Source organism: Hyla sarda, chromosome 6, assembly GCF_029499605.1.
Source record: "Hyla sarda isolate aHylSar1 chromosome 6, aHylSar1.hap1, whole genome shotgun sequence".
NCBI classification, from domain to species: domain Eukaryota; kingdom Metazoa; phylum Chordata; class Amphibia; order Anura; family Hylidae; genus Hyla; species Hyla sarda.
The window spans coordinates 178372755-178444843 of record NC_079194.1 but is presented as its reverse complement, the minus strand read 5'-3'; the positions used below and the strand labels follow the sequence as shown (position 1 = coordinate 178444843).

Sequence of the window (72089 nt, the reverse complement as noted above, 5' to 3'; positions counted from 1 at the left end):
TTTGGAAACTAGAGCCCTCAGGGAATGTAACAAGGGGTTAAGTGCACCTTAATACCATACAGGCGTTTCACGACTATTGCATATGTAAAAAAAAAAAACGGCTGTCCGACAATACTGGGAGTTGTTGTTTTGCAACAGCTGGAGGCTCCGTTTTGGAAACCGTGGTGTACCAGACGTTTTTCATTTTTATTGGGGAGGGGAGGGGGGCTGTGTAGGGGTATGTCTATATGTAGTGTTTTCTACTTTTTATTTTATTTTTTGTTAGTGTAGTGTAGTGTTTTTAGGGTACAGTCGCATGGGCGGGGGTTCACAGTAGTTTCTCGCTGGCAGTTTGAGCTGTTGCAGAAAATTTGCTGCAGCTCAAACTTGCAGCCCGATACTTACTGTAAGCCTCCGCCCATGTGAGTGTACCCTGTACATTCACATTGGGGGGGACATCCAGCTGTTGCAAAACTACAACTCCCAGCATGCGCTGACAGACTGTACAAGCTGAGAGTTTTAGTTTTGCAACAGCTGTAGGCACACTGGTTATGTATCACTGAGTTTGTGACCTTACTCAGTGTTTCAAAACCAGTGTGCCTCCAGCTGTTGCAAAACTACAACTCCCAGCATGTACGGTGCATGGTGTAAGGTGACTGCTGGGAGTTGTAGTTTGCAACAGCTGGAGGCACACCGGTCGTGAAACACTGAGTTAGGTAAAAAAAAAAAAAAGGGTTTTGCAACCAGTGTGCCTTCAGCTGTTGCAAAACTACAACTCTCAGCAGTCACCGACAGCCAACGGGCATGCTGGGAGTTGTAGTTATGCAACCAGCAGATGCACCACTACAACTCCAAGCATGCACTTTAGTTGTTTGTGCAAGCTGGGAGTTGTAGTTATACAACAGCTGAAGGTACACATTTCCATAGAAAAAATGTGCCTCCAGCTGTTGCAAAACCAAAAGTCCCAGCATGCCCATAAGGGAATGCTGGGAGTTGTGGTGGTCTGCCTCCTGCTGTTGCATAACTACAGCTCCCAGCAGGCCCTTTTTGCATGCTGGGAGCTGTTGCTAAGCAACAGCAGGAGGCTGTAACTCACCTCCTGCTGCTGCTCCATCGCAGGACTGTCCCTCGCCGCCGTCGCTCCTGGGGCCCCGATCCCAACATGGACGCTGGGGATCGGGGTCCCCAGCACCCGGGGTCGTCTTCCCGCACCCGCTCACGCCCTCTGGAAGAGGGGCGGAGCGGGTGCGGGAGTGACACCCGCAGCAGGCGCCCTGATTGGTCGGCCGGTAATCCGGCCGGCGAATCAGGGCGATCGTGAGGTGGCACCAGTGCCACCTCACCCCTGCAGGCTCTGACGGCCCCGAACAGACAGTAATTCCGGGTCACCGGGTCAATGGAGACCCGATTGACCCGGAATCGCCGCAGATCGCTGGACTGAATTGTCATATTGGCATAATGACCCCCCTGGGCGATATGCCGGGATGCCTGCTGAACGATTTCAGCAGGCATCCGGCTCCGGTCCCCAACCGGCTAGTGGTGGGGACCGGAATTCCCACGGGCGTATGGATACGCCCTGCGTCCTTAAGGACTCGGAATGCAGGGCGTATCCATACGCCCTGCGTCCTTAAGAGGTTAAAAACACCGCTGGGAGCCTTGAATGCCTCCTAGGTACCGGCCATTCAGGGCTCCCCGCGGGGGGATTTAAAATGAAAGTTAAAACACTCTATACATCGCAGGGTTGCGTACCATGCCGCCAGCTCCCCTGCTTTATAACTTTTGATCGCATCAGGTCTCAGAAGTGAGACCCGGTGCGATCAATTCCTCAGCCCCTGTACTATAACACCCATCATGAAACAGAGTCTGCTCCATGATGGGGGGAGTAGTATAAGCACTAATGTAGTCCCCACAGCCACCCGCAGACTCCCACAGCCAGGGAACTACTATTCCCATCATGGAAACAAGTCTGTTCCATGATGGGAGTAGTAGTAGTCCCACAACACTGCAGGAGTCAGAAGTAATAACGGTTAATAGTAGCATGCTCAGAAGTAATAACGGTTAGTATAAACCGGGGGCAAACGGCTGACATTAAAGGTTTATCCATTTGTCATAGACTTCAATGTTAAATTTAAAAGACCCCCTTTACATTCTGCATGGAACATCTTTTGGCCATCAAAAATAACGGGTTACAAACAGAACAGGTGCCACCGATGATAAAGAACTGTAAAAAAAATCAGTTTACAGCCCTTTGCAACCCGTTTGCAAAATTAGTAAACGGGTTGCATAACGGGCATTTTTTGACGGGAGCAGGCAGCTGTGTGAACGAGCCCTAAACTAAATAACTGAACATCAATGTGCAGCTTTAAATCCTGCACATCAAATATGCACAAGATACTATATGTGTAAATAGACCCTTAAGTGGTAAAGAAAGAAGATTTGTAACACAAGAGCAATCCTTAGAAAAACTATAGTTTTACTAAATCCATGTAAAGAGTTCTTGTTTGCCTTGGCCATTACTGACAGTCTTCTGGTCATATAAGGGAAGCCCTCGGCCCTCTTAGAGCCCTCATAGTTGACTGTGACTTGAGTACTGATTGCAGGTGAGCTTGGTTAACAACTCCACAGAGCTAAAAGAAAAGGTCACTCTTTTTTTGTTACACTATTATTGTTCGTAACAAAGCCCTTGCTCCATTATTCTTCCTAATTTGCTGGACTCCTAATGGGAGCTGTTCCTCCCAATTACTATGGCTTCCAACGGCTAATTTGGTTACCCTCAGTGTCCGGAAAAAAAAAAGAAAAAGAAAGTGTAATGTTTCTATGGGGGACATTAACATACTATACATCCCAGGAATGGCAAACAGCTGCCTGCAACTTCTTACTGGATAATTAGGGGCGATTAGCCTCTCCCATTATTTCTATTTTCACCTCTCAGACTTTGGACCACGGACAGAGCAGCTGATAGAAGGAAAGGAATAGTGTGGGCTATAGAGCCTTTGTTGAAGTATTGAGGAAAGAATGACATTCTAAACCTTTCACCTCTTTTTCATGAAGCTGGGGATCACTGTGTTATACTAGGGATATAGCAAGTAGATGTGTTCAGAGAAATCTCACATTTTAAGACCCTTCTTAAAAGGGTGTGTGATGTCAACATATTACTCTCAAATGGGTCTGTGCATTGTGCCATAAAGCAAGATTTGCATCTGATACTTCCAATCATGTAAATATCTGGCTCTTTGCTATAGTGTTTAGGAGTTCTGTAGAGAAGCAAAGCCTCAATTCATTAGTGGATCAAGGAGGTCTTAAAGGGATACTATACTGCATGTGCTTTTAAGGTGTTTTTTCTTAAATGTGCAAGGCTAAATTGCTAGAGCAGATTAGAAAAGGTAATATAGTTAGTGTAGGGTCCTGCTCAAAAGAGTCTACCTTGTCGTGGCAGCAGGCTTAATTTTAGCCAAAAAATAATACCTTCCTTAAATCACTGATGAGGGTTTGACTCACATTTTTCTTTCTATATAGTACTAAAAAGAAATAATAACATACACCTGGGGGCCGGCCCTAGAGGGGGAGTTGGATGGGGTCAGTCCTAGGGGTGGTGTCAGGGTTGTTACAGGGGGTGCAGGGCCTTGAGCTGTGTAAGGGACCTCAAAGTTTCTTATGGCAGCCCTGTGTGGGGGTAGGGTTTAGTTAGTGCTATGTGCAAGAGAAAGAGAGAAAGAGAGACTATGTCTTCCTTTTCCAGAGGGCTTATACTGTCCCTGAAAGGTTAATCAGGGCTTCTCTTTCATCTCATACCAGTATTAGTACTATTGTGTGTACACAGTGCTACCTCCTGAATTTAATATTTTCTTTCCTACCTTCCTTTTGCTTGTTACTGTCATCATTATCAGCAGCAACATTACTTCAATGCTTAGTGTAACCGCATCCTTTCTGTGCTGTTAATTAATTTCTGTTGAGATAGCACCTTGCCAAGTGGTTGACTCAGTTACCTCTTCTCCCTTTACATTCCATCTATAGTACTGCTCTGTAAATTATTCCTCAGCACAGTGCCAATCTGATGAGTCCAGTGCACTTTTACCAGCACTATGATATGGTATAGTAAAGGAGTAGGGACTGTAATTGGCCAGAGAACTAAAGAAAAGGAGATGCACGTGTGTGTGTATATGACTGGCAAACAGCCCAGCTCTGGTCCTACCCCCTGAACAGAGAGAATTAAAAAATGTGTGTACTATGATGCGAACGCTGAGGGGCTCAAAAAAAAAAAAGCAAAATCACTCAAATCTTGTCATTACTCTGAATGTTTCTGTAAAGGGGTTTTCTGGAACCTAATCACTATTAGAATAAAGGCAAGATCCTAAAAGTAATGTAAAAATAAGTATGCTATGTTCCCCCCTGCAAGTGGGGGTTCATGGACAAACCATTTCAAAAAAAGATTTGCAAGCATCATACAGATAAAAGTTTTAAATCACTATCAGTGAAATCTGTAGTTCTAAAAAGCATACACTAGACCTACGGGTGTAGCTATAGGGTCTGGAGAGATAGCAGATAAAAAGGTGCCAGTGGAATAAATGGCACATATTCATTATAAATAGTGATACATTTACACTGTGTCCAAAGAGCTTCAGGTTACACCCGTCATGGTGTGATATGTCACGAAAGTTTTACAGCAACATGGATCCCATCACAGTAACTAAACTGGACTCTAAACATAGACTTTAGTTATCTGCTTTTGTTGTGCTGTTGAAGGTTATCTATTGTTAACTGTTATCAGACATGTAAGACTATTGTACTTCCCCTCCCTGAGAAGATTGTCAGGAGGGCTAGAAAAATGTCAACCCAATGATCCTAACTTTACCTCTTACATATACCGTAGTTATGTGACCCTCTAAAAACATTAACTTAAATTGAAAAAATGTTAGGGTATTTATTTTAAATGGACTTTTATTGGCATTGCGTTTAAAATTCTGTTATCCTTTATATTGTCCCCACATATCCCTTTGACTACAGTGAACATTTTCTATAGGTCACTACATGTTTTTAGTAACCCTCCAATTCCAAGGAGATGATGCAGAAAACTATAGATTACAGAGGCTTTGCACTACTGACACTGACAGCCCATGTGTCATGATTATCACTACTGGAAACAGCAGAATCTGCTTTCACAGGCATAAGCTTTGTGACATCATAGTCAGATTAATGCCATTAATGCAAAATATAATAGCTGTATGAAACTGAGAAGTGTAACATCAGCCCAGCCACTTCTTAATGTTGGCAAGAGTACATGCTTAGGTTCTGAGATGCTGAGTTTTATCCAAACTCATATTGTAATTCTGGCTTTCCACCATGACTCTCTTTTTTAATTAAAAAAAAAAGAGCATACAAATATTTAAAGATTCTGTGCTGCCAATTAACAGTTATGGCACTATTAAAAAAAAAATAGACAACATCTTTAAGTTATCTGTGTTCTTGGGACAGCCAGAGGACAGCCAATATGGCCATCATTGCTTTTACAAACACTTGCATTGCAAATCTGCCTAGCTATGCAGCAGTGTATGTGGATGTATTGTAATTATGGTCATTTTTCAAGATTAAAGAAGATACCCTTTACACAGGATGTTTATCCTGTTGCCATCTGTTTTACAAAAAACTTGATATACCTGGATCATGTTCTTAAACAGGGCGGGAAAAAGGAACCTTCTTCCTGTGTAAAGGAGAACGCTAGCCAAATGAAATTTCCTATATATCTGCACATACTGCACATACAAACAAGTGTATTTATTACTGAGCACATACCCTGTTTATCTCAGCTTTTCTTTTAGTCAGGAAGTCCAGTAGTTCTTAGCACACTTGATAACTGTCTTCTACACATTTCTGGGTGTAGACGAGACCTCACTTTGTAACATCACACTCCCTTCTCCTCAGCTCTCAGAGGGCCAGGAGCACTTTAGTGTGTAATTGACCCTGGTTGTCTGAGGCCACACATATATATTAACTGCTTCTCTAACCATGTGACTTGCTCAGCTCTCTGAAGGCAGCTCCTCCTGTAATTCACAAAATAAACAAGTGCATTGGCTGATGGTCTGTGTAGTCTTCTGCAGTTCTTAAGTTTGTATTTTTACCACTTTTCCCTACAAAAAATAACAGTACCTTTCAATAGGATTAAAATAATGGTGTGAACCTAGCCTTACATGAACTACCTCAATAATAAGTATGATGAAAAGTATGATTTATGCTGTTGTTTGTGTGCCAAAACATATGTAACATATCTAAGTTAATAGCTGTTTTCTGCATTCAAATTAGAGGTTAATAACAGAGTCTCTGCAAGTAATTTGAGTGAAAGTTTAGAGAAAAAAAAGAAATGAAAATGATCAGTCATTTCATGAGTTAGAGCGGTTGTTAGGCAGTTAGAAAATGTTGATTATGTATCCTGGTGACCATGGTGTCTCTCGATTTAAAGCGGTTTTGTTGGGATTTTTAGTTCTTTGAATGTAAGACAGGGGCAGTAAAGTTAGTCTAGTGTGCTGTGTGGCCCGAGACAATACATCACAAAATAAGTCACCTTCCACCTGGGGATTTTAAGCCTGAGGAAGGCAACAGAAACTGGAAGCAGCCAGTTCCTATAAGCAAGCCAGCAGTGTGATAAAGGACACAGGACACGGCCATTTACTACCAACACAAGCACAGATCCTTAGCAAGCATGTCTATTACTATATAACACTTAATTACTAAAGTCACCTTATGTTGGATAACCCCTTTAAAGTCAGGATATTTTGCTTATATAGTGCAGCATAGGCTAATATTAGATAATAATGTAGCAGCTATTGTGTATCTATTATGTATGCCTTTTACTTGATGTGCAATGCAGAGATTATCTTCTATCATGATTAATATTTACCCTCTGATATGGTTTCCTATTGTTGCCTACATTTTTTATGATGTCCCTGGCTTTGCAGAGAGGAGAAGTCCTATACAGTATATTGTAAGAACAGTCTGTTCTGTCATGTACCTCGCACTTAGGCTAAAGCTGTATCTGATATCTGTGAGTGATATCTACTTTTCAGCTCTTACAAAAAGGAGAGCAGATGTCAGGTTGCATCTTACAGGTCATACTAGATAGTCTGCACACAAAAGAGCGATCTCCAATGCCAGCTATTTAATTGTGTAGATGCAGCTGTCAAAGCTGACAGTGGCATCTAGACAGTTACAAAGTGTGTTATTGGTAGTAAAGGGATCAATTGGTTTCCCCTGTGACACAATTGCCAAGGCAAATAACATTCAGCTTCACTGTATATTTTATGTACCTAGGATATTTTATGTACCTTTTATGTATCTTGGATAGACTTCTTGTGACTGCCTTTTTTGGATTGCAGCATGACTCCATTTGTTTGCTTTGTTTGATCTATGGGTCCGAATGGTAGCCTTGCACATGAGATCGCAATGTTGCGCCACTACATTGCAACTAATTATAGTTGTGGTGTCGGATGGGGTAATGTGTGTATTAACCTTATCGTGATGCCAGGGCGTGGTTGACCTATACACCACCCGAGGTAGACCAGCTTCACCTGTGCCAAATAATCACTCCGACGCAAGGTTACAGTTAACTGGCTTGCTTTACTGAGGTGCAGGGTGAACTTAGGGAAGCTTATTGGCTTGCTGGGACTTGTAGTTGTAAGTATATTGACTGATGCAGCCCACGCTTGTTAACAAACTGACTTGACTGACTACTTGGACTAGACTGGACTTCAGCAGAATCCCCAATAGGTTTAGTTCCTACCATCAGGCTTTGACTTTCACCCACGGTGCAGGGGTTAACTTGCAGTAGACGCGTGGTTGCTGGACAAAGCTTCAGGCTTCCTTCAGTAACACCAGACAGACTCCTCAGATGCTCACTTCACTGTGCCTCAGCAAAGACTAAGAGCTGATCCCTGACCTTACTGTATAAGGGGACAGTCTAGAGAGATCCCATTGGCCAGATAAGTCACCTGTTCACCACTGCATACTCCCCTTAACCCCTTAAGGACTTAGCCCTTTTTTCACCTTAAGGACTCGGCCGTTTTTTGCAATTCTGACCACTGTCACTTTAAACATTAATAACTCTGGGATGCTTTTACTTATCATTCTGATTCCGAGATAGTTTTTTCATGACATATTCTACTTTAACATAGTGGTACATTTTCGTGGTACCTTGCATCCTTTCTTGGTGAAAAATCCCCAAATTTGATGAAAAAAATGAAAATTTTGCATTTTTCTAACTTTGAAGCACTCTGCTTGTAAGTAAAATGGATATTCAAAATACATTTTTTTGGGGTTCACATATACAATATGTCTACTTTATGTTTGCATCATAAAATGTATGAGTTTTTACTTTTGGAAGACATCAGAGGGCTTCAAAGTTCAGCAGCAATTTTCAAATTTTTCACAAAATTTTCAAACTCACAATTTTTCAGTGACCAGTTCAGTTTTGAAGTGGATTTGAAGGGCCTTCATATTAGAAATACCCCACAAATGACCCCATTATAAAAACTGCACCCCCCAAAGTATTAAAAATGACATTCAGTAAGTGTTTTAACCCTTTAGGTGTTTCACAGGAATAGCAGCAAAGTGAAGGAGAAAATTCAAAATCTTCATTTTTTACACTCACATGTTCTTGTAGACCCAATTTTTTAATTTTTGCAAGGGGTAAAAAGGAGAAAAATTTTACTTTTATTTGAAACCAGACTTCTCTCGAGTAAGTACATACCTCATATGTCTATGTTAATTGTTTGGCGGGCGCAGTATAGGGCTCAGAAGGGAAGGAGTGACAAATGGTTTTTGGGGGGCATGTCACCTTTAGGAAGCCCCTATGGTGCCAGAACAGCAAAAAAAAAAAAACACATGGCATACCAATTTGGAAACTAGACCCCTCGGGAACATAACAAGGGGTAAAGTGCACCTTAATACCCCACAGGTGATTCACGACTTTTGCATATGTAAAAAAAATATTTTTTTTTACCTAAAATGCTTGGTTTGCCAAAAATTTTACATTTTTAAAAAGGGTAATAGCAGAAAATAACTCCCAAATTTTGAAGCCCAATTTCTCCCCATTCAGAAAACACCCCATATGGGGGTGAAAAGTGCTCTGCTGGCGCACTACTGGTCTCAGAAGAGAAGGAGTCACATTTGGCTTTTTGAAAGCAAATGTTGCTCTGGGGGCATGCCGCATTTAGGAAGCCCCTATGGTGCCAGAACAGCCAAAAAAAAAAAACACATGGCGAACCATTTTGGAAACTAGACCCCTCGGGGAACGAAGGGGTTTCACGACTATTGCATATGTAAAAAAAAAAAAAAATTTTTTACCTAAAATGCTTGGTTTCCCAAAAATTTTACATTTTTAAAAAGGGTAATAGCAGAAAATACCCCCCAAAATTTGTAACACAATTTCTCCCGAGTATGGCGATACCCCATATGTGACCCTAAACTGTTGCCTTGAAATACGACAGGGCTCCAAGCGAAAGAGCGCCAAGTGCATTTGAGGCCTAAATTAGGGACTTGAATAGGGGTGGACATAGGGGTATTCTACGCCAGTGATTCCGAAACAGGGTGCCTCCAGCTGTTGTAAAACTCCCAGCATGCCTGGACAGTCAGTGGCTGTCCGGCAATACTAGGAGTAGTTTTTTGGCAACAGCTGGAGACTCCATTTTAGAAACAGTGGTGTACCAGACATTTTTCATTTTTATTGGGGAGGGGATGGGGAGGGGAGGGGGGGCTGTGTAGGGGTATGTGTATATGTAGTGTTTTTTTCTTTTTTCTTTTATTGTGTGTTAGTGTAGTGTAGTGTTTTTAGGGTACAGTCACACGGGCAGGGGTTCAAAGTAGTTTCTCGCTGGCAGTTTGAGCTGCGGCCGGATACTTACTGTAAACCTCCACCCATGTGAGTGTACCCTGTACATTCACATTGGGGGGAGAAACATCCAGCTGTTGCAAAACTACAACTCCCAGCATGTACGGTCTATCAGTGCATGCTGGGAGTTGTAGTTTTGCAACAGCTGGAGGCATACTACTTTGGCTGGGGATGCTGGGGATTGTAGTTATGCAACAGCTGGAGACACACTGGTTTGCTACTTAACTCAGTGTTTCACAACCAGTGTGCCTCCAGCTGTTGCAAAACTACAACTCCCAGCATGTCCGGTGCATGCTGGGAGTTGTAGTTTGCAACAGCTGGAGGCACACCGGTCATGAAAAAATGAGTTAAGTAACAAAAAACTCTGTGTTTCACAACCTGTGTGCCTTCAGCTGTTTCAAAACTACAACTCTCAGCAGTCACCGACAGACAACGGGCATGCTGGGAGTTGTATTTATGCAACCAGCAGATGCACCACTACAACTCCCAGTATGCACTTTAGCTGATTGTGCAAGCTGGGAGTTGTAGTTATACAACAGCTGAAGGTACACTTTTCCATAGAAAAAATGTGCCTCCAGCTGTTGCAAAACTATAAGTCCCAGCATGCCCATAAGGGAATGCTGGGAGTTGTGGTGGTCTGCCTCCTGCTGTTGCATAACTACAGCTCCCAGCATGCCCTTTTTGCATGCTGGGAGCTGTTGCTAAGCAACAGCAGGAGGCTGTCACTCACCTCCAACTGCTGCTCCCGCACACAGGTCAGTCCCTCGCCGCCGCCGCTCCTGGGACCCCGATCCCAACATTGATGCCGGGGATCGGGGTCCCCAGCTGCCGAGGTCCACTTCCTGCACCCTCTCACGTCCTCTGGAAGAGGGGCGGAGCGGGTGTATGAGAACGTCATGTATGAGATGTATGAGAACGTCATGAGTCCTTAAGGGGTTAACAACAAGATCCTTAGCAACAATAGGTTTCTTAAGGCAACAGTGCATAGAAATATAACATATTAACTCTTAGGTAACATGACATTAGTAAGTGCAATCTAGAGAGTTCTAAGGAGAGGGGACCCATGACGGACATTGAGCAGCATCGGCCACACAGGATGGGCAGAAGTACAGAAGAGCACGTGATTTCTGTACTGGGTCAACACATTTTGAATTACAGTAATTTCCTTATTACCAGCAAACTACTGTGACACAACAGTCCTGTAGAAATCCAAACCTGCTGGATGGATTTCTCCATGACCACAATAACTAGTTGCCATTTCAGCAGGGTAACATTGCAATCTAATTTTGCCACATGTTAAGGCTTCTTGACAGCCTGATGTCAATGTGCAATTCTTCTATTTCCCCTGTTCTTGTTGTGTTGTGCATGTTCTAAATACTGTCATGTCAATGTGATATTGTTTATATCCTATGGTGTCAGTGTTCAATTGTTATTGACTCTATTACTTCATGTTCTAGTTTCCTCACAGTCAATGTGCCATTGTTCTAAATTTTCTCGTGTCAGTGTATCATTATAAAAGAATATCAAGGTGTCAGTGTTTCATGTTCTAGATCACCTAGTGTTACTGTGCTGATTTTCCATATACCTGGTATAAGAATTATTCTAGAATCTCAAGTTTCAGTGGAAGTTTGTCTAGGAATGTCCAAGTACCTGTGTGTCACTGCCTTGTTCTAGAATTCTAAGAGCCACTGTGCATTGCGTTCTGGCCCAAAATGTCAGAATGCCATTGTGGTATGACTCCAAGTGTCAAAGCTCTGTATCCCATAGTGATCTGTCACGCATCTGTTATTATAGTGCATCAATAGAGCATTAATTCTGGACTGTTTAACCCATTGTAGGAAAGTAGTGCAGCAATCTGCGGCGCTTGTTACCTGCAAGATAAATTTCCAAAATTACACAGACAAAGTGAATAGATCTTACATATATAATGTTCCTATGTGACAATGACCAATGGGGCAAAAGGCTTAGACTATTAATGGATGGACTTGTTAATTATTTGATACAGTATATGTTTAGGATCTGAGCCAGGTAAGTCTGTTAATCCTGAATTCCATTTTGGATTTAATTCGCAAAATGACATACTAATGCTTCTGACATCGCCATCTTATTCGTGAACCCATCGCACAACTGGGACCAGGGAAATGTTCATCTCTGCAAAGCGCACCTTGAAGTGCGTGCACTGGGGACAGGAAATCTACATATTCACCCAGACCTCGTTGTCTTTCAATCACCTCATTGCTGAAATGGCAGAGAAATCTGAAATCTCATTTTCTCCATTTGTACAAATTGCTAATAAATCATTTTGAGTGAGGGACATTGGCAGGCAGGCTCACTCCTTGTAAGATTGCATTTCTAATTAGTGGGTAGAGAGAGGGGCCTTGCATATCACCAAGTGAAGGTGGACTGCTTGCCCTGTGACCTCATCTGTGCAATGACCTCCTAAAGAAATGAATGTCTGATCAAGACAAAGAGGGGCTCGCCATCATTTTGTCATGCAATAAAAATATACAGATTTGACTGCACCAACTGCCTGAAGCTGCTGCCCGAACAACAATGCCGACATAAGTATTTTTGTATCGCTTTGTAATGTTTTTGAGGGTCCTGCAGCAGTGAAGGGGTTAAGTGTAAATGCCTTGGCTCTGTGCAAGGCTGCATGAAAACAGAAGTGAAAGGACATTGCTTTCTGATAACAGAAGATGGTCTGTTCTATCACCTTAAGCGGCAGTACAGAGTTGGCTGAGATCAGAGGAGAGAAAGATGAAACAATACAATTCGTGAGGAGGGCTTTGAGAGGCAACTCAGCATTGTAAGATATGAATAATACAGGCTTGTATAAAAAGAAGTATATACAGGAACCTATGTAGTAGATAGAGCTGAATTTGTTATTTGCTGCACATGGTCACAAAGGCATTGTTTCACCATTGAGACCACAGATTTAACATAAGCAGGTTTTCAATGAAGTGTAATGCAAAACCAATAATATGTATTATGCCAAATGACACACTCAGCCCAGCTACATCTGTATTTATATAAGCAGACAAAAAAGCTTGGAAAAAGCTATGACTCCCCTAACAAAAACAACTAAGGCATTTTTGTTAGATACCTCAGATTTTTTTGCAAACATTATCAGGGGTTACCTATATTACTGAGGACACATGGTTGGTGTCTATTGATGTATCAAGCTTGTACACCACTATAGTGCATGAAAAGGGCATTGAGTCAGCAGGTTGGCTGTTGAATGCTAGTGACTACACAGTTGCACAGAAAGAATTTTTCTTAGGTCTATTACGAATAGTACTAGAAAAAAAAATACTTTATGTACGAGGACACCTTTTACATGCAGAGACAAGGATCGGCACTGGGGGCGAATGTGCCCCCCCCCCCCCCCATACGCAAATGCCTATATGGCTTACTTTGAGGAGATCTATGTATATCCACACCACCTTTTTCATACACATGTAAGGACCTGTGTCAGAATCCAGACTGGTATGCAGCGAGGACACAGGTGGTGGATCCTCTGTGTCAGTGGGGTGATGGCGTGGGCCGTACCAGGCCAGGGGAACGGAGTCTAAGGGGTTACTGGTTTTCACCAGAGCCCGCCGCAAAGCGGGATGGACTTGCAGCGGCAGGTAACCCCCAGGTCGTTCCACCCGATAGCGACTCAACCACAGCTGATAGTTGAGACAGGCGCGGTACACAGGGACAAGGCAAGAGCAAAGTCGGACGTAGCAGAAGGTCAGGGCAGGCAGCAAGAGTCGTAGTCAGGGGCAACAGCAGAAGGTCTGGGAACACAGGCTTGGGAACACACTAAATGCTTTCACAGGGCACAAGGCAACAAGATCCGGCAAGGACAGGAAGGGGAAGTGGGTTTTTATATACATAGCACAGGTCCAGGTTCTGATTGGGCCAGGCACCAATTAATGGTGCACTGGCCCTTTAAATTTCAGAGATCCGGCGCGCGTGCGCCCTAGAGAGCAGGGCCACGCGCGCCGGGACTGAACAGTCAGAGGACGGGGCAGGTGAGGAGATTGGGATGCGACCCGCGGGCTACGCGTATCGCATCCCCGCCGGTGACACCAGTGCAGCGCTCCCGGTCAGCGGGTCTGACCGGGCGCTGCACAGAGACGAACGCCGCGAGCGCTCCGGGGAGGAGCAGGGACCCGGAGCGCTCGGCGTAACAACCTGGAAGAGGTTCATTGATGATATTTTTTGCGTATGGGAGGGGCCACATTCTTACCTTGTACAATTTCTGGAATACTTGAACAATGTGAGATCTGAACTAAAATTCACTATGGTTAGTGATCAAATCCAGGTGAGTTTCCTGGATACGATGGTACTGAAGGATGGTGAAGGGGGTCTAAAGACCGATCTGTTTCGTAAAGAGACAGATCGTAATAGCCTACTACACTATACCAGCTCCCACCCCTCGTCAGTGAAGAAATCTATACCTAGAGCTCAGAGGGAAAGAGTTCAACGGATACTTACAGATCCTCAAGTGAGACAGCAGAGATTAGAGGAACTGGATGTAAAATTCCACCAGAGAGGCTATCCAACACATGTTTTAGAACAAGCCAAGATACCCCCTAAAGGCACTAAGGAGACAAGTAAACAGGCCAGTATTCCCTTTGTGAGACAGTTCCATCTGTTAGTTCACAAAATAGACAGCATAGTGAAGAAGCATTGGCAGGTATTAAAAAGCTCCTACCCCAAGATTCAGGAATTTGTGAGTCCCCCACTTATTTGTAACAAGAGAGCCCCAAATTTAAAGGACAAGTTGGTCTGGACTGATGTGGGGTCACAGAAGACTGAATCAAAACAAATGGTCCTGAAAAGACAACGTAAGGGCACGTATCCGTGCCTACACTGTGCACAGTGTAGTAACGTAATTAAGAGTTATAGTCTATTACATCCCCACTTTGGACAGTGCATTAAACTTAAACACTTCAGTACCTGCGACTCAAGGAATGTAATTTACACCATCAAGTGTCCATGCTGTCTCCTATACGTTGGGGAAACCACCCAGCGTGTAGGGGACCGCATTAATAGACACAGGTTGTCTAGTAGATGCAAGAATTTGCTATACCCCATACCATCACATTTTGAGAAAATGGGTCATAGTGTATCACAACTGCGATATCAGGTCATTGACCATGTGCAATGCCCAAGGAGGGGAGGTAATATTAAAAGCTTATTGAGGAACAAAGAGGCATATTGGATATACTGCCTCTCTACCTTAGAACCTAGAGGTTTGGATAGGGATTATGAGTTGTCCTCCTTTTTGTGATATTTGGTAGGTTTTATGGTAAATTACAATATGTTTTTAACTTTTTGTATTTTTCTTGTTATATCTTAGATTCAACAGTGAGGGGATGAACTGTATCAGAAACATGCAGGACTTATGAGATCAGTATATTTATTCATTTATATCCATTCATTTATGTTTCATTTATATGTTCGGTTTGGCATTATAGACCTCATGTGACATGTGTTGTTTGTAAACATTTGGTAGCCATGCCGACTCCTAATTGGCAGAAGTGGGAGGGGCTTCCACATATGTGTATATATATACTGTGACTATACTCAGAGTTTGTATGTCAGTCTGATAAAGGCTTTGGCCGAAACGCGTCAACTTGTACTTGCACTGTGTTTCAATAAACACATAACACTTAGCAGAAGACGAAGTGAGTGCCGGGATTTCTTTCTCACATCTGTATTTATATAACTGTGGATACTTTTTTAATACTCATCCTATAGTACACATAGCTGGTAATGTAAAAGATAAAAGAACACAAATATGGGCAGCACTGGAAAAAGAGGATCTTCTGGTGCTAGCTGTGTTGGACTTGGTCCCAATGTAAAAGTCCCAAAAATTTAGAAAAAAAGAAAAATAGCAGCACACAGGTACTTCGGTGAAAAAAAATGTGGTCTTTATTCACCCATCATCAGAGGCGAAGTTTCGGCTGCCTCTCGCAGCCATTGTTAAGCAACAAATGGTTAGAAGTGCTCAGTATAAATAGTGTGGAACATGTGATCATTTACAGTACAATAAATAAACAATATAAAATACAGTCATTGTGCATGTTAAGATTGCATGGCAAGGTTCAAATATACAAACATCAATACCATTAGGGAGACGGCATCATGCAAATATAAAAAAAAGTGTAAAATCGCATGGAAAACATGACTGTATGTAACTTACAGTAGGTGCAATTAAACATGTAGAATAATTAGTCCTGGGTGCTTCCGCGTCCAAGGGGGGCGGTCACGGCGTGGATGTCACCGGGTTATCTCTGTGGAACGCTCAGCCAGGCATCTATTCCGGATCGGGCCAGGTTTCCGGTCTAACGCAGGAAATAACATACTCTGTTGCTGTGATAACCCACGGCGTCTACAGACGCATGCGCGCCGCGGGAATTCGGTAATTGTGCGCCATCTTGCTTAATGGCAATCTTCCCTTGCTGTGATTGATTGCAGAAAAGGTAGTTTGTAGAGTTGAGCTTGGTATTCCAGTGCATCGTGGAGAGTGGGGACACTCTGGTAATGTAAAAGAAACACATATACATAATATAAGAGAAATATGTCAGCATAACACATAATAGAGATGGGCAAATTTGCTGAATTTTCCGAAAAAATTTGGTTCGATCTGAATGTATTCATGGCGAATCGCTATTAAAAAACGGCTATTTCCAGGATACAGAGAGCCTGGGAGGTGGTGTGGCACAGAAGGACACTGGCAGGACGTGGCAAGATGGCAGTAGGTCATGGCAGGTAACAGGAGAAGGGTAGGTAAGGTAGCAAGGAACAGGTACACGGTAACAGTAACACAGACTTTCACTATGGCACAAGGTAACCAAAGATCTGGCAGGAAAACAAGGGAGGAGCTGATATTTAAGGACAGGGGACAGGTGTAGACACTTGATAATTGAGCACTGGCCCTTTATGTGAAAGAGCGCTGGCAGCGGGGAGATAGGCAGAGAGCGCTCACGGCTGGTGTGTCCAGCTGGAGCGCAGGTGTTACAAAAGCCATCACCTATTTCTTGATGATCCAAGCAGATAGGGGGACTGCCCTGTGTAACCGGCACAAAATGGGGGCCTTTTTACACCCACTGAGAGGGAGGACAACTGCTCTACTACAGAGACATCCTACGTCAGTTGGCTGATGCCTATCTGCGCCATCGTCCATCCTCTCGAAGGTCTGACCCGGGGGGCCCTCTGCGCTCACCTTCCATTACCATGGCTGCTTGGGAGGGGTGGGGTGGCAGGAACAGTTCCAGCTCCATCAGCAGCAGCCTGAGTCTACAGTCGCTGATGAGTACCTTTCTCCACCCGCATAGTGAAGCAACTCATCAGCAGCAGGTAGACCTGGAGCAAGACCTGAACCAGCAGGTGGTGGCATACCTTGACAGGATCATGCCAACACACCTTGAAGATCCGCTGGACTTCTGGCAGCCAAACTTGATTTGTGGTCGCAACTAGCAGAGTTTGCCCTGGAAAAGCTGTCCTGCCCGGCCAGTAATGTGCCATCAGAGCGGGATGCCTGATGCATCAGAGTAGATTGACCATGGTGCCACACCAACACTTCACAAATATGGATATTGCAAAACATGTTTAAGGTGCTGCTCCCCAGTTACAGATATTACTCACCATCAGACCAAGTATTGAGGATATGCATTAGCTAAAGCTTAACTTTTCTTAGGATAAAATATACGTACTCAAACATTTTTTGAAATCAAACAAAATGAAAGGTGTGCAAAAAACACCATATGCAACTTACACCACCAAGTATTGATGTGATGCAAAGACCTCTAAAAGGTGGAAGGGAACAACGTATGGTCCATTGTAACCGATGGGGGTTAAAACTTCCCCTGTAAGGCCCTACTCTCGCATTATTAATTCCCTTCTTTGCAAGTGTTACTCGCCCTAAAAACGGCGTCCCCACCCAGGAAAATCTCCCTATTTCCCCCTACAAACACTGCCATTTTCCAGGGTATTTAGGTGGAAATAGAGAGAGTTTCCTGTGTGGGGCCGCTGTTTTTACAGTGAGTAACACTTGCCAAGAAGGAAATTAGTAGAACAAGAGTAGGGCCTTACAGGGGAAGTTTTAACCCCCACCTGCTACAATGGACAATACTCTGTTCTTTTCCACCTTTTTGAGGAAAGTGTTACTCGTCTTAAAAAGAGTGACCCCACACAGGAACCAATCCCTATTTCCACCTAAAAACCCTGGGAAATGGCAGTGTTTGTAGGTGGAAATAGGGAGAGGTTCCTGTGTAGGGGTGCCCTTTTTTCGGGCGAGTAACACTTGCCAAGAACGGAATTAATAATGCGAGAGTAGGGCCTTACAGGGGAAGTGTTTACCCCCACCGGTTACAATGGACCATATGTTGTTCCCTTTCACCTTTTAGAGATATCCTAAGCATATTATTAACCCCTTAAGGACCAAGCCCATTTTCACCTTAACCCCTTAAGGACGCAGGAAGTAAATGTACGTCCTGGTGCGGTGGTACTTAACGCACCAGGACGTACATTTACGTCCTATGCATAACCGCGGGCATCGGAGCGATGCCCGTGTCATGCGCGGCTGATCCTGGCTGCTGATCGCAGCCAGGGACCCGCCGGCAATGGCCGACGCCTGCGATCTGGCGGGCGTCCGCCATTAACCCCTGAGGTGCCGGGATCAATAGGATAGGGGATAAGTTGTTCACCACTGGGTCACCACTGGACTACTCCTTTAAGGACCAGACCAATTTTATTTTTACGTTTTCGTTTTTTCCTCCTCGCGTTCTAAAATCCATCACTCCTTTATATTTCAATCTACAGACCCATATAAGGGCATGTTTTTTGCGTAACCAATTGTACTTTGTAATGAAACCTCTCATTTTACCATAAAAACCCCCCAAAAAATTTTTAGGGAGGAAATTTAAGTGAAAACCACAATTTTGCGCATTTTGAATAGTTTTGTTTTCACACTATACACTTTATGGTAAAAATGACACAATTAAAATGATACCCATGGCTAGATACTTTAATATTTTTGTACCGCTTAAAAAAATCTAAAACTTTTTGTACAAAATCAGTAATCTAAAATTGCCCCATTTTGACCACCTATAACTTTTTCATTTTTCCATATATAGGGCAGTATGAGGGCTCATTTTTTGCGCCATCATCTGTACTTTTGATCGATACCACATTTGCATATATAGAACTTTTAGATCATTTTTTATAAATTTTTTAAATAAAATGTGGCAAAAAAGCTGCATTTTTGGACTTTTTAATTTTTTTACGTTTACGCCATTCACCATACAGACATTTAACATTATGTTTTGATAGTACGGACATTTCCGCACGCGGCGATACCAAATATGTTTATTTAAAAAATTACGCTTTTTGGGGGTAAAATGGGAAAAACTGACAATTTTAATTTTTATTGGGGGAGAGGATTTTTCCCTTTTTTTTTTACATTTTTCAACTTTTATTTTACACTTTTTATGTCCCCATAGGGGACTATCTATAGCAATCCTTTGATTGCTAATACTGTTCAGTGCTATGTATGGGACACAGCACTGATCAGTATTATCGGTGATCTTCTGCTCTGGTCTGCTCGATCTCAGACCAGAGCAGAAGACCCCGGGAGACGGCCGGAGCCAGGTGAGAGGACCTCCGGCCGCCATGCTGGATGATCGGATCGATGATTGATCACGACATCTGAGGGGTTAATGGCGGATATCCGCGCGATCTGGGATGTTGGCCATTACTGGCGGGTCCCCGGACCTGCCGTGTATGATGCAAGCACCATTCCGATGCTTGCGGTCATACACAGGACGTAAATGTACGTCCTGGTGCGGGAAGTCCCGCCAAACCAGGACGTACATTTACGTCCGTGGTCGTTAAGGGGTTAAAAGTTAATTTTTATGAAATGCATATCCTCAATACTTACACTTTTACAAAAGAGACCATTTTCTTCTGCCTACCTGCCTCAGCTACTATTCTGATTCTGCCACCCGCCTGATATCACACATCTGATGCCAAGTTCTCCTTTTTTCACCCAGCTTCGTCACTGGGTATTGGTTTTGCCATCCACCGTACCACTCTGTCACTGGGACACTTTCCGGACTCCTGATGCTGCTGCTGCCACCTCCAGGCTGTCTCATACTGCCACCATATGTTCTCCTCATGCTGCTGATACCTCCAGGCTGTGTCATTCAGCCACTAAATGTTCTCCTCATGCTGCCGCCACCTCCACGCTGTGTCATTCAGCCACTATATGGTCTCCTCATGCTGCTGCCACCTGTGTGCTGTGTCATTCAGCCACTATATGGTCTCCTCATGCTGCCGCCACCTGCGTGCTGTGTCATTCAGCCACTATATGGTCTCTTCATGCTGCCGCCAACTCCAGGCTTTGTCATTCAGCCACTATTTGTTCTCCTCATGCTGCCTCAAACTCCAGGATGTGTCATTCAGCCTCTATGTGGTCTCCTCATGCTGCTGCCGCCACCTCCATGCTGTGTTATTCAGCCACTATATATATTTTCCTCATGCTGCCTCCACCTCCACGCTGTGTCATTCAGCCACTATATGTTCTCCTCATGCTGCCTCCAACTCCAGGCTGTGTCTTTCAGCCACTATATGGTCTCCTCATACTGATGCCAACTCCAGGCTCTGTCATTGTGCCACCATGTGACATGTAACTTGTTAGATTTGGTTTTTTGTAACCACTATTTATTCAAAGTAAATGCCGGGGCCCGGGACATTAAACTTTTCTTTAATTAAAATTTAAAAAAATATATGTAATCTTTTCAAGACTGATGCCCTATGGTCGTCGACATCATATATTAGCTGTGGAATTACCACAAGAATCCAATGAAACAGGTTGGAGTGCTAGCAATAATAACTGATTAAATGAAACATTTGCAGTTCCACAAAGAGTAAGACGGGGGGGGGGGCTGAGAGGCATGAGCTGGAATAAGTTGTAGCTCGCCTCGCGGTGGACCACCAGCTTGATGCTCACCAGAATGGGTACTCAAAAAATATAAATACATTTAAATTAAATTAAATCAATATTACATAAAAAAAATCTATTTATTTTCTTAAATTTTGATGCCCTTTTGTCTCCCTGCTGCCACATCTAGACGCTCTGCGGCAGTGATTCTAATAGCGATGCCTGTAATCTGCATGTCATACTGAATAACAGTATTATTTCACTAACACAGCACACACCCTATGCATGTTAGGACAAAGCAAAGTGTTCTACACCCCTATTGAGGGTCTCTGTTGGCCACAAATAGCAGCTTTTAAAAGTGATTAGCTGAGAATAAATTCAGAACAAAACTAATTTTTGGGGAAAAATCTAAAAGAGATGAGAAAATAGGCCAAAGATTATGAAAGCTGCTGAAGAGGATAAGAACAGTCACCTACAAGGGGAAAAGGGGTCCCACTTTGATTATTCCTATGTGACTTCCTCTCTTCTATGTTTGTCACTTCTGAAGAAGCAATCACTTCTTTGTGTATTCATTGATTTGCATTGTATGATCTGAACTAGCTCATCTCCCCACATTATTATCTACATTGGGCCAGAAGTAAAGAACCACAGATCCAGGTCCCTTTCCCATGCCACCATTGGTGCAACCATGAATATTATTGTGTATGGAGTAACTTGTTAAAGTTGTTTATGAATCAGAGGGATAGCTATCATTCTGTCCTTTGTTATATATTTCTCCTACTCCCCTCCTCTGATAATCCCTATTCTTTCTTTTCTATCGAGCATATGTTTATGGAAATCTATTTTTATTGTGTTATTATTGCTGTTATAGGAAAAGCAGTCCAGCAAATCTAAATGCCAATTTCTCTAGTCTAATATTGCTCCATGTAGACAGACATTCTTTCATTTGGTCTATTCTGTTTCCTTAAGCGATAACAGGTGAGATGAAGCAATCTGGCTACTTTTTTTTTTCTTTCATTTTAACTTACAGCTCTTCCATGCTCGTATAAAGAGGCCTCTTAAAGTGATGCTCCACATTATTAAACAAAATTACAATTGCATTAAAAATAGCTCCTATGAACTTACCAAGAAATTTGCTTCTAAGAACAAGATGCACTTATAGTGCAGCCATTACCCTCCTGAGATAAATCAAAATGCCTATCATTAATGTCATCCTGAATAGTCCATGTCACTAGGTGCTGTAGTCCACTGCCTTATACATGGGCTAAATTTCCCTTTGTGCCTTGAGCTGTGCAGTGTGTGTACATGGAAACATTATTTTCTTGCCTGGTGGCACTTGCTTATATACTGTCAGGATCCCGGCTGGCGGATGGTGAGGACACTGTAGGTGGATCCTCTGTGCCAGAGAGGTGATGGCGTGGGCCGTACCAGGGGAACAGAGTCTAAGGGGTTACTGGTATTCACCAGAGCCTGCTGCAAAGCGGGATGGACTTGCTGTGGCGGTAACCCCCAGATCGTTACACCCGGTAGCGACTCAACCTCTCTTGCAGCTGAGATGGCGTGGTACAGAAGGACAAGGCAAGGCAAGGTCAGACGTAGCAGAAGGTTAGGGCAGGCAGCAAGTTTCGTAGTCAGGGGCAACAGCAAAGGTTCTGGGTACAAAGACAATGGACACTCAAGAAACGCTTTCACAAGGCACTAGGCAACAAGATCCGGCAAGAACATGAAGGGAAAGTGGGGTTTTATAGTGTTTTACAGTGATTGGGCCAGGCACCAATTAATGGTGCACTGGCCCTTTAAATTTAAGAGAGTCGGCGCGCGCGCACCCTAGAGCACGGGGCCGCGCGCACTGGGAGGACACAGCAGGCAGAGGCAGGTAAGTAGAACGGGATTCCACCCGCGGGCGGACTTGTGCCGCCATGCGGATCGCATCCCCGCCGGCAGCACTGTAGCAGCAACCATTTTTTTGGGTGGATCCCAATAAAACCTGACAGACCTCATGGACTTGGGGTGCACTAGGTAACTAGCAGCATTATAGTATTTTGGACAGCAAGAATATTGCTAAAGACATATGCTATTCTTGTTGTAAACTATATCCAACCCCCTGACAGAAGCATGTATACAGTAGTGCAAACACAGTCTAACTGATAGATTCCTCTATGAAGTCTACTGTGAAGTTGTAGCTGATAGCTCACAGAAAATAATATTCTTTAGTTGTTTCATACAATAGGAACTCAGTGTCAGATTGTGGTGCTTAGGCCCCACCAGTAGAATTGCCTGTTCAACAGTGTGAAAAAATATGGGCCCAAAACACAATAACACAAAGTGTTATTATAGTCACGATAGTGGCTCACAGCTCAAATATTCTTTGATTTTAGATATTCTTTCCCTTTTCTCCTTCATCAGCCCAGACTGATATGAAGACTTCTCTCAAAGACTGCATACAAGACTCTTCTGGCTACTCACATCTGCAGCCATCCCCACCCTCTATGGAAGTCCAACCCCATCCTTTAATATATCCATACTGCACCAACAATTCTGTGCCTGCTGCTTCCCAAATGACCACCACTGTTTTACCTATAGAGCTGCCCAATATATCCAAATACTGAACTTCAGATATGATAGTGCATAAAGACCAGGATATAGATCACATTGGGACTTTTAAAATTATTGAACTTGGACCTAAAAAATAATTTAGACCCCAAATCAGATCAAAATACCCCCATACACTTCTCTCTATACCCTCTCTCTGCCACTTCTATCTTATATAGACTGTTGTTTTCATAGACTGCAGCTCATGTCTTGTCTCATGTCTCTCGCTCTTGTCCACACAGACTGCCACTTATGCCCCCCCCCATAGACTTCCTCTCATGGCCCCCTCTCCCACATGGCTGCTCATGTTCCTCTCTCTAACATTGACTGCTGCTTATGACCCATGCTCTCACATAGCCTGCTGCTTATAGCTCTCTGTCTCACATACACTGCTGCTTATCTCTCGAGCAGCCATGGCCACTCATGGCCACACAATCTCTTGGACTGTTGCTCATTGCCCCCTCTTAGACCACAGCCCATATCTTTTCCCAGGTAACACCGTAAAATCTTTTCCCCAAAATTGTATATACTGTATAAAGTTGTTTTATTGATATCTAAATGGAAATTTTTTTTGTAGATCTTGGAAGTGAGTTTGGGGTGATGATCGTGATGGTAATGTTCCCTTATTGAGGATATCACAGATTTATCTGTCTATGTTAAGCTTGTGTATACCATTCTTTGACTGCTATATGTCAGACAGTATAATGTGGAAAAAGCTTTAAAAGGGTATTCCAGTGAAAAACAACTGGTTCCAGAAAGTTAAACAGATTTGTAAATTGCTTCTATTAAAAAAAATCTTAATCCTACCAGTACTTATTAGCTGCTGAAGTTGAGTTGTTCTTTTCTGTCTGACAACAGTGCTCTCTGCTGACACCTCTGTCCATATCAGGAACTGTCCATAGTAGAAACAAATCCTTTTAGCAAACCTCTCCTTCTCTGGACAGTTCTGAGACAGACAGAGGTGTCAGTAGAGAGCACTGTTGTCAGACAGAAAAGAACAACTCAACTTCAGCAGCTGATAAGTACTGGTAGGATTAAGATTTTTTTTTTTATAGAGTAATTTAGATATCTGATTAACTTTCTGGAGCCAGTTCATATGAAAAAAAAATAGTTTGTCACTGGAATAACCATTTAAGGGAGATAAATGGCCATGGTCAGATTCTTTATTTTTTGTATAATTAACATTTTACATTGTATAATTTTAAAATCATTGTGCATGTTCAATCCAATTTATTTGTATAGGAGAATAATAACACAGTAACAACATATGGGGTAACATCAGAGTGCCTACGCCTCTATCATATGGAACTGCAAGGTCTCTTTATAGATGATTCGACAGTGTCCATGACATCCTTCAGGTAACAATCTAAACTAATAATAATAGAAATATTGCAATGTAAATAAAAATTAAGAAAATAATAGCATTTTTAGTTCTCAAAGCAAATGAAAAATATAGTAAAAAATACAGATGACTTTGGTATCAGGAGATTTCCTATATGAATTGACCTTGTAGATTTCTCTATAATGTGCAATCACCTGCACTTCTGCCTGGGTAACACGTGGTATACATTTAAGGTGCCATTTTCCCAAATGTTGCCTTGATGTATTTCTTCTATACCCTAGATGTGATATCCATAGTCCAACATTAGTAACCATAATCACAATAATTCCTCACATCAAAGCTGTCCTCTGCCTGACAATTACAGTGTGATTGCTGGAAAAAAAAATCTAAAAGAAACATTCCCAGTGCTGTGTATGTGTGTGTGTGTTTTGCTTTTTTATGAGGCAAATTGGTTTTTCAGGGGCCAGGGAAGGAGCGGTCGAGAAGTTTAAATCCTACTCACTAGCCGGAGGGTTTCATTCAGCCGGGGTTGAAAATGTAAAGATTTATTTATTTATTTTTAAATTGATAGCCAAGAATAAAAGAGAATGGAAGGAGAAGCTGATCAGGAATGAATAAAGTCTCCTTTTAAGCTGAAATAATGCACCCTTCCTCCCAGAAAAGCTGGCCTGTAATTGCTTGCAATCACTCGGCACAAATTGTCCGCTTGAATTTGCTTTTTAATTTTGTATAATCTGGGCCATTTCTCTCTCTCTCTCTCTCTCTCTCTCTCTGTGTCTTTGAGCTTAACCTGACTCTCTCGCTCTCCCTTTTGCCTTTTGCTTCTGGTTTAATTCTTTAGTGCAGTTAAAAAAATAGTAATATTTCCCAATGATATTTGATGTCTTTTATTAAGCAGAGGTACTTAAAAGATAGAATGAAAGTGAATGGGTTTCAGCTGCAAAACTCTAAGGTTCTAACTTTAAAAGACTATTACATTTGTCCAGCTTAAATCCTTGACCTGACTTTGTGGGGTTTTGCATATTCAGACAGAATCTGGATTGTTTCCTCTTTTCCTTGATTAAAAGAAGTGTAAATTAACATAGGCTACTGATTATTAGTGGGGTACGTTTTATGGGGACATTTTTAGGTAATATATTATGGTTGGTTGCATAGAAGATTGCAGCATTTACTTCATGTACCTATAAAGAGTTAGATAGCAGTCTATGTTCTCATGCACATGGCAGAAGAAGCTGTATGTCACCACATGTACTATCGTACTAGCAGTTCTGTATAATGGATGTGGAGCCATAAGGTTCTTCATACAGCATCATATAATGGGGCATTATCTCCTATAAGCATTGCCCTTGCTCTATTAGCTTCAGTACACACTTCCTAAAAACTGTGCTACTGGAGCTAGGGAACCCAGTAAATTACATTACATTTGAATGTCCTGAGTTATAACCTGTTTCATAGTTTAGAGCTGCACTCACAATGCTTCTTGTTTAGGCCATGTTCACATGATGTAAAATGTGTGGAGTGTCCGATTGGAAAACACACACGGACATTCCAAACATTTAATTAATTCGGCACTCACTAGGACCACTCAGAAATGCACCATCTCTTGGAGTGTATTTCTGGCATTTCCATAGAGAATGCATGGAGCCTGGAGATTTCAGGGGATCCCAGAGGTCACACCAGCCTGTGGATAGGGGAAAAATTTAAGCTAAGTTGCTAAAATTGGTAGAGTTAGTTTTTCTTAAATCAGATTACAGCAGTGTTTTGAGATGTCCTGATTGGCAAACACTGGATTAAAATATAGTGCTTGATTTAAAGAGTACAATTTTCTTAATGCAAAGCAAACAGTTTTGGACATTGAGCCATTTGACATTTGATGCCTGCAAAAGTGTGAAAAAAAAGCTCTAAATATAATGCATGTAGTGCATTTGCAAAGTTATTAATTGTTATTTCATTATTAAAATCCACTACAAAATCAAGGTGTCTGATTTTTGTCTTGGATAGCTCAGCTTTCATTTCTCAAATTGCTCTGGTAAAATAAAAGCTGAGTTGTGGTTGGATGCTATAGGCCGATTGGACATATTTTGTCTCAGACAGATTGAAAATATGGACTGCAATATTACAAGGTGAATTGCACTATAGCAAATTATTATTGTAACCCAGGACAACAATATAAAAATAACCTTTGACATAGAAAAATGGTTGAATAATGTATGAAGGTGCTAGAAAGGAGACATGTTTAGATGTGCGAGGTGATGCCAAAGAAATGTGGGTTTCAATAGGAGCCAATCACAATGTATCAGATTTTGTTACATACTTTATAAAATAGAATCAAGTACTTGTTTTGGGCAATATTGGCTTTTTCCTTTGGTATTTTCTAAACTTGTAGGACTGCAAAATAACAAGTTTTAATTGGACACTGAACACAAAAGCTTACACTCTATATTTTACTGATATGACCAAATTCTTGCCAAAAACAGTTGTACATTTAATTGTGAATTCAATGTTTTTTTTTATATAAATTATTATTACAAAGTCAACAACATCATTTTTGGTCTTTTCCAGGAATTGTCCCTTACGTCTTCAGCCAACAATCCATCTGTCCAGTGATGTCTCTAAGAGAATAAGACAAATCGGTGTTCTCAGTGAGACTTTCTTCAACGTATGTCAGCACCTTGCGTACAGCTTGAAGATCAGAAGGCTTTCAATGAAGGTATTGTAGCAAACCCTTTATACTTATATATACAGTATATATACTGTATATATATATATATATATATATATATATATATATATATATACAGTTGGAATGTATACATTTGTTTATACAAAACAATAAACCAATATCATAAAAAAGTATATATATATATATAATTTATGATATTGGTTTATGTATAAATATTGGTTTTGTATAAACAAATGTATACATTCCAACTGTATTCCAAGATAGTAAGATGTGTGCAGAAAAGGTGTTACATGATGGCGCAAAGTATAAGGCTAAATCCTAAAGGAGATATCTAAAGTCTAGATTCAGAACCACTCGGAAATCAGCTGTTATAACAGAGGGAACCAATGACCAACCGTACATTTCCTCTGTAGCAATTGATGAAAAGAATAGCTAACTATGTAATATATGGACAGGCCTGGTTTGCCAGAGCTGCTGTTCGTGAGTAGTTATTGACACATAGGAGTTAACCATCCTAACAAAATATCTTTAGGATGGGCAATTAATATTAAATCAATGAGGACCACCGCTCAGCACCTCTGCAATGTTTTTACTGGTTTTTACTTTGATTGTACTTTGAGGTCTTGCTCCAGGTCAACTGGACAACAAGTAATATGCCTCTCAAATGTACTCCGGTAGAGCCCTGGATCACCACCTGTTGGTGGAAGAGGACAAAGTCACAAGATGTAGTGGCTGGTAGTAGTGACCCATGGAGATGCAGTTGCTATGATCTATAATTTTTATCTCACCTTGCAACCAAGGGTAGATGGTGTCAGAACTGCTGTTAGGAATTCCACAATAGGTGGGAGGAATTTCCCACCATGACCTAAGGAGGTGACCCCTTTGTGACCTGCAGTACTAAGTCACATGAGAATCAGATGCATCCACTTCCAAGGAGGAACTCCTACTGTGTGTGGTCAACATCACCAACAGTGGGTCAGATAATTCTGTAGTATCACATTATGTTCTGGTTTGGTGCACTGTGGTGCTAAAATGGTGTATGTTCCTTCCAGAGCCATTTAACACCATTAGTACTTTGCATTATTATCTAATTCTGTATGTTGAGTATGTGTTTGTTGTACAGTAAGGTAAGTCTGCTCAGATTTTGTTTAGCAAGAGTTAATAAAGACGCACAACTCAGGTTGCAGTGCCAGTTGCTGAAATGTGTTTGGGCATCACTACCGCTGTCTGTATGCCCTACTCATCACAAAACAGCAGTGTAGATATGTACCGTTTGATACATGCGTCAAATATTTCATCAGTAGGCATCTCGCAGGAAAAGGGACAACAGATTCCTTCCTTTCTCCGACAGAGATTGAAAATCACCTGTTTATTTTCCGGCCTGTTTGCCGCTGATTTAAATTCAGTGGGTTGCTCGGCTTTCATTTGAAATTCTAAGCAGCGGACAGACAGGCAATCAGGAGGCTGAAATAGGCTCAACTGAATGAGCTGGAGAAAAGAAACTGCCCCATAGTATCTGTCATAAAAAATGCGGGTGTCTGACTTGATAAGAATTGTGACCATGTGACTTAAATTGCCCAGTGTGCATAGTGATGTATGCTCAAGTACAAGTAACTGATATTGTGCTTATATCAGCTCAACCAGAATATTACCATGTCTATATATATCACCAATAAGGAGATTAACATTATGCATGTTGTGATAGTAAATTATAGGCATCTGTTTGATGATCAGATTATTATAAATCGGTGGGTTTTATGGTGTTATTGTTATTTCGAAATTGCAAAACAGTTGAATAGGTTTGTGATTTATTTGTAATTTAAAAAAAATTATCCCACAAAGAAAAAAGAAACAACAACTAATCAGGCATTGCTGTGTTCACATTACTTTTCAACCTGTGCTCCCAACATTGAATATAAGAAGTGTGTTCATCCAAATCACCATTGACAGTTTGTCCTTTGTGGTATTGTGGTCATCTTGTGGTGTTGCTTCTTTTAAAGGGGTATTCCGTATCTAGATATCTTATCCCATATCCTCTGATCGCGGGGGTCCCACCGCTGAAAACCCCCGCGACCTCCTGCACACCACCCCAGCATTATGAACTTTTCCTTCTGAACACTGGATTTGGGGCCGTGGTCGTGACGTCATGTCACGCCCCCTTGTGACGTCCCACCACACGCCCTATATTCATATCCATGAGAGGGGTGTGATGTCACAACCATGGCCCCGAACCCAGGGGTTTTGGTGTAGTTTTTGTTAATGTACAGCATCCCTTGCATATCCCCTTCTGTCTATTCCTACCTAGATCTAGGAAGATTGGATAACAATCAGCACAGACAAAAGGGATCCCTGTTATGTTGTCTTGCATAGAGATAACTATGTGCCAATAGTTTTTGGGTTAGCAGTTAGTGGTCTGCGTCACTTCTATCATTTCTGCCACTTTGCTATGATTCTGTATGCTGGGATTTTGTTTATTTTGTTATATTTGAAAAAGACAAGTTTCTGGGTATAATATGGATGGAGATCTAAAATTATATTATAATCTATGACAATGCTTAGTCATAGATGCAGAGAACAATAAATGTTGACATCAGAGAAGAAAGGTGCTGGACACATAAAATTACATTTTATTAAGTCAAACTTACTTGTAGTTTTGGTGCCATTCTGCAGAGATTAGCCAGGTCAGCTAATACATACAGTATATGAACTTTGAAACTGTCTCCTCTTCTCCTTGTTCTATTTTCTCTGTTAAACAGAAAAGGGGAGGTATGCATGACCGTAATACTAGTTACACAGTTATACCTCTGCTGTTATTCCAATGTTATTAGAGTAATCATAATATACCTTTACGTACCGTATTTATCGGCGTATAACACGCACTTTTTAGGCTAAAATTTTTAGCCTAAAGTCTGTGTGCGTGTTATACGCCGATACACCCCCAGGAAAGGCAGGGGGAGAGAGGCCGTCGCTGCCCGCTTCTCTCCCCCTGCCTTTCCTGGGGTCTAGAGCGCTGCTGTCGGCCCTTCTCACCCTCTGGTTATCGGCGCCGCTGCCCGTTCTGTCCCCCTGACTATCGTGCCGGCGCCGATAGCCAGGGGGAGAGAAGCGGCGCCGACAGCCAGGGGGAGAGAAGGGGCAGCGGCACCCATTGCCGGCGCCGCTGCCCCGTTGCCTCCCCCCATCCCCCGTGGCATAATTACCTGAGTCCGGTCCGCGCTGCTCCGCTGCTCCAGGCCTCCGTCGTGCGTCCCCGGCGTCATTGCTATGCGCTGAACGGCGCGGCGCATGACGTCAGTGCGCCGCGCATAGCAACGACGCTGGAGACGCACGACGGAGGCCTGGAGCAGCGGAGCAGCGCGGACCGGACTCAGGTAATTATGCCACCGGGGATGGGGGGAGGCAACGGGGCAGCGGCGCCGGCAATGGGTGCCGCTGCCCCTTCTCTCCCCCTGGCTGTCGGCGCCGCTTCTCTCCCCCTGGCTATCGGCGCCGGCACTGATAGTCAGGGGGACAGAACGGGCAGCGGCGCCGATAACCAGGGGGTGAGAAGGGCCGACAGCAGCGCTCTAGACCCCAGGAAAGGCAGGGGGAGAGAAGCGGGCAGCGACGGCCTCTCTCCCCCTGCCTTTCCTGGGGATGTATCGGGGTATACACGCGCACACACGCACCCTCATTTTTTCATGGATATTTGGGTAAAAAACTTTTTTTACCCAAATATCCGTGGTAAAATGAGGGTGCGTGTTATAGGCCGGTGCGTGGTATACCCCGATAAATACGGTATATTCTTGTGGACCCCCACAATAGGTAGAACAATGGGATAATTATTTATTGCCCCTTTATTCTATCAGTCGTGGGAGTCCCAGGTCATGGTTTCCAGGGTTGTTATTATTAGAATTTTTTTATGATTACATACTCACTGATATGGTACATATCACATGACTGATAACATGATTGTTGTGAGATTATGCAAGACCTTGACTGTGTAATATGAAAGCTTACCATTAAACATGTCTTTTTTTTATATGAAAAACTTTACCAATATTATAATGAAAGTGTAAATGTGGCTTCTTTGTTGTTAAACTGCTATTATATCATGTGGTTCTTTGAGAATGGTTATGTCTTTTTGACACCAATACACAGTGGAAGAAACCATTTTTCACAGGTTGCATGCCTAAAAAAGTTGTCTATTTTGGATAATCTATTTTTCTAAGAAGGCACACCTTAAAATAAGGTGATTACACCTTAGTAATCCTCAGTGATCAACTTTAATCTGTAAGAGAACCCAGGAGCAAGTGTGCTTCTCTCCTTCAGCACCACCACAAGAAGTGAAGCAATACACGTTGACCAATGGGCTGTCCATATAATGTACAGATGTGTTAGGTCCTCCAGAGAGTCACTCTAAGCAAATGGAAAATGCATCATTCACTACAAATGAAGAAGGGTCTAACACATAGGAGAGGCAGTAGAGAAATATATGATAGCATGTCATAGAAGGTATTGCTACAGTAGCACATTCAGGATGTAATAAGGGCAAGCAACATCATTTCCATTTATTGGTAAATGAGACAAACAAGCAATGACATTGGCGATGATAAGACATCTTGTGTGCTATGACATTGATGATGATAGACGCCATATATTAGAACACATCGGAGATGTAAAACATAAATGGGATAAACCCATTTCCAAACATTTGCATAGCCACCATGTGGATAACCCTCTAACTCTATCCTTTCAAGCAATAGAAGTATTGAAAATGGATTCTCGGTGGCGATATGGACCAAAAACTTCTTCAAAAAGAAACTAGATGGATCTACCGCTGACGTACGGTTGCACCGGTTGGCCTTAATGAGATGCTGTCCTTTCGTTCATTTATCTGAGTTATCTCCACCATGTAAATTTGCAGTTCTTGCCCACCTCTCCAACCAGATTATCCAGCTAGCCTTAAATTAATATCCTTTGAGCATATGGGAATGGGTGACACATCAAGTCCCATTCTATCAATCCAATATCACAGTATCCTTTTTTTATATATAGTAAGAATATTCATCCAGTTAGAGTGTATAGGTGTTATATTATTGTAAAAACCATCTATACCTTATGTTACATTATTGTAAAAGCCATACATTTGGCCATTTACTATTCTTCATTTAAGATTTATAACTGCTCTTTATCTCATATTTGTTGCGTATTCATTGCCTAGCAGTCTAAATGTCTATACTACTATATGATCGGCTCAGGGACTCCTGGATACAGATCGCATCCGCCCTTTGGAGTGCTTGATTCTCTACCTTTAGAGCGCAGGTGCAGTATGGAATGCTATGCGTTCCAGGACTCATTTAACTGTTAGTGCAGCTGAGGCGTATTGAGGAACCAGGGTTTCCGGCCGCGGCTCAAATAAACAGATGTGTGGCGTCCCTCCCGACCTCCAGTCGTTCATCTACCTTATCTGGGGTCATTAGGAGGCTAAGTGAAATGCATCATTTCTTCTATGCTATTCTCTATAGGCTATTTTATGTTTGAACCCATCTACCTGCATCTTATAGCCTCATATATTTTGAAATCTTTGCTCTTTTTCAGCTATCTTAACCTGGCCGCATATATTTAACACTGACCAGCCTAGCATCATATCGCTTCTCTAAAAAGACAATATGGCACTTATCTGACCTATCCAGTTCTCGTAGTAAATATCTTTATTATATAAAGTATAATTTGATTTATATTTTGTACCATCATAGGCAAAATTATGTTTTTTTACCTATAAATTTCGGCTTTTGCGGGTTCATATATATATATTTATTTATATACGGTAAGACCGCACCGGGGACCAGGGACCGACCTCAGTGCATGTAGTTGCCAAGGCTGCCAGCCAGGGATAATAATAGTCCAGAAATCACCGCACAAGTAGGTCTTGGATCAATAAAACCTAGTATTTTAATTTCCGAATAAGGTACAACATTTCGGCAATAGTAGCCTTTATCAAGCATGGTGAATACAAGAGTAATGCACATTTATATATACATCCAACCATTTTCATTGGTTACAACACAAGTGTTATACATATACAATCATTAATAACCACACCTACAAGGTGTATCCATTGGTGCAAAAGGCTGTCAATCAACATGACATCAGGTTGGTATGGTAACAAGATATAGAAAGTGAGTACATAATCAATATATAGTATTCTGTGTAGCTAAAAATCTACTAAACATAGTCAATGCATAGATACCTTCATTCTCAGTCTACCTCTATTATGGATTGCTCGTCCATTTAGCCTAAGTAGATCACGATGATATGCACTTGTGTTTGTAAGCAAATTGTCTGTGCACACGTTACTAGCATGTCAGCGCAGCTCCCTTTAGTCTACCAATGATCAGCCAGTCGCGTCTAGCGCGTAACATATATCACGTCACCCGTTCTAGGCCCTTACCCGAATTAGACATCTTCGGCGCAATGCGACTGCGCTAATATTATTTCCATGTTCCAAATAATGTTTGGGAATCACTAGATCCACTCTACCAGTCCTAATAGAAGATTTATGCCCAGTGAGGTGTATTCTACATTCATTTATAGTCTCACCGATATATATTTTACAGTAGGGCGAGGATGAAAACTATTGTTAAACAATAGGCTATTTCTATCTGTTTCTTTTACAAACAAATCTGTAGTCAAAATGGAGCAACTTATATCTACAGTGGTGTCCAAGAATTGAATCATCCTATCGGACACCACCATGGTGAACTGTAGTTCAGGATATATTTCATTGAGTCCCTGAAAAGATATATCTAATTGAGCACATGTTCCTGTCCATATAACAAATGTGTCATCAATATATCGGAACCAAGTCTTGACATATTGAAACAGTTGTGATGTGTAGATGAATTGTTCCTCTACTTGTGTCATATATATATTTGCGTATGTTGGGGCCACGTTGGACCCCATGGCCGTTCCTCTGTTATGGACATAGTAATCATCCCCAAACAGAAAATAATTCTGTCTGAGGATGACCCCCAATAAGTCCAGAACAAAGGAATGGGCCCCCTCACTCAGATCAGTATTTAAGAGACAATTTTCAACAGCTTGTATTCCTTAAGTGGTCAATAGAAGTATACAGATTTACCACTTCAAATGATACCAAGAAACATTCAGATGGACATACAATCTGTTGAATCTTGTTAATAAAGTCTGTTGTATCCTGTATATATGACATTGCGGTCACCGCATGTGTTGGCAAAATTTTGTCTAGATAAATCACCAATGGGGCAAAAACAGAATCCCTCCCGGAGACTATCGGTCTGCTGGGAGGGTTCTGCGGGATTTTATGTATTTTTGGCAAACAATATATTAAAGGTGTTTTAGGGTACTGTTGTGTCAGAAATAACCTTAAATCATCATCAATAATACCAATAATTTGATTTATATTTTGTACCATCATAGGCAAAATTATGTTTTTTACCTATAAATTTTATATGTCTTCCTGCAGACCATATCTCGGCTTTTGGGGTTCATATATATATATATATATATATATATATATATATATATATATATATATATATAGGCCTGAGCTCTATACCATCAACAGTCATGTATATTTTATATATCTATACTGCATGCATGACCATATATATGCCAAACCAGGTCAACGCAGCAAATTCGTTTTCTCTTTTTTTTATTTCAGGTTATCGCTGTGGCTAATGAAATACGTCTCTACATCAATTTATTGATCTCATAATAATATGCTGGGTGGAATGCCACTTAGTGAATTATATTTGACTGCTCTTTCTTACTGTAGGCCTGTATATTTATGGATTTAAATGCATTGTAATAACTACAAGTGAATTACCTCAACTGTACACAATTTTGACATAGACCTCATGACGACCTCCAACTGTGACAGACATTGTTTTATATTTATACTTTTGTGAATTTATCAATTATTTGCCCTGCCTTCAGTATATATGTTTTTACAGCAACATCATGGTAATGTTTTTATTTTCTCCTCCACCCCTGATGAACCCATCTCAAACATATGGGAGAAACACGTAGGACTATGGAGTATGAGAACTAAGTACAGATTATTGCCACTAAATTGTATGTATCTATATGGTGGTTACTGTATGCTAAATCCCTATCCACGCTTATGGTCAGTGATAGTAAGGATTAAAATAGGTAGGGAAATTTATGGTCAGGTTACTCACCTGTATCCTTATCCGCTTCCAGTCAGCTGGTCTAGCTGACATAATTTTGGGCTATCTAACAAGTATATCTCTGACTAACTAACTGCTGGGGCTCATTTAATGAAACCAGATAACAGTTATATTTTATACTCTATTATTGCGTCTAATTGGTAGAAATTCAACTGTTGGTATATATCAATATTTTCTCCAAGGACATTATAATCATAGTCACCTGGGGGAGTGAGGTTCTATCAAATTTTCCTATATATGAACTGTAATAATTTGGCATTAAAACTCATTATTTTGGTTAGTGGTTAACACATGAATAGTGTCCATAGCATGGAGACTTCCTATGGCATTGTTAAAAGGGGTATACCCATTTCAGCAAGTTATCCCCATTCTATGGGAGTGGATTGGCAGGAATGGTGATGATCTGACTGCTGGGGCTCCTCACCAATCTCGAGACTGCAGGTAAACTGTGCCCTAGATTGAACAGAGTGCACCACATATTTGCAGCCAAAGCTCCATTCATTCTTTACAAGGCTTCTGAAAATTGCAGAGCCCAGCAGTTGGATCTCCACCAATCCGTTAGTTATCCCCTATGCTGTGAAAGGGGAAAACTTGCTAAATTAAAATACCCATTTCAGCTGCTATTTGGCCCATGAATTCAATGGGGGTCTAAGTCAGAGATACCCTCTTTACACACTGTAGAGATTTCACTCTGGGGATAGCTCCTGGATCGTCCTAGACACAGCAAACAGCAGCAAGTTCATGCAATCTGACTCTTGGTCAGGTTTATTAGAAAAGTTAAAAGCCAAATAAAAATAGCAATACAGGAACAAATGAAAAACCTTGCCTGTCCGGCATTAACTATACAAGTGATGACCCTCACTACCAGCTGGAGAGCTTCTCTCTGCCAGCTAACAAAAACACTTTCAACAAGCTTTACTCACTGTTCACACACAGCGTTTGTAGCCTCTTGCTGTGTGTACTAAGATTCTTTGTCTGTCCACTTCACTGTTGGGTCACTCACAGCACCTGGTTGTGTGCTCCTCACAAGGACCCCTGCCTCCCCCCACAGCCACATTGCTGTCTTCTGGGGAGAACCCAGACCATTCTGTTTTCTTTCCTTATATGCAGACTTCTGTTTTGCCTAATTAATTAGGCACCTGATGAGCCTCTCTGCTAGCTCACCTAGGCTAAAGGTCTTGGTAAAACACTCTTTCATTGCCCTAAAACCTGCCTCAGTGTAATGACACATAAACCATGACGCAGGACTAGGAAATATTATGTAATAATTTTCATAACATTTGGTCCCTAGGTACACTGATATAAATCAGATATGCTCTTTTCAATGCTTAATGGTAGGCCTAGTATCCTGTGTTAAAATATTATGGAGCTCACTACCACACAGGCTTATATAGATAATAAAACATTCTCTTTATTGGCATCTGTAAAGGGGAAATATTCCCAGTAATGTCCATAAATACATCAAGCCTGCTTTAAATTACAGCCATACCTAAATTACAAAATTTCCATCACTTTGCCCCCACAACATCTAGCTATTATTTCTGTACATATTGTTAACATATGAAATGAAATGGCTATAAAAATACATATGCCATATATTATTTTCCAGATCATTTTTGGCACCTTAAAAACATCAAAGTACACAGACCCACACAGGTGCAGCCTGCTTGCACAGCCATTCCACACTGAACAATCCTACCCTGAGCCATACTCAGAAGCCTCATAAAATGCACATTCTGTATTTATAGGATTATTACTTTAACACCTACTGATCACTTAATAATAGAGGGGGACAATGGAACTGACTGCTTAAAGGGGTACTCTGCCCCTAGACATCTTATCCTCTATGCAAAGGATAGAGAATAAGATGTCTGATCACGGGAGGCCCGCCGCTGGGGACCCCGACAATCTCGGTTGCAGCACCCGCTGTCGTCACTGCACAGAGCAAACTCACTCTGTGTGTAATGATGGGCGATACAGGGGCCGGAGCATCGTGATGTCATGGGACATCACCCTCATGACATCACGTTCTGCCCCCTCAATACAAGTCTATGGGAGGGGGCCTGGCGGCAACGACGTTACAATGCTCCGGCCCCTGTATCGCCCGTCATTACGCACAGAGCGAGATTGCTCTGTGCAGTGATGACAGCCGGGTGCTGCAGCCGAGATCCTTTGGATAGGGGATAAGATGTCTAGGAGTGGAGTACCCCTTTAAGTGTTACATTTTCATGATAATGCACTTAAAGGAAATCTGTCAGCTCAATTTGCTAAGTGCTGCAAACACCACCGAATAGCTGTTAGCTGTACCTTTCCTGAACGTCATGGTTAGAGATGAGCGAATTGAATCTGACGAATCCGAATTTGTTGCAAATTTCAGGAAAAATTTGCAACGAATGCGAATATCGCTTCTATTTTATCGCACAAATCACTTCATTAAACTAAATTTAGTGTGGTCCAGGCTCCTGGGCATCTAAAATGGCGGATCCACAAGTGAGAACATGGGGCAAGAATGCAGACATACAGAATGCAGCCTCTCAGCAGCCAATCACCCCTGTGATGTCACAGCTCTATATAATCAGAGCCATTTTGCGGCCAGTTACTTCAGCCTTTCACTGCAGAGAGAGAGGTTAAACAGCGCTTTGTGTGTTACACAGAAAAGCTTTTTCCAGCAGCGTTTCACCTCCTAGTCATGTCAGCGTTCTGTTGGACAGAGAGCAGTGCGTATTTCACACAATTTTTTACTGCAGCAAATAACCTCCTAGTCACTGTCTACAGCATTGTATTACAGAGAGGGGCAGAGAGCTGTGTGTTGCCTCATACATTTGAACAAGCTGGCTCAGCTGGAGAAGCGTTAGCAGAGGAGGGAGGAATACGTTTTTAGCGCAACTCTGAGTCTTTGTTCCACAACAAATGGTCTGCTGGTTATGCTAGTCTGTAGACGTATAATACATACCCAGCAGTCCATTCCTAATAGTCTTTGAGAGAGAAAGTGCAATTTTGGGTTTACTACACAGCGACTGTGTGCTGCAGCACTGTTGTGTACTGCTGGTGTTGTGCACAAATACTTATTTAAGCGTACTGTAGCGCATTTTTCTGCCCTCATATGTGCATACCACATACCTACATCTAAGTAGTGTACTATTTTGTACCTGTTAGACTCTTAAGGGCCTAGATACTGTGAAAGGAAAGGCAAAAGTAATCACCGGCTGGTGTTTTACTCAAATACTTTTTTAAGCGTACTGTAGCACTTTTTTCTGCCCTCATAAGTGCATACCACATACCTACATCTAAGTGGTGTACCATTTTGTACCTGTTAAACTCTCAAAGGCCTAGATACTGTGAAAGGACAGCCAAAAGTATGCACCTGCTGGTGTTGTAGACAAATACTGTTAAGCATAGTGGAGCACATTCTGCTGCCCTCATAAGTGCATACCACATACATACATCTAAGTGTTGTACCATTTTGTTCCTGATAAAGTCAACGGCCTAATTACTGTAAAAGGCCAGCCAAAAGTACACACCTGCTGCTGTTCTAGACAAATACTGTTTTAAGCGTAGTGAAGCGTATTGTACTCCCTTCATATACGCACTAAGTATGTCAGGCAGAGAAGTGCCAGGACTTGCACAGAGGAGGGGCTAAAAAAGGGCAGCCCCACACAGGAACCTCTCCCTATTTCCAACTAAAAACCCTGGGAAATGGCAGGGTTTTTTAGGTGGAAATAGGGAGAGGTTCCTGTGTGGGGCCGCCCTTTTTAGGACGAATAACACTTGCCAATAAGGAAATTCATAGTGCGAGAGTAGGGCCTTACAGGGGAAGTGTTCATCCTCACCTGTTACAATGGACCATACATTGTCCCCTTCCACCTTTTAGAGGTCTTTGCATCACATCAATACTTGGTGGTGTACGTGGCACATGGTGTTTTTTGCACACCGTTCCTTTTGTTTGATTTCAAAATGTTTTTGGGTACATACAGTCAGGTCCATAAATATTGGGACATTTACTCTATACACCACCACAATGGATTTGAAATAAAACGAACAAGATGTCCTTTAACTGCACACTGTCAGCTTTAATTTGAGGGTATTTACATCAAAATCAAGTGAACGGTGTAGGAATTACAACAGTTTGCATATGTTCCTCCCACTTTTTAAGGGACCAAAAGTAATGGGACAGAATAATAATCATAAATCAAACTTTCACTTTTTAATACTTGGTTGCAAATCCTTTGTAGTCGATTACAGCTTGAAGTATGGAACACATAGACATCATCAGTCATTGCTGGGTTTCATCCCTGTTGATGCTCTGCCAGGCCTCTTCTGCAACTGTCTTCAGTTCCTTCTTGTTCTTGGGGCATTTTCCCTTCAATTTTGTCTTCAGAAAGTGAAATGCATGCTCAATCGGATTCAGGTCAGGTGACTAACTTGGCCATTGCATAACATTCCACTTATTTCCTTTAACCTTTTAAGGCTAAATTTTCACTTGTTTTTTTCCCTGGCAGTTTTTGGAAAACTGCCACTGCAGTTTTTGAGCCAAAGTCAGAAGTGGATCCATAAGGGAGGAGAAGAGTAAGTTCTTCCTTTACATGTCCTATTCCTTATGAATACACTTCTGGCTTTGGCTCAAAAACTTCAGTGGCAGTTTTCCAAAAACTGCCAGGAAGAAAAACAAGTGGAAACTTAGCCTAAGGAGCCAGACAATTTTCAGTGTAGGACCCGGCCATTTTTTGCACATCTGACCACTGTTACTTTAACCCCTTAAGGACCGGGGGGTTTTCCGTTTTTGCACTTTCGTCTTTTGCTCCTTGCCTCAAAAAAATCATAACTCTTTCAATTTTGCACCTAAAAATCCATATGATTGCTTATTTTTTGCGCCACCAATTCTACTTTGTAATGATGTCAGTCATTTTGCCCAAAAATCTACGGTGAAACGGATAAAAAAAAATCATTGTGAGACAAAAGTTTTGGGGGCTTACGTTTCTACGTAGTACATTTTTTGGTAAAAATGACACCTTATCTTTATTCTGTAGGTTCATACGATTAAAATGATACCCTACTTATACAGGTTTGATTTTGTCGTACTTCTGGAAAATGCAGGAAAATTAATACGTTTAAAATTGTCATCTGACCCTATAACTTTTTTATTTTTCGGTATGAGGGCTCATTTTTTGCGCCGTGATCTGAAGTTCACCATTTCTGCATTGATAGGACTTATTGATCGCTTTTTATTCATTTTTTCATGAAATAAAAAGTGACCAAAAATGCACTATTTTGGACCTTGGAATTTTTTTGCGCGTACGCCATTGACCGTGTGGTTTAATTAACAATATATTTTTATAATTTGGACATTTCCGCACGCGGTGATACCACATATGTTTATTTTTATTTACACTGTGTTTTTTTTTACGGGAAAAGGGGGGTGATTCAAACTTTTAATAGGGGAGGGGTTAAATGATCTTTATTCACTTTTTTTTTTTTCACTTTTTTTTTGCAGTGTTATAGCTCCCATAGGGACCTATAACACTGCACACACTGATCTTTTACATTGATCACTGGTTTGTCATAGGAAACCAGTGATCGATGATTCTGCCGCTTGACTGCTCATGCCTGGATCTCAGGCAATGAGCAGTCATTCGGCGATCGGACAGCGAGGAGGCAGGTAGGGACTGCTGTCCTGTAAGCTGTTCGGGATGCCGCGATTTCGCCGTGGCTATCCCGAACATCCCACTGAGCTAACCAGCACTTTTTACTTTCACTTTTAGCCACGTGGCTCAGCTTTGAGCTATTAGCGGCGGGTGAAGCCGGGCCCGCGGTGATATGATGCGGGGTCACCGTGGGACCCCGCGTTATATCACGGGAGCGGGACCAAGGACGTACTTAAGGGGTTAAGCATTATTAGTGATTTTTTTTTTTTTCATTTTTCCATCCAGCTTTGAAGAATTTTCATTAAACACCTGTGGGGTGTTAAGGCTCACTATTCCCCTTGTTACGTTCCGTGTGGGGGGGGGGGTAGTTTCCAAAATGGGGTCACATGTGGGTATTTATTTTTTTGCGTTTATGTCAGAACCGCTGTAAAATCAGCCACCCCTGTGCAAATCACCAATTTAGGCCTCAAATGTACATAGTGCGCTCTCACTCCTGAGCCTTGTTGTGTGCCCGCAGAGCATTTTACGCCCATATATGGGGTATTTCTGTACTCAGGAGAAATTGCGTTACACATTTTGGGGGTTAGAATAACATTTTGTAATTTTTTACACTAACAGGCTGGTGTGGCCCCAAACTTTTCCTTTTCATAAGGAGTAAAAGGAGAAAATGCAAACTTATTGTAAAATCGCTTGTGTGAATGTACCCTGTACAACCTCCAGCTGTTTCAAAACCACAACTCCCAGCATGCACTGACAGACCGTGCATGCTGGGAGTTGTACTTTTGCAATAGCTGGAGGAACACTGGTTGGAAAACCTTCAATTAGGTTCTGTTACCTAACTCAGTATTTTCCAACCAGTGTGCCTCCAGCTGTTGCAAAACTACAACTCCCAGCATATACTGATCCTGAAGGGCATGCTGGGAGATGTAGTTATGCAACAGCTGGAGGTACGCAACTACAACTCCCAGCATGCCGAGACAGCTGTTTGCTGTTTGGGCATGCTAGGAGTTGTAGTTTTGCAAGATCTAGAGTGCCATAGTTTAGAGACCACTGCTCAGTGATCTCCAAACTGTGACCCTCCAGCTGGTGCAAAACTGCAAATCCCAGGATGCCCAAACAGCTGTCAGGGCATTCTGGGAGTTGTAGTTTTGCAATATCTGGAGGGCTACAGTTTAGAGACCACTGTATAGTGGTCTCAAACTGTAGCCCTCCAAATTTTGCTAGGCAACTCACCGGCTTCCGTAGGATCCAGGGTGCGGCATCGCCGTCCTCTGCTGCCGCCGATCACCGTCGCCGATCGTCTCCTCCACCGCCGCCGATGGGTAAGTGGACCTCCGGCACCGGTCCCTGTTGGTTTCCCTGTTCTGCCCCGCCTATTGTCGGTGGGCAGAACAGGGAAACTGAAAGTTAACCCCCCCGCCCCCGATCTGCTATTCGTCGTCACTTCTAGACGACCAATAGAAGGGATAGGAGGGGTGGCACCTCTGCCACCTCACTCCTATACCTTCAGGGGGATCGTTGGTGTCTTGGACAACCCCGATCCCCCTTGTTTTCCGGGTCACCATAGACCCGTATGACCCAGAATACCTGCAAATCGCCGGTGTGAATTCACCAGGGGGTCTGATGCCCCCCCTGGGCATTTGTGCAGGGACTGAAATTCCCACGGACATACCGGTAAGTCATGGGTCCTTAAGACCCAGGGTCCCATGACATAGCGGTACGTCATGGGTCCTGAAAGGGTTAAAAAACTCTTTGGTTGTTTTTGCAGTATGCTTTGGGTCATTGCCCATCTGCACTGTGATGCACCACCCAATGAGTTCTGAAGCATTTTCCTGCATATGAGCAGATAATATTGCCCGAAACACTTCAGAATTCTTCCTGCTGCTTTTGTCAGCAGTCACATCATCAATAAATATAAAAGAACCAGTTCCATTGGCTGCCATACATGCCCACTATGCCATGACACTACCACCACCATGCTTCACTGATGAGGTGGCATGATTAGGATCATGTTCCTTTCCTTCTCCATACTCTTCTCTTCCCATCACTCTGGTACAAGTTGATCTTGGTCTCATCTGTCCATAGGATGTTGTTCCACAACTCTGAAGGCTTTTTTTTAGATGTCGTTTGGCAAACTCTATACTGGCCTTCCTGTTTTTGAGGCTCACCAATGGTTTATATCTTGTGGTGAGTGCACTCCTGGAGAGTGTTCTTCATCTGGCCAACTGTTGTGAAATAATTCTTCGGTCGTCCTCCACAGTTGTTTTCCTTAATCTTCCGGGTATTTTAGTGTTGCTGAGCTCGCCGGTGCGTTCCTTCTTTTTAAAAATGTTCCAAACAGTTGTTTTGGCCACCCCTAATGTTTTGGCTATTTCTCTGATGGGTTTGTTTTGTTTTTTTCAGCCTAATAATGGATTGCTTCACTGATAGTGACAGCTCTTTGGATCTCATCTTGAGAGTTGACAGCAACAGATTCCAAATGCAAATAGCACACTTGAAATTAACTCTGGACCTTCTATCTTCTCATTGTAAATGGGATAATGAGGGAATAACACACACCTGAAAAGCCAATTGTCCTATTACTTTTGGTCCCTTAACAAGTGGGAGACACATATGCAAACTGTTGTAATTCCTACACCGTTTACCTGAGTATGATGTAAATACCCTCTAATTAAAGCTGACAGTCTGCAGTTAAAGCACATCTTGTTTGTTTCATTTCAAATTCATTGTAGTGGTGTATAGAGCCAAAAATGTTAGAATTGTGTCGACGTCCCAATATTTATGGACCTGACTGTATATTTCATCCTAAAAAAATTATTAAAAGTTAAGTTTTACGTAATGCATATCCTCAATACTTACTTGTACACACCAACACTTTGACAAAAAAGATTGTTTTCTTCTGCTGACCTGCTCAGCTACTAGTCTGATCCTGCCATCCGCCTGATGCCACACATCTGATGCCAAGTTCTCCTTCTTTCACCCACCTTCATTACCGGGTACTGGTACTAACACCAACCACCCCACTCAACCAAAGTGTACCAAAGTGCCCAGCAGCGCTGACATGTGGAGCTGTAACTATGGTCAGGAACAATACATGTCCTTTATTGCCCATTGGCTGAATGTGGTTCCTGCACAGCCAAAACAGCAACTTGTACAGGTCCCGCCGTTTCCGCCTCCATGCTCTCAGGCCGTTGGTCCTGTGACAGTGTGCGACTCCACCTCCTCATACTCCACCGTTTCCCATAGTCACCCCAAGGAGAACTCGTCTGTCCACGAAAAATGTGGAGAGACTGACCTTTGTGAAGATGAATCAGTCATGGATCAGCAAGGATTTTCACCCACCAATGCCTGATACATCAGAGTAGATTGACATATGGTGCCACACCAACACTTTACAAATATGGATGGTGCCAAACAGATTTAAGGCGCTACTCCCCAGTTACAAACATTCCTCCGCATAAGACATTTTTTCACCCATGTTCGTCACCAGGTACTGGTATTGCCACCCACCGAACCACTCTGTCACTGGGTCACTTTCAGGATTCCTGATGCTGCTGCTGCCACCTCCAGGCTATTTCATTCTGCCACCATATATTCTCCTCATGCTGCCGCCACCTTCACGCTGTGCCATTCAGCCACTATATGTTCTCCTTATGCTGACGCCAACTCCAGGCTGTGCCATTCAGCCACTATATGGCTTGCACATGCTGTTGGGCTACCTAAAAAAATTTATGGTAGCACTAGCTACCGTAAATGTTCAATTTCAGTTTGAAACTTAATCTTTTAATCTTAGGGATTGTGAAACCCTATTGTTTCCTCATGCTGCCGCAAGCTCCAGGCAGTGTCATTCAGCCACTATATGGCTTACTGATGCTGCTGGGCCTGGGACATTACCGTAAACATTTTTATGGTAGCACTACCTACCATAAATCTTCAATTTTAATTTGAAAATTCATATTTTAACCCCTTAAGGACCCAGTCCATTTATACCTTAAGGTCCCGGCCACCTTTTGAACATCTGACCACTGTCACTTTAAACATTAATAACTCTGGCATGCTTTTACTTTTCATTCTGATTCCAAGGTACTTTTTTCGTGACATATTCTACTTTATGTTAGTGGTAAAAATTTTGTCCATACTTACATCAATTCTTGGTGAAAAATTCCAAAATTTGATGAAAAAATGTAAAATTTTGCATTTTTTTAACTTTGAAGCTCTCTGCTTATAAGGAAAATGGATATTCCAAATAAATTATATATTTATTCACATACACAATATGTCTACTTTATGCTTGCATCATAAAGTTGACATGTTTTTAACTTTGGAAGACATCAGAGGGCTTCAAAGTTCAGCAGCAATTTTCCAATTTTTCACAAATTTTCAAAATCTGAATTTTTCAGGGACCAGTTCAGGTTTTAAGTGGATTTTAAGGGCCTTCATATTAGAAATACCCCACAAATGACACCATTATAAAAACTGCACCTCTTAAAGTATCCAAAATGACATTCAGTAAGTGTGTTAACCCTTTAGGTGTTTCATAGGAATAGCAGCAACGTGAAGGAGAAAATTCAAAATCTTCATTTTTTAAACTCGCATGTTCTTGTAGACCCAGTTTTTGAATTTTCACAAGTGATAATATGAGGAAAAGCCCCCCAAAATTTGTAACCCGATTTCTCTCGAGTAAGGAAATACCTCATATGTGTTTGTAAAGTGTTCGGCGGGCGCAGTAGAGGGCTCAGAAGGGAAGGAGCGACAATGGGATTTTGGAGAGTGAATTTTGCTGAAATGGTTTTTGGGGAGCATGTCACATTTAGGAAGCCCCTATGGTGCCAGAACAGCAGAAAACACCACATGGCATACCATTTTGGAAACTAGACCCCTAAAGGCACTTAACAAGGGGTCCAGTGAGCCTTAATACCCCACAGGTGTTTGACGACTTTTCGTTAAAGTCGTATGTGTAAATGAAAAAAAAAATTTCACTAAAGTGCCGTATTTTCCCCAAATTTAAAATTTTTACTAAGGGTAATGGGAGAAAATGCCCCCCAAAATTTGTAACCCCATCTCTTCTGAGTATGGAAATACCCCATGTTAAGATGTAAAATGCTCTGCGGGTGAACTACAATGCTCAGAAGAGAAGGAGTCACATTTGGCTTTTGGAAAGCAAATTTTGCTGAAATGGTTTTTGGGGGGCATGTACAGTGGACTTTTTTTTTTTTTAACAGTGGGCAGTGCAAATGAAAAATTACATTTTTCATTTTCACGGACCACTGTTCCAAAAATCTGTCAGACACATGTGGGGTGTAAATGCTCACTGTACCCCTTATTACATTACGTGAGGGGTGTAGTTTCCAAAATGGGGTCACATGTGGGGGTGGGGGTCCATTGTTCTGGCACTATGGGGGCTTTTTAAACACACGTGGCCTTCAATTTCGGACAAATTTTCTCTTCAAAAGCCCAATTACGCTCCTTCTCTTCTGAGAATTGTAGTTCGCCCGCAGAGCACTTTACATCCACACATGGGGTACGTTCTTACTCAGAAGAAATGAGGTCACACATTTTGGGGGGATTTTTTCCTATTTTCCCTTGTGAAAATGAAAAATTTAGGGTAACACCAGAATTTTAATGAAAAAAATAATATTTTTTCGTTTTCCCATCCAACTTTAATGAAAATTCGTCAAATACCTGTGGGGTGTTCAGGAGCACTATACACCTTGTTACGTTCCGTGAGTGGTGTAGTTTCCAAAATGGGGTCACATGTGGGTATTTTTTTTTTCTTTGCGTTTATGTCAGAACTGCTGTAAAATCGGCCACCCCTGTGCAAATCACCAATTTAGGTGCGCTCTCACTCCGGAGCCTTGTTGTGCATCCGCAGAGCATTTTACGCCCACATATGGGGTATTTACGAACTCAGGAGAAATTGCGTTACAAATTTTGGAGGTCTTTTTTTGCTTTTACTGCTTGTGAAAATAAAAAGTATGGGGTGGACATAGGGGTATTCTACGCCAGTGATTCCCAAACAGGGTGCCTCCAGCTGTTGCTAAACTCCCAGCATGCCTGGACAGTCAGTGGCTGTCCGGAAATGCTAGGAGTTGTTGTTATGCAACAGCTGGAAGCTCCATTTTGAAAACACTGCCGTACAATACGTTTTTCATTTTTATTGGAGGGGGGGACAGTGTAAGGGGGTGTATATGTAGTGTTTTACCCTTTATCATGTGTTAGTGTAGTGTTGTGTTTTTAGGGTACATTTGCACGGGCGGGTTACGTTGAGTTTCCCGCTATGAGTTGGCGCTGCAGAGAAAAATTTGCCGCAGCCCAAACTTGAAGCATGTACCCTGTACATTCACATGGGGGGGGGGGGGCAAACCTCCAGCTGTTTCAAAACTACAACTCCCAGCATGTATCGACAGACCATGCATGTTGGGAGTTGTATTTTTGCAACAGCTGGAGGCACACTGGTTGGAAAACCTTCAGTTAGGTTCTGTTACCTAACTCAGTATTTTCCAACCAGTGTACCTCCAGCTGTTGCAAAATTGCAACTCCCAGCATGTACTGATCGCCAAAGCTGTTATGCAACAACTGGAGGTACGCAACTACAATTCCCAGCATGCCGAGACAGCTGTTTGCTGTTTGGGCATGCTGGGATTTGCAGTTTTGCAACATCTGGAGGGCTACAGTTTAGAGACCACTGCAAAGTGATCTCCAAACTGCAGCCCTCCAGCTGTTGCAAAACTACAAATCCCAGCATGCCCACACAGCAAACAGCCGTCTGGGCATGCTTGGAGTTGTAGTTTTGCAACATCTGGATGGCTACAGTTTAGAGACCACTGTAGAGTGATCTCAGACTGTAGCCCTCCAGATGTTGCTAGGTAACTCACCGGCTTCCGTAGGATCCAGAGAGCCAGCCGCACTACATTGCCGCCCGCCGATCACCGTCGCCCGCAGCCTCCGGATGGTAAGTGGATCTTCTGCCACCAGTCCCCGTCGGTTTCCCCTTTCTGCCCCGCCTATTGTGGGTGGGCAAAAGGGGAAACCGAACGTTAACCCCCCCTCCCCCGATCTGCTGTTGGTCATCGCTTCTGGCGACCAATAGCAGGGATAGGAGGGTTTGCACCCCTGCCACCTCACTCCTATCCCTTCAGGGGGATTGTGGGTGTCTTAGACAACCACGATCCCCCTTATATTCCGGGTCACCATAGACCCGTATGACCCGGAATCGGCGCAAATCGTCGGTGTGAATTCACCGGCGATTTGCGCCAATCGCCGACATGAGGGGACGAAATTCCCACGGGCATATGGATATGTCCTGGGTCCTTAAGTACCAGAAAGCCAGGGCGTATCCATATGCCCTAGGTCCTTAAGGGGTTAATCTTAGGGATTGTGAGGCGCTATGGTCTCCTCATGCTGCCGCCAACTCTAGGCTGTGTCATTCAGCCACTATATGGTCTCCTCTTGCATCTGCCAATTCCAGGCTGTGTCATTCTTCCAGATTATGGTCTCCTCATGCTGCTGCCACCTCTAGGCTCTGTCATCGTGCTGTCATGTGACTCCTTGTTAGATTGGGTTTTGTGGTCATACAGTATTAGTTCAAAGTAAATGCTGGGACATTAACCCCTTAAGGACTCAGGGCGTACCTGTACGTCCTGAGTCCACTCCCGTTCTATAGCGTGGGGCCACAGCGGGTAGTCAAGTGAGCAGTCAAGCGGCAGAATCATTGACCAATGGTTTCCTATGAGAAATCATTGATCAATGTTAAAGATCAGTGTGTAAAACTGTGTAAGTAAAAATAAACATATGTGGTATCGACCTTGTTCAGAAATGTCCGAAATATAAAAATATATAATTAATTAAATCGCACCGTCAATGGCGTGTGCGCAAAAAAATTCCAAAATAGCGTATTTTTGGTCACTTTTTATGTCATGAAAAAAATGAATAAAAAGCATTCAATAATAAGAACGATCAATACAAATATGATACTGCTAAGAACTTCAAATCACAGTGCAAAAAATGAGCCCTCACACCGCCCCATACGCGGAAAAATAAAAAAGTTATAGGGGTCAGAAGATGACAATTTTAAACGTATACATTTTCCTGCATGTAGTTATGATTTGTTTCAGAAGTACAACAAAATCAAACCTATATAAGTAGGGTATCATTTTAATCATATGGACCTACAGAATAAAGAGAAGGTGTAATTTTTACCGAAAAATGTACTGTGTAGAAACGGAAGCCCCTAAAAGGGGTTAAACTTGGAAATCTAATATAAATCTTAAATTTAAAAAAAATCGATGTAATCTTTTCAAGACTGAGGCCCCATGGTCGCCGATGTCATATTATTAATTGTGAAATTATCACAAGAATCCAATTAAACAGCTTGGAGCGATAATATTGAACCTTAACTGATTAAGTGAAACATTCGCACTTTCACAGTCAGGGGAGGGCGCTGAGGGGCAGGGGCTGGAACAGGTGGTAACTCGATGCTCACCAGAATGGATAATCAAACATTTTTAATAAATTAAAATTAAATTAAATTAAAATTACATAAATAATCTGCCACATCCAGACACTCTGCAGCAAAGATTCTATTAGCGATGTATTGTGGTATTGAGATATATAAATTTCAATAAATAAAGATATTGTTTTGGATTAATCAGTGGTATTTTTTGGTGACAATTATAGGTTAGTTGTTTGGTGTAGTATTGTTACCTAGTGGTATATTGTATAATATATTCCCAGGAAGAGTGTAGGTGATATATTCTAATAGCGATGCCCGTAATCTGCATGTCATACTGAATAACAGTATTATTTCATTAACACAGCACCCTATTGAGCCTCTCTGTAGGCCAGAAATAGCTGTTTTTAATCACGATTTGCCACAAATAAAATCGGCCGAATCAAATTTTTAAGAAATTCACTCATCTCTAGTCATGGTGGTTGCCAAATTTAAAATAAGGCCTTTTTTTCTCAGCCAAGTGGCACAGAGGCAGGGCCAAGCTGCTCAAGTTTCATAGTGTGCCTGTCACATTATCACCCGTTCTGGTTCCAGCACCATCAGACACTGTCGGTGCTGTCCTGCATTGTCCCTGATGACTGGTACATTAATGCCTCCCTGGCCTGCTGGGAGGTGGGAACACCGGCATCAGTACACTTCCTGGATGTAGGAGATCTAAACTGGTGAGTTACTCATTTTTTGTAGATACTTCCCTTGACTAACATTCTTGTTTCCTGTGCTTGTAACCTGACTTGACCTCTGCTTGTGACCTGACCTTGCCTGCTGACTTTGTACTTTGCAGTTCTCTAGGGTTGTCCTTGCTTGTCCTTATTCTTCTGATTTTGTGCTATGCTCCCCTCTGGGTTTTGACTCCATGGGCAACCTTTTATCTGCTGATTTTGTATGGTTTTGCCCGTTTGTTGTTGACCAGGCCTGTCTGACTTTCCTTGTCGCCCTGTTCACTTGGTCCAGTGTAGAGACCATTACCCAGTTGAGGGCCTCGGTTTAGGGCAAATCCAAGTAAGTAAGGAAAGGGGTTTTGGGCAAGCTAAAAATCTGTACTGCTCTCTACCCCAACGTGACACTGGCATGTCTCTTCGCTTAGCCTCATCTTTTGACTGACTTACATGGCATTTTACATAAATTAAGGAGGGGGTGGAGGTGAATGCAATTGAGTAGGCATGCCAGGCAGTGGCATTTTAGCAGCTTGACTCCATCTCCTTGATACTTGACTGTGAAACCACCATCAGCTCCAGGAAATGTTTGCTTTTATACCTTAACAGTTATCCAACGATGTTTAAAGCTCTTAGCAAATAGAGATGACAGATTCTCTTTAACACGATCTGACCACAAATTTAAGTAAATACGTAAAATGAGCAGCTACAGATGTGATGGTTGTTCAATATTAACATCTTGTTTACTTTAACCCCTTTGTATGCAGGACCCACTGATACTTTATGTATAGGCATGTGCTTTGCTATGCAAAATTACTACTTCTTTAAAATATATGTTTTGACAAAAAAACAATCTTCTAAAAATGGCGTGGAACAATTTAAAACATTACATTAGGGATATTAGTTAGGATAACTACTTATTAGAAGAATATGGGCAGAGGACCAAATTTAGCAAAACAAGGCAGTTGTTGGTGGTAACAAGGTGGCCTTAGGCTAGGTTTCCATACAGGTTTTTTTTTAAGGCTAAGGCTTTTTTCAGAAAACTGTCACTTCAGTTTTTGAGTCAAAACCAAAAGTGTATTAAAAGGAATGGGAAATATAAAGGGAAAACTTACACTTCTCCTTCCTACACGATCCATTTCTGACTTTGGCTCGAAAACTATAGTGGAAAGCTTCCTGCTCCCTGTAGCTCTGTGTGTCCACTCGTAGTGGCAAATTTTTCGCCAGCAGTCACAAGCTGACACACAGAGCTACCCAGCAGCAGCAGGGAGCTGGCTCTGCAGTTGTTCTGTTACTGCCGGCAGCACATCATAATGTGTTTTTCCACAAACAAGACTTATCATCTATTTACATATAGGCTTTATGGCTCAAAAACAGCCCCAAATAATGTGTACGTATGTGAACATATCCTTTTAAACAGTATTAAACATGCCCAATGAGTATAAAGTAGGGTTCCACAAAATCCTACAGGGGTTATCCAGGTTTAGAAAAACATAGATGCTTTCTTTCAGGAACAGTGCCACCCTCGTCCAGAGTTTGTGGTATTGCAGCTTTGTTCCATTGAAATGAATGGATCCAAGTTGTAATATCATACATGACCTATGCTTTTCTAATCTCAGATAATCTTGTAGTGTATGACCTCTCCTACCTGATAACTTTAACATCCAAATTATTTGACTATTTTAGTTATTCTAGAGATCCTGTTAGAGTTTCTAAATGGTATCAGGTTGAATACTACAAACTTCCATGGTCTCCTGTATTTCTCCTGGAGGAGAGGTATGTTACGTTAAATAATTTCTCTATTTAAATTGCTTATTCTACTGTACATTTCTTTTAATGCTCTGCTTCATTCTTGTCTGTAAAGAAGTAGCTGTCATGAAAGATCTGACACGGTTGCAACTCAAGGTCGCATCCAGGACTGGAGAAAATGTTTAGCTACCAGGAGTATCACATGTACTGGGATATAGCTATTAGACTGCATTGTTTGGGGTGCCATTGAGTGGGGAGAAAGGGTTGCTTTTTATTCCACTTCTGTTTAATATACGACATTGTTCCAAAAGTACCGTACCTATGTGCAGGTCCACGTCCTATGAAATAACACTGTTCGAGCTGATATATCAAGTTGGTCAGGGGTTAGTGGGATATCAAAGGCGTATATTGCTGGTCAGTTGGTTCAGCTAACAATTTGTCAGAGGTACAGTTAGCTGGCGTGCAGACTAAGGAATTTATAAGAGTAACTTGCTTAAAAATTATGCTTGGAAATTCAGATGCAACAGAATTTCATTGCTGTCAGTGGGATTTTGCACAGAGACCACTGCATGGTCTACACTAAAGACTTTTAGCAGTGACGTTTCCACCACTGAAAGAATGGTCTCTGTTATTGTTTCGGCAGAATCCGTGTTAAATACATTGCCATCTATGGAGACGGCAATGTCCACGTGGTCCTAGTGTTGGGATGCTAAATTGTATCCCCTAATATTAGGGAGGCTTACTCCCGGCTCCCTGGCTAATGTAAGTTTAAAATGTGATTCTAGCACACCCAGACCCAAAAAATTGTAGGGAAGCTGAGCCAAGCTTTTTTGGGGAGACTGATCAAAATCTATGTAGAGGAGCAGTGGTGCAGTTTCCCATAGCAACTAGGCTGCCTCTTTCATTTTTCAGAGGCCTCTTTAAAAATGGGGGGGGGGGGGGGGACAATCTAATCGGTTGCTATGGGTAACTGCTCCACTCTTCCCCTTTATGTTTTAATAGTATAGAATAAGTTTGGATATATAAGCCTAGCAAAACTTCATGTATAAGTTAAGAATTATATTTTATATTATACTAGCAGAGTGCTGGGCCAGTCTTCCTACCTAACCTTGTGGGAAAGAAAAATTGACAATGACGCACTTGTCTTCATATTGTGCTCATCATATCCTGTCTTCATATCCTGATCTCACATCCCATCCTCAGGTGGGGCTGAGCTGTGGTGAAAAGATTGTTAAGCTGAAAATAGAAAGGGTTGTGGCTTTGCTGGGGCATGGCTTGAGGGAGGGGGTGTGGCCTGCAAGCTGGACTGACACATTAGAGGGGGGGGGGAGATTTATCAAAACCTGTGCAGAGGAAAAGACCAGTTACCTATAGCAACCAATCAGATTACTTCTTTTATTTTTTAAAAGGTTTTGATAAATCTCTCCCATTGACCTGGAGATGCGGAGCTTGTGGAATAAGGTAAAGCTGAGCTGTGATTAAGAGATTGTGGTTAAAGGACCAGTGATGTGGGTGTACCTGGCAGAAATGGGGTTTTCGGCCTTGAGGCAAACAAAAAAGGGTTGAAAATAGAAATGGTGTGGTTTGTTTGAGGGGTGTAACTTGCAAGCTGGACATACACACACTTTTGGAGCTTGTGGAGTAAGGTGCCAAAAGTGCCATAAACCTGCATGGGACTTCAGACAAAAACCCCAACCTTTTTAAATTAGGGTGGATAAGGGTTCATTTAACTATCCTTTATTTTTAGTTGACATATAAGTAACATGTGTACCAAGTTTCATCAAAATATTTCCAGCAGTTTGGAAGTGATGCTGAAACATACACATATTCATACACACACATTGGCCCCATTTACTATTGCAACCCTGACATGTTTTGTTGGGTTGTGCGCCAGAAATACTGTCTGCACCAGAATATGCGCCTGAATTGAAAAAAACCCAACTAACTCTCCAATTTACTGAGAAAACCTGAAAAAAGGGGTGTGGATGTCGGTAAAAGTGGGCGTGGTCCCCAAAAGGGCGGTGTTCCCGACATTTTCCCTAAAACCCAACATATTTACTAAGGTTTCCACAGAAAATGTGGTGGATTTCAGCTGAGAAAAAAACCCCAGATCAGAGCAGGTGTAAAAATAGCAAAATGTGGGGAAAGTGGAAAATGTAGGGAAATCTTAGTAAATACCATGGAAAACAAATTGTAGGGAATTAAAACCCACAAAGAAACCTACACTCCACTCTTGGCACACATGTTACTTATATGTCAACAACAAACATAGGATATGTGATTTAACCCTTACTCACCCCTATTTGCCAGGGTCGGAGTTTTTGTTTAGAGTCCTATGTGAGTCTATGGGAAATATATGTTACTGCATAACTTCCAAACAGCTGGAGATATTTCAATAATACTTGGTCACATGTTACTTATATGTCCACTTAAAATATAGGATAGTTAATTTAACCCTTAACTACCCCCATTTGTGACGGTCAGGGTTTTTGTTTAAAGTCCCATGCAAATCAATGGGAAATGTATGTTCCCACATAACTTCTGTACGGCTGGAGATATTTCAATAATACCTGGCACACATATTACTTATATGGCAAATAAAAAGATATGATAGTTAAATTAACCCTTACTCATTCCCTTACATAAAAGATGGGTTTTTGTTTCAAGTCCCATGCGAGTATATGGGACTTCCAGTACCTTACTCCACAAGCTCCGCATCTCCTGGTGAATGTGTCAATCCGGCTTGCAAGCCACACCCCATCTCACAAAGAGAGGAGGTCGAGATATGAGGATGGGATATGAGGACTGGATAGGAGGTCGGAATAGGAGGTCGGGATATGATGTCGAGATATGAGGACGGTATATGAGGACGGGATAGGAGGTTGAGATATGAGGACGGGATAGAAGGTCAGGATATGAGGTCGCGATCTGAGGTCGGGATATGAGGTCAAGATATGAGGATGGAATATGAGGACGGGATAGGAGGTCGGGATAGGAGGCCGGGATATGAGGTTGAGATATGGGGACGGGATATGAGGTCGAGATATGAGGACGGCATATGAGAACGGGGTAGAAGGTTGGGATAGGAGGACGGGATAGGAGGACGGGATAGGAGGTCGAGATATGAGGTTGAGATATGAGGACGGTATATGAGGACAGGATAGGAGGTAGAGATATGAGGATGGGATAGGAGGTCAGGATATGAGGTCGAAATATGGGGACGGGATATGATGATGGGATAGGAGGTCGGGATATGAGGATGGGATATGAGGACTGGATAGGAGGTCGGAATAGGAGGTCGGGATATGAGGTCGAGATATGAGGACGGTATATGAGGACGGGATAGGAGGTTGAGATATGAGGACGGGATAGAAGGTCAGGATATGAGGTCGCGATCTGAGGTCGGGATATGAGGTCAAGATATGAGGATGGAATATGAGGACGGGATAGGAGGTCGGGATAGGAGGCCGGGATATGAGGTCGAGATATGGGGACGGGATATGAGGTTGAGATATGAGGACGGCATATGAGAACGGGGTAGAAGGTTGGGATAGGAGGACGGGATAGGAGGTCAGGATATGAGGTTGAGATATGAGGACGGTATATGAGGACAGGATAGGAGGTAGAGATATGAGGACGGGATAGGAGGTCAGGATATGAGGTCGAAATATGGGGACGGGATATGATGATGGGATAGGAGGTCGGGATATAAGGTCGGGATATGAGGATGTGATATGAAGACAGATATAGATAGACCTCGGGTGCTGGCTTAAATAAGTGATATGCATTGAGGCTATTTTGAGACCAATGTGTTGTTATTGTTCATTTCTTGAGGGGATGGAATATTCAATTGCAAGAATTCACATTTACTTGCACTTATTTTAATGCTCAACAGCATCCACAACTGTTGTTTGGTTGAAGACCCATGGTAATGGATTGGTGATTTTGTAAATAGTAAAATGTCTTTGTCAAAAAGTGCTATTTTCACATTAGTCATATTTTGGACCAAAGGGTACAAGGACTTTTTTTTTTCCAGCTAGCGCTTTTAGTACTTAAAGTTTAATCCTTGACCAGAATTGGTGTTTTGCTCCTTGCTTAGGCATGAGGCCAGGTTGGCTGCCTCAGATTTGCTGTTGCAATGAAATATACCATTATAAGTATAAATTCAAGACTGAGGTTATTGGAATTTTAGGGTTATCAAGAAGGCTGCATTGTTTTTTTGTGCTAAAGAGGCTATGGGGGAATTCATCACCATATTACTCCAGAGCTTGGCCTTAATAAAGTCGAACATTTTTGTCAAAGCTCATAAGCCCAAAATACTGTGACTTATTTATGGATTTACTCTGCCCTTACTATTTTGTAAAAAGCACACCAGAGCTTTGTGAACAAAAAAGGCAAGGCGTCCACTGTAGATTTACTAAAGTGAACACCAGTAACTTAAGTCAACTATACCAGAAATCTGCACAAGCTCAGCAGCTGCAGTGGCAGATTCATTATGGGGTGTGGTATTCTTTATGAATCTGCCAAATCCAACTGCAATGGGAGTTTACTAAAGACCAGTATGTAAAATGCCATGTAGAACTACTTTTGCTTTTTCTCAATAGAGTACTGGCTTGTCTCAGTGAAAATGAATCTCATAATGAAATTTAGGCCACCACCCCTTTTTATTTTTAAGAAAGTTTCATCTTAAGACACAAAGGTCAGAAACTAAACATAATCATTTTTTTTAATATGGACATTGCATATTACATTTATTGTTACTGGGGAGTTATTGGAGATGATCATTTGGGCTATATCTGCCGTATCTACACAAATTAGTAAAAATCCACTCACAAAAACATAATGACCCTGATTTACTAAGAGTGGAATGTAGTTTTCCTTGTGGGTTTTATTTCTCTACAATTTTTTTTCCACGTTATCTACTAAGGTTTCCCTACATTTTGCACTTTTCCCTACATTTTGCTTTTATTTACACATGAACTGTAGGGTTTCTAGAGCTCAAATCCACCACATTTTCTGTGGAAACCCTATTAAATGTGTTGGGTTTTTGTGAAAATGTCAGGGACATGTTCCTTTTTGGCTACCACACCCACTTTTCCTGGCAACCACTCCCCCTTTTGGTTTTTTTCTCAGTAAACTGGAGAGTCAGTCGAGTTTTTTTCCATTCTGGCACCCACTCTGGCGCAGACAGAATTTCTGGCGCAATGTGCCAGAATCTGGCGCACAGCCGGACAAAACATATCAGGTTTACATTAGTAAATTAGGGCCAATGTATTCTAGACCATGATCAGTGTGTAAATAATGTGTAAATTCTTTGCTGTTATAGTGGAGATACCTTGACATGATTTTGAACCCTTGTTTTCAGAATGTTAATCAGTGGGCCTCCTTACCTGCTGGGCCTCTTTGCTTCAAGGGGTTCAAGGGGTCAGATTGCCTCCATGTGATGAGATTACAGGGAGATGATACATTGTCCAGGCAGCCTAAAGCCTTAACCTAGGCCTCTGAGACTAACAGAACTGATCTGCTACTAGAGCCTGCCGTAGGAAGGATGTATGAGCAGATTACTGGTAAAACCAAGCAGTGCAATATATATATATATATATATATATATATATATATATATATATCTCACATTGATCGGTATGACCAGTGGAATGATTGCTCACACAAGTCCCTAAGGGGACTTAAAAGTGTTAAAAAAGAAAAAGTTAATAATAAAAATTCTAATCACTCCTCTTTTCCCATATTTTAAATCTAAAATGTAAAAAAGAAAACCAAGAACATATTTGATATGTTTGATAAGGAAAGTCAGAACTATTAAAATATAACATTATTGATCCAGCATGGTAAACAGCAAAAAAAAAAAAAAGGACAGATTTGCTAGTTTTTGGTCACATCAATCCTCAGAAACACCAGGGGGTCATTACAGCGAATTGGGGCTATGTGAATTGGGAAAAAGTGAGGAAGATGCAGAATAAATTAGGTGTCAAAGATGTTTGTCCAGCAGATTCTGCAGAGACAGGTTGTGGCCAGGAAAAGTAATCTTGGAGGTCTGAATATGATGGGAAAATGAACTACAATGTGCCATGGCGGGGAGCGAGAGCCGCATGCTCTCAGATGCGGGGCACACCAACTGAAGGCAACTAGTTTCACGTCAACTGCGGACGCTACTTCCGGCCAAGGTATACCTTTGTACCTTTGCTGGTGTACCTTTACTATTTGTAACTGTGCTGTAATTGATTATACAATCTGCAGAGCCTGTATACAGCTGGTATCTACCACCACATGGTGACTGTATAAAGGGAAATTGGACTTTCTATGGTGTTTTTTTTATTCAGTTACAACATGAGGGCATAATTCAGTTAATGTGTAGTATAATATGTGGCTATGATATGGTTGTATCATTTTGTGGACTTAGTTGCTCCTTGTATAATGTTATCTGGTATTTGTAAGACTGTATTATTTAGAGTTGTCTTCACACTGGCACCAGTTGAATGTTTTCCACCAGAGTACCCCTTTAAGGTAGTGCTTAAAAATTATGGTGGCCACACAAAATATTGACAATTTGGGCCCAATTTAGAAATTTCTACTTAGGGGTGTACTCACTTTTGCTGCCAGGGTTCAGACATTAATGGCTGTGTGAGTTTTTGTGAGGGGACAGCAACATTACACACTATTAGTCAGTATTATTTTTTCAATGTTGTCACATGAAAATATATAATAAAATATTCACAAAAATGTGAGGGGTGTACTCACCTATATGAGAAACTGTATATTACACTCCTAAACATTGAAATTGCAACACCAAAATGGAAAAGCCGTAGAAATGTGGAAATTACAGGATGGATGGCCTTGCAAAGTATATACAAATGTATTTATTCAGCATTGAGCATGAGCACCATGCACATAAATGACTCAGCATTCTATCACTGAGGATATCATTGGTCCCTTCAGCATTCTATCATTGAGGATATCATTGGTACCTTCAGGAATTTTCTGCCACGCAAAATGCACTTGGGAACACAAATCATCAGGATCTGCTGCTGCCAGCTGCCAGCTGCCTTTGCAAATGGATGACGTTCCAGATGTGCTCAATAGGAGACAACAATGAAGACGCTACAGGCCATGGCAGCATGTTTAGGTCATGCAGACTGCTCACAGTAGCACAAGCAAAATGTGGCCTGGTGTTGTCATATTGAAAAATGACTCATAGGATACTTTAGGGAAATGATCGTTCCATGTTCCATGACTAGGTCAATATAACACTAAATGTTAGTGTACCTGGAATAAAGACTAGAGAGGTCCGGTTAACATACATTATGCCATCAAAAAACATAATTCCTTGAGTAGGACTAATATGATGTTCCCTTTAGAAGGCATCTTTATGGCATTACCCATGTGGTCTCCAAACCAGTGTCTGGCTATTACTGCATCTTAGGTAAAAGAGGGACTGATCACTGAAGAGGACAGACCTCCATTCCATCCTCCATTGCCATCTTGTTCTGCTCATGATAGCCTTTGAGAGAGGTGGCATGTGATCGAAGGAACACCTGTAGCGGAATGTATGTCTTATAGCCCAATGCCGTGTAAGTGTCTTTTGATGGTTTGTTTAGACTAAACCCTTTAGGCTGGTATGTGACAACTGATTTTACTCACAGTACAGACAGGATCACTACATGCCATTCTTCTAATCCAATGATCTACAGTATCTGTTCAGAGGTTTGCCTCTGTGAAAATCTTGCGGTCATTCTGGTTTGTCATTGGTCTCCCAAATAATGGGACAGGAAACATTGAACAGTGCTGACATCTCAGCCTACATGAGTAGCGACCTACTGGAGTGATAAACCAAGATCTCTCAGTTCATGTATTCTGTTGCTCTCAGTTTGTGTGAATAGGTGATAACTGGCACATTGACGAACAGGAAGCATCGCACAATCATACTGTTCTGACTTGATCTGATTTTGAGGTTTCTTGTGGCTTAAACAATTTCCATTCAATCTGGTTTATACCACTAAAGCCCCTCCCACATGCCACAGATTGGCTTGAAAATGTTGGGAAATATGTAAAAATGTAGATTGTAAGCCGTTGTGGGCACGGCCCTCTTTCCCAATAACTCAGTCTGGCATTTACTTTTTTCATGCTTATTATATTTACATTTGTGTAATGTATTTTAACCCTCATAATATATACACCACCCTGGAACAAAGGACACTTTGAAAATAAATAATAATATACATATAAGCATTTTGTACAGTGCTGTAAATAGTGGTATATGTAACCTAACAATTGCTATTCTATGCCTCCTATATGTAATATAAATGAATACGTGTTTATTTAAACAAATGTCAGTGGAAAAAAGAAACATCCTGTTTCCTGTCCTTTAAACCATTGTGTGAAAGGTAGCTGACTGTAAGCGGGCAGATGACCACTTGTAATCATAAAACAATAACTAATGCTGAACAGATCAGTGATGGTCCCTAATGAATGCCCCAGCAGGTGAAGCTCTTAATGTCCAGGTTTGAGGTGGGTCAGCCATCTGGATAACAACGTCCTAATAAGTGATTACCACATTCCTTACATTTCCAATGATCATTAACAGATGGAAAACTGGACATAGGAAACTCAGTAATGAGCGGTCTTCGCAGCATTAGCTATCATGTCTGGAACTGCCTCGGACTATGATGTAACTCAAATTAAGGATCGATTGTTAGGGATAAAAATCAATATCACTTGCTTGAGGATTAACATAATTTGCTGCTTTAGACAAAGTCTGAAGCCTTCTAAAATAGACAAGCTATAACAAAATGTCTTACTGCATCTTTTAGCAGTGATGATCAGAAACGATTAAAATAAAGAAGTCATTGACCTATCATCCTCAGAATTTCTGGATCTTGATGAAGCGGCTATATTTCCCCCACCCCTTGTCTTGTGATATTTCTACTAGCATATTGCATTTTTAATCTTGATTAGTTGAAGTCCTCAGAGGAACCTGTTGGATTTGATCTTTGGCATCTTGTTTGTTTTTCTAACTGAGATGTTAAACATGTCCTAAGTTTGGACTATGGCTTTAGAGCTCACATGATATTAAAATGAGTCAATACTTTAGGGCAGCTTAGTAAATATTCAAGTGGGATTTTCCATTTGACTAGACTAACACTTTTACTCTATTATTAGCCTTATTAGAGCAGTAGAAGCAATGCAAGCAACCTTAATAAGCTTATACCTAGGATGATCTCATATAGGATCTAATTCAAACTTACAGTGTGCACCAAATATCACACCTCAATATGGGATGGGAAGTACACCAATTTTGGGCCATGCATCCAAAAAGTATTTTGATACAGCTTCCACTGTCAAAATTAGTGGTGGTGCTGCAACTAAAACTTTAAAGAAGCTTGTGTGACAGGTATGTTGTAGAGAGTGAAATAAAACAGTTTGAAATGTTGGCATTGCTTAAATTAATTTAACCTCGTAAGGACTAAGGGTGTACAGGTACGCCCTTGAGTCCTTGTGCTTAAAGACCAAGGGTGTACCTGTATGCCCTTGTCCCGCTACCAGGGTTTGAAGCGTGCTCACGAGCTGAGCATGTTTCATGCCCAGTGAATCCCGGTGAATCCAGTGATGCCCGGCATTAATCTTTTAGACACTGCAATCAAAGCTGATTGTGGCATCTAAATGCAGAAGTTAAAGGGGTACTCCACTGGAAAACATTTTCTTTTAAATCAACTGGTGCCAGAAAGTTAAACAGATTAGCAAATTACTTCTATTAAAAATCCCCAATCCTTCCAGTATGTATCAGCTGCTGTATAACACACAGGAAGTTCTTTTCTTTTTGAATTTCCTTTCTCCCTGACCACAGTGCTCTCTGCTGACACCTCTGTCCATGTCAGGAACTGTCCAGGGCAAAAGAGGTTTGCTATGGGGATTTGCTCCTGCTCTGGACAGTTCCTGACATGGACAGAGGTGTCAGCAGAGAGCACTTATGGTCAGGCAGAAAGGAAATGAAAAAAGAAATTAACTTACTGTGTATTATACAGCAACTGATAAGTACTGGAAGGATTGGGATTTTTTTAAATTTACAAATCTGTTTAACTTTCTGACACCAGTTTATTTAAATGAAAATGTTTTCCAATGGAGTACCCCTTTAACATGCCAGTTAACTCAGCCAAACTAATCTGGTAATCTGGATAGCCGCAGCGAAATCGTGGGTCCCAATCAGCTAAGTGGATGGTGGGAGGGCCCTTACCTGCCTCTTTGCTGTCCGATCGGTGCTCTGAAGCTCTGGCCAGGCTCTGCAGGCTGGAGCAGCAGAGCACTGATAACACCGATCAATGCTGAGCCAAAGTGTATGCAATCGCAAGATTGCATGGTATACCCACCTATGGGGACTAAAAAAAAAAAAAAAGCAAAAAGTAAAAGAGTTCATAAAAGTGAATTAACTCCCTCCCTAATGAAAGTTTGAATCACTCTCCTTTTCCCATTTTTTAACCCCTTAAGGACGCAGGGTTTTTCAGTTTTTGCATTTTCGTTTTTTCCTCCTTACTTTTTAAAAATCATAACCCTTTCAATTTTGCACCTTTTTGCATCACCAATTCTTCTTTGCAGGGACATTAGTCATTTTACCCAAAAATCCACGACGAAACGGAAAACAAGATCATTGTGCGACAAAATCGAATTAAAAACGCCATTTTGTAACTTTTTGGGGCTTCTGTTTCTACGTAGCGCATATTTCGGTAAAAATTACACCTTATCTTTATTCTGTAGGTCCATACGATTAAAATGATACACTACTTATATAGGTTTCATTTTGTAGTACTTCTGGAAAAAAATCATAACTATATTTTTTATCACTTTTTATTCGTTTTTAATGGTATAAAAAGTGACAAAAAATAAGCTTTTTTGGACTTTGGCATTTTTTTGCGTGTACGCCATTGACCGTGTGGTTTAATTAACTATATATTTTTATAGATCGGACATTTACGCACGCGGCAATGTCACATATGTTAATTTTTATTTTTATTTACAATGTTTTATTTTTTTAATGGGAAAAGGGGGGTGATTCAAACTTTTATTAGGGAAGGGGTTAAATGATCTTTATTTACACTTTTTTTCACTTTTTTTGCAGTGTTATAGCTCCCATAGGGACCTATAACACTGCACACACTGATCTTTTACACAGATCACTGGCGTGTATTAACACGCCTGTGATCACTGTTATCAGCGCTTGACTGCTCCTGCCTGGATCTCAGGCACGGAGCAGTCATTCGCCGATTGATCACCGAGGAGGCAGGTAAGGGCCCTCCCGGTGTCCTGTAAGCTGTTCGGGATACCGTGATTTCACCGCGGCTATCCCGAACATCCTGACTGAGCAGCCGGGATACTTTCACTTTCGCTTCAGACGCGGCGGCCAGCTTGGATCGCCACATCTGAAGGGTTAATACAGGGCATCACAGCGATCGGTGATGTCCTGTATTAGCCGCGGGTCCCGGCCGTTGATGGCCGCCGGGACTGACACGATATGACGCGGGAGCTGGCGGAGGACGTAAATATACGTCCTTCGTCGTTAAGGGGTTAAATAAGATAATGTAATAAAAAACAAACATAATCATATGTGGAAACAATGCGTGCGTAAACGTCCTAACTATTAAAATATAAGGTTTAGTAAACTGCCCAGTCAATGGCGTACACATAAAAAACTCCAAAACTCCATAAAAAAAATAATAAAAAGCGATCAAAAAGTCCCACCGAAACAGAAATGGTACTGATAAAAACTACAGATCACAGTACAAAAAAGAAGCCCTCATATAACCCCGTATACGGAAAATTAAAAAAGTTATAGGGGTCAGAAGAGGAAATTTTTAAGCATACTAATTTTGGTGCATGTAGTTATAATTTTTTTTAACTAGCAACCAAAAGACAGGAAAATAATGTGGAGTCGGCAACTACTTGTGTAACATAGAAGACGGTATGTAAGATGTGAATATGGAGGCTGGATTGAAATAGCTCACTGGAGGTGCTCTGCTCTAGCAAGTAGATCTCGGGTCCTGATAAATATCCTGGGGTACCGAATATGCAACAGTCAAATAGGAATATGAAAGAGCGGCAACTCACCAGATATAGCTGCATAAAATCTTCAGTACTTTATTTCCTTCATGTTAAAATCAGAATCACGATAGCGTGGTGGGTAGAGGGAGGACTGGAGAGGACGGCTGTAGCTACTTCGCACACACCTGGCGCTTCGTTAGCTCTTTCATATTCCTATTTGACTGTTGCATAATTTTTTTTAACTCCTTAAGGACCCACTTTCACCTTAAGGACTCACCTTTCACCTGTTTCCTCCTCATCTTCTAAAAATCATAATGCGTTCAATTTTGCCCCATACAGAGCCATATAATACATAACTTATTTTATAACATAATCTGCGGCAAAAAAAGAAAATTATTTGTGGCGTGAAATGAAAAGAAAAAAGGCCATTTTGCTAATTTTTAGGGCTTCCGTTTCTACGCAATGGAGTTTTCGGTAAAAATGACACATTATCTTAATTCTGTAAATCCATACAGTTACAGGGATACCCAATTTATGTGGGTTTTATTTATTTTACTACTTTAAAAAAATTATAACTACCGTATTTATCGGCGTAAAACACACATTTTTTAGGTAAAATTTTTTAGCCTAAAGTCTATCTGCGTGTTATACGCAGTGGGCGCTTTAAATCAATGAACTGCAGCGGCTTTTGCAGGTGCTGAGACCTTCTGTCGCTGTCGGCTTCTCTGCCCCTGCCTGTCCTGGGGTCCAGAGACTGCCGGCGCCACTGCCCCATTGCTTCCCCCATCCCGGTTTTATAATTACCTGTTGCCGGGGTCGGGTCCGCGCTGCTTCTAGCCTCCGGTGTGGCGTCCCATGCGTTGTTGCTATGCGCTGCGCGGCACAATGATGAGTGACGTCACGTCACTCGTCATTGTGCAACAACGCAGGAGACGCCACACCGGAGGCCAGAAGCAGCGCAGACCTGACCCATGCAACAGGTAATTATACAACCGGGGATGGGGGACGCAACGGGGCAGTGGCGCCGGCAATGGGGGACGCTGCCCCTTCTCTCCCCCTGGCTATCGCCGCCGCTGCCCCATTGCCGGTGTCGCTTCTCTCCCCCTGGCTATCGGCAATGGGGCAGCGGCGCCGATAGCCAGGGGGAGAGAAGGGGCAGTGGCGCCGATAGCCAGGGGGAGAGAAGCGGTGGCAGCAGGGCTCTAGACCCCAGGAAAGGCAGGGGGAGAGAAGCGGGCAGCGACGACCTCTTTCCCCCTGCCTTTCATGGGGGCTTCTGCGGGGTCAGAAACAGTGTATCGGGGTATACACATGCACACACACCCTCATTTTACCAAGGATATTTGGGTAAAACATTTTTTTTTACCCAAATATCCTTGGTAAAATGAGGGTGCATGTTGTAGGCCGGTGCGTGGTATACCCCTATAAATACAGTACTTGCACCAAAATTTGTATGTTTAAAATCTTCTAACCCCAATAACTTTTTTTTTCCACCTATGGGGCTATATGAGGGCTTATTTTTTGCACTGTGGTCTGTAGTTTTTATCAGTAACATCTTTGTTTTGATGGGACTTTTTGATCGCTTTTTATTAATATTTTTGTTGTATATGAAGTGACCAAAAATTCACAGTTTTGGACTTTGGTATTTTTTAACGTGTACACCATTGACCATGCGGCTAACCTAATATTTTAATAGTTCAGACATTTACGCACGCGGCGATACTACATATGATTTTTTTTATTACAAAAAATAGGAAAAGGGGGTGATTAAAATTTTTATTAGGGGAGGCTTATTCGCATTTATTCTCTTATTTTTTTACCACTTTTTATTCCATGCAATCTTTTGATTGCATACACTGTTCAATGCTATGTCATAACATAGCATTGATCAGTGTTACCGGCGCTCTGCTGCTCGAGCCTGCTGCGCAGGCATGGACCAGTAGTTCACTGATCGGACGAGGAGGAGGCAGGTGAAGACCAGTAAGCTGATCGGGACATTGAGATTCTGTCACGATATACCCAATCAGCTCCGCTGAGATGCCGGGATAGTCTGACTTTCAGTTTAGACGCCACGATCAACTTTGATTAGCCGTGGGTCCTGGCAGCCCGTAGCAACCGGGACCCACGGGGTTTAACCCGTTCTCCGCTTGCAAGAAAGGTTTAAATCCTGTTAGCGGGATCAGGGCATACAGGTACACCCTCAGTCATTAAGGACTCGGGAACGGGGCGTACCAGTACGCCCTGCATCCTTAAGGGGTTAAAGTAGTAAAGTAAAATAAAACCTACATAAAATGGGTATCCTTTAAACCATATGGACCTACAGAATAAAGATAAAGTGTCCTTAAGGGGTTAAAGTAGTAAAGTAAAATAAAACGTACATAAAATGGGTATCCTTTAAACCATATGGACCTACAGAATAAAGATAAAGTGTCATTTTTACGAAAAGTGCACTGCGTAAATACGGGAGCCCCCAAAAGTTACAAATTGGCATGTTATTTTTTCCAATTTCACCCCACAAATATATTTGTTTTGTTTCGCCATAGGTTTTGTTTTGAAATGATTGATGTCATTACAAAGTACAATTGGTGATGCAATAAAACAAGCCCTTATATGGGTCTGTAGGTGCAAAATTGAAAGTGTAAAATAGAAAGGGAGGAGGAAAAAACGAAAGTGCAAAAACGAAAACTGGCCTGGTCCTTAAAGGGGTACTCTGGTGGAAGACAATTTTTTTTAATCAACTGGTGCCAGAAAATTAAACCAAATTAGTAAATTACTTCTATTAAAAAAAATTTTATCCATTCAGTACTTATCAGCTGCTGTATGCTCCACAGGAAGTTCTTTTCTTTTTGAATTTATTTTCTGTCTAACCACAGTGCTCTCTGCTGACGCCTCTGTCCATGTCAGGAACTGTCCAGAGCAGGAACAAATCTCCATAGCAAACCCATCCTGCTCTGGACAGTTCCTGTCATGGACAGAGGTGTCAGGTATTGCAACTTAAACTTTAAGGAAGCTTGTACGACAGATCTGTTGTGGAGAGTGAAATAAAACAGTTTGAAATGTTGGTATTGCATAAATAAATTTTACCTTGTAAGGACTAAGGGCATAGAGGTACACCCTTGAGTTCTGGTGCTTAAGGATCAAGGGTATACTTGTACACCCTTGTCCCATTTCTGGCCCCAGTTAATAAAAAAATAAAAATAATTCCACCGGAGTACCCCTTTAACCCCTTAATGACAATGGACGTCAATGTACGTCATGGTACTTAGCACACCATGACGTACATTTACGTGCCGACATGATCGCAAGCAGCGTCATACCCGGCAGGTCCCGGCTGATATCAGCAGCCAGGGACCCGCCGGTAATGGCGGACATCCGCGCAATCGCCGGATCTGCGGCATTGCGGTAGTTTGAATGGACGATCAGATCGCCCGCAGTGCTGCCGCGGGGATCCGATCATCCAGCATGACAGCCGGAGGTCCCCTCACCTGGCTCCGGCCATCTCCCGGGGTCTTCTGCTCTGGTCTGCGATCGAGCAGACCAGAGCAGAAGATCACCGATAATATTGAGCAGTGCTGTGTCCTATACATAGCACTGCACAGTATTAGCAATCAACTGATTGCAATGAATAGTCCCCTATGGGGACATAAAAAGTGTAAAAAAAAAATTTTTTAAAATGTAAAATAAAAAAGTAAAAAAATTTGAAAAATCCCCTCCCCCAATAAAAAGTAAAACGTCCGTTTTTCCCCATTTTACCCCCAAAAAAGCATAAAAAAAATGTATACACATATTTGGTATTGCCGTGTGCGTAAAAGTATGAACTATTAAAATATATTGTTAATTGTCCCGTACGGTGAATGGCGTAAACGTAAAAAAATTTAAAAAGTCCAAAATTGCAGCTTTTTTGTCACATTTTACTAAAAAAAAAATTAATAAAAAATGAATAAAAGTAAAACCTAAGCAAAAGTGGTACTAATAAAAACTAAAGATCATGGCGCAAAAAATAAGCCCTCATATCGCCCCATATACGGAAAAATTAGAAAGTTATGGGTGGTGAAAATAGGGCAATTTCAAACATACTAATTTTGTTAAAATGGTTTGAGATTTTTTTAAAGCGGTACAATTATAGAAAAGCATATAACATGGCTATCATTTTAATCGTATTGACCCACGGAATAAATAAAACATGTAATTTTTACCGGAAAGTGTACAGCATGAAAACAAAACCTTCCAAAATTTGCTAAATTGCGGTTTTCTTTTCAATTTTCCCACATAAATAATATTTGTTTGTTTGCGCCGTACATTTTATGGTAAAATAAGTGATGTCATTATAAAGTACAATTGGTGACACAAAAAACAAGCCCTCATATGGGTCTGTGGATGGAAAAATAAGAGAGTTATAATTTTTAGAAGGTGAGCAGGAAAAAACGAAAATGCAAAAATAAAATTGGTCTGGTCCTTAAGGCCAAAATGGGCCTGGCCCCTAAGGGGTTAAAATAGTGAAAAAGAAACAGCTTTTGCAAACATTAAAAAATATATATTAAAAATTCTCCTTTTTGGGAGTGGCAACAGGTTTGATGATAGTGTTTTCAAATAGTGAAGAAGAAATAGCTTTTGTAAACATTGAACATTTGAAAAAATTATCTCTTTTTTTTTTGTGATCATAGCAGGTTGTGTAGCCTAGCTAGTAATAGCAATATATTCCTTTGGTGACGCAGGAGGTAAAAACTTTGTGATCATGTACTCCAAAGTGAAAATGCTGCTGCAGCTCCTGCCTTTTTGCAAGGGCGGCATAAACGTCTGATGTCTGATCATGGACTCCTTGCTCCCCCCAACAGCATATCAACAATGATGCCTTAAAATATCCTCGGCCACTGATTCTTGTTAATTTTGAAGCATTTTATCAGCATTTTATTCCTTTCTTTGATAAATTTTTCATAGTTTTATCTTGAAATAATGTATAAGGTACACAGATCCCTGTTATCAACCATTGCACTTTTGTCCGTTTCCCTTTTCACAACTTAATAACATTTTTAATATAATTTTCCTTTCGTTATGTTATATGCATAATTCTCAGTGCTAAACAAATAAACATATACATAATTGCTGTTTACGATCAATGTCACAGATGGGAAATCAGCTGCGTTTTAATCAAGCTAAATTAGGCCAAAATATATCTTGGGACCTTTTTTTTTTTTTTTTCTATCATTTAACAAGAAGACAATTCACTGTTCAATATCTTACATACAGCCAAAATGTCATTAGATATTTTTAATGTGATTAAAAATGTTTAAATAAAATAATGATTCAATAAAGAGGCACTGATGAAAGATGTATTTTAAAAAGCACTAAATTAAAATCTCATTAATATTTCAGGAAGAATATTTGGTGATTATATCTGTTTCATCTGCATTTTTGACCTGTGGTTTGAAGTTCACAGCAGGAAGGAGATGGTGGGATTTGTGCACTATGGAGTAATTACACATGAATTACAGCACGAGTGTTCAATCAGCCAAAATAATTGTACATAAAATGAATTACTGTTGCAGAAAATGTAAAAGTGTGACTAAATTTTGTAATTGGTTGTCTCCAGCTTACAGTGATCTTGAGTAAACCTCAAACCATGTCCTGTATAACTGCTGAACATCTCATAACATTGTCAGAACAAGGAACAGTTTTCACCTTCACATTAAGTAATTACTAGTGTTGAGCGGCATAGGCCATATTCAAATTCGCGAATATTCGCGAATATATGGACGAATATTCGTCATATATTCGCGAATATTCGCATATTCGTTATATTCTCGTTTTATTTTCGCATATGCGAAAATTAGTGTATGCGAAAATTGACATGCGAAAATTAGCATATACAAAATTAGCATACGCGAAAAATCGCATATGCGAAAATTAGCATATGCTAATTTTCGCATATGCGGATTTTTGCACCCCAGTCTCACACAGTAGTATTACAGCCTTCTTTACACCACACAAGCTGGAAGCAGAGAGGGGTGATCACTGTGATGTGTACTGTGAAGAAAAAGAAAAAAAAAAAAAAAAAAACGAATATTCGTAATTACGAATATATAGCGCTATATTCGCGAAATTCGCGAATTCGCGAATATGCGATATTCGCGAATAATATTCGAATTGCGAATATTCGCGAGCAACACTAGTAATTACCTTCTATTGTAATACAAATACAGTAAAGACTAGGATAACTGAAAGAAACTATCCAAAAGCAAAGAAAATAGGAATCCAGCAACTGGCAGCAAAACAATTGTTACCAATAATTTATTTTGATGACCATTTACTAATAAAATACACTATTGGATGTCATCTAGTTGTATGCCAAATGAAATGTCATCTACTTGCATGCAACTTGCACCACTTTATATGCATCTGATTGATCCATATGGACTATGTGGAGCCACGTGAGATGTATCTAGGAGTGTAAGTCATCAACCTGTTTCTGGTAGTAACTCAAAGAAACATATTGTAACACATGCTACATATTTTTTTACTTCTTGTCATTGGCAAGAACATTGAGGCGAATTTACAAAGTCCGGCTTATCACACGCCAGTGTTAAAGGCCATCTGCGGCCAAAAACAACTTATCCCCTTTCCGCAGGATAGGGGATAAGTGTTTGATCGCAGGGGGGTCCAAACGCTGAGACCCCCCACTTTCTCTTACATAGGGCCATGGCTCTGCCGTGACTCTCCCGTGCCTCCTCCATGTAGTTCTATGGGAGAGGCGGGGAGGCAGCGTTCGTGCATCCCTGCCTCCCCATAGAACTGTATGGGTAGGGGGGCGGGGAGGGGGCGTAACCGTCAACCTCTCTAGGTCGATGCTACGCACATTAGTGCTCACACTGAGCGCTAATGCGGGGGCCCCATGCAGGAGATCGTGGGGGGTCCCAGCGAGCAGATAGGGGAGACGTATTTTTCTGCTGCAGTTGTCCTTTAAGGTGTACCTGTTACAAGATTTTAAAAAATCCTTCAGGCTTACTTTTTAACTGGTGCTGGACCTTTGTTTGTGTTACTCTGCATGCAGTTCACTGAGGAGGAAGGGGCATTTACTTAGATCAGCATAAAACTTTCTCTCACATCTCATGTGGGGACATCCTTAGATCACTCCTTAGAGTTTACAGCTGGCTGCTCTGTGCACTGAGGCTCTGTGACATATCCCTGGTCACAGAAAAGGCTGATTGTAAATCTTGGAGCTTACACCTCCTGTTTTTTGTCTTAGCATAGAATCACAAAGGCAATAGCTCCAGGGACGTGACAGTGCTCTAGACAATGGAGGGACCCCAATGGTAAGAATTATAGATAATTCTTTCACCCAAAAATATAAAAACATTTTTAATCATTGTATATTACTTTTAATGTTATTATTTACATTATTTTCAAAGTTTTTGCAAATGACAGTGCCCATTTAAGTAAATTCCTGTTGCCAATCAGTTTGCCATATTTATTGAGAGGCACTGGTTCCATAAAAAAAAAGGGCCACACTGGGGAACCTACATCAGCTCCAAGCTGGCATACATTTCTGCAATCATTTACACCTGATCACTAACATAAATAAAAAAAATTTAAATTAAACGAGGAGTGTGGCGTACATCCGCCAGAAAAATCACAAATTTAAGCAAGTGTGTTATAGTGTTTAATCAGAGTTTACTTTATTTCATTTTATTCAAATCATCCCACTGTGATATCAGACTTGTGCTGTATTCCATACCTACCGAAACTAAGTTTTTCGGTACAGTAAACCTCTGCCTCTGGCTTTCAAAATACAGTCTACAAATGAAAAAGCAATTGTCTTCCTAGTATGTCTTTTTTCCATTTGGAGTACATACTTTTCCCATTTGTGGT

At 41.6% G+C, this 72089-nt stretch overlaps 1 long non-coding RNA gene across 1 annotated transcript; it reads right to left on the bottom strand.

Moving 5' to 3' along the window:
* Window positions 1-27208: 27208 nt before the first annotated feature.
* Window positions 27209-53405, bottom strand: LOC130276476 (uncharacterized). The gene is made up of 3 exons (XR_008845142.1): window positions 53319-53405; window positions 30058-30157; window positions 27209-27341 (listed from the first exon to the last, which is right to left on the bottom strand). It is a non-coding gene; the product is annotated as an uncharacterized LOC130276476 (long non-coding RNA).
* Between the last annotated feature and the right edge of the window lie 18684 nt (window positions 53406-72089).